Here is a 71,137-nt window from a genome sequence, read left to right on the forward strand (position 1 = left end):
GGAGTCCAAACTTGCTTCTTCAGTTCCATCGTGCACTCCTCCAGCCAAGGCAAGTCACGTACTACCCTTAAAGCCACCACCCCTACCCCTCACTGTCCTCCCATCCTCAAAACACAGTGCAATGAGATTCAGAAATATCCCTCATTTGTGGAACATAAATACAAATATCACAGTTAGTACCAGGAACCAAACCCAAATGACAATGTAGAGACAGGCCTCAACTAAGGTCAGATTTCCATCCTCTTATTAAAAAGAAAGAAGGTATTTTCTGCTTAGCTGGTCCGAAATATTGCAGAAGTGCAGTAAGGAGCTGTAATATTTGGGACCACAACGAATGTAGAAAATAGGTAACGTTCTTTTAATATAGGGGTCTTAAAACGCTGGTACTCTGAAATACAAAGAAAATAAAAGAAAACACACTGGGCCAGTAGTTCTCCACTTGCTCAAGCCTCAGTCAGCAGTAGATAACGTGCCCATCAATCAACGTAGGACATTTAAGTGCAGGTCAGCAGCTTATCTGGCTGGCAGTTTCACTTGTCTGGATCACACTTTTGGCTTCCCCATGCTACTGGACTTCCTCCCCTTTTCCTCCCCTGCTAATATTAGAATATACATGTATTTTCATCACTCCTCCATTTTCCTTACTCCGTTAAACAGCACAGGCCTTCTCACAGGCATGAAATTTTAAAGCACTTGCATCACTCTGAATGCGCCTTTCAAGGGGACAGAGGAAGAAAAGTGTTTCACAGTCAGTAATCTCAGCTTGTAATGGACTCTGGCATTCAACACACCCACCCGCTTCCCTAAGAAAAAAAAAATTAATGTTCCTGATTTTCTTGTGCAATTCCAGTCACTAGAAGAAGATTACAGGCCATAAACTGTACGCTCAGTACATTATTCATTTGTCCGGTATATACACCAACCAGTTCACTGGAAGACCCATCGGCAGGGGCATTGCAGTACGTGTTACGGATGTCCCAGACCCGGACAGAATTGTCCATCGAGGCTGAAGCAATTAAACTGCTGTCAGGGCTGAAAGTAAGGCTGGTTATGTTGTCCGTGTGCCCCCTCAGTTCTTTGTAGAGAGTTCCCGAAGCCAAGTCCCACAGCTTTAGCCGCTGGTCTTCACCCGCTGAGGCCAGGTACTTACCATTGGGAGAAAACGCAAGTGCCAGCACGGGGCCACGGTGCCCAGTGAACAGGCGCACCGAGTTGCCTTGCTGAGTGCTCCACAGGCGCACAGTCTTGTCTGTGGAGCCTGTCGCTAAGTAGTTGGAATTGGGGTGGAACTTGACGCAGTCTACATCCAGTAAGTGGCCTGCATATATTCGCAGAGGGTACGTCCGATCAAATGACCAGAGTCTTGCGGTGCGATCGTGGGAGGCGCTGGCAAAGTACAGGCTGCAGGGACTGATGTCCAAATCCCAGACGGGGTAGGCGTGTCCTTGGTACAACACAGTGTTTGTAAAGCTTCCGAGATCCCAGTATCTGATGGACATGTCCTCAGAACAAGACAGAAGTCCTGAGCTGTCTGAAAGGAACCTTGTGCTATACACAGGCCCACAGTGTCCTCGCAGGATTTTCATTTCCGTGCCTGTGCTGTCATCTTCTTCCTCCTGCACAGGGAAGAGGGAAAAAAAACAAACAAAGAAAAGCATGTTTATCTGTTCAGCACGTACAGAAACCACCACGAGGAAAATAAGCTGGCATTAACACAGAAGAATTTATTTCGGACTTGGCACATTCTGTGCAAGTCTGAGACACAAAAGCTGCTAGTGCATTTGGTACATCTCAGTCAGCACTAAGAGTTGCCAAGATCACACTTATGTAAGAGCGTGCTTTCATCCTTATTTTGCACAGCCTCAAGCCTGCTCTGGAAGGCACCTTAACCCAGGGCTATTTGAAAATAAGGGAAAAAGAGCATTTTTAAGAAAGCTTTCCAAATGTCTGTTGCTTTAAAACACTTGCTAAAAACATCTGCTAATTCCCTATCCGCTCTCTACTAAAGTTTTGGCTAAGATGTTAAAACAGATCTTGGCATCTGCTCTTTTGGTGTGGTCATTATTGGAAGTAAAATTCGCAGCAGAGAAAAAGAAACCCAGATGTCTGAAACGAAAGGCAGGAGACAGAAGGACAAGGCCAACATAACAACCTGTGTACTGTACATTCCTTCGCAGCCCCACACCTTAACAGAGATGCAGTAAGGCCAGAATATCTATTTCTCTGTGCCAGCACCACCAGAACGTTTTTACACCCCCACCTTTCAAGAGCAGCAACGCACACAATCTTATTTAGGCCAAATAATCTATTTCAGAGTTGGAGAAGATGAATAATCACAAAAAGGATGGTGGTGGAAACCTTTTTATCCTGCAGTTCTCCAATTCAAGCACTGGAGCAGATCATCAACAATTAAAGGCTTTTACATTTAAAGACTTCAGTGAGCTGTGCTAAAGGAATTTGAGCGTTTTACTCATTCTCAACGGAGGCAGTTTCTGCTGCTCAAGCAGCACCTCGATAATCAAAGGCTACAGACTGTACAAGCTGCAACAGATCAACTCAGAACAGTGCTCTCAGCCAGCAAGTTGGAGTCTCACCTCAGTGAGGGCACAAGAAGTGAACCACGGCTTGGGATCTGCTTGAGACCATCCTTCCTTGGGATGGTTTTGCAGATGCTTTCTGACAGTAGTCAACCAGTGATGCGTGCTCATGGACAAGTCTGCATGTGGAATTCAACACGATGCCCTTTTGTTTGTGAGCAGCTCCATGAACTTTTATCGCTGCACAGTGGTCTGTTTCCTGCAGAACAAGCACTTCCTGCCTTGAGAGGAAACTCAGCTCCCCAGGGCTGTCACTGACCAGCAGAGCCAGCACACAGCAAATGGCTCTCAGCTCACACAATCACCTCGCACAGCTGCAGGACCTCAGGAACCACAGTTTTGCAGCATTTACCTACAGCCCTCCAAGCCCTTCTCATCCTACAGTTTCAAACCCCGCTCATGAGCACGCTAACTCTGCTAGCTTGCTGTCTTCCTCCATCCCAGCTCTGTGCTCAGCAGTAGGTGGCAAGCAGTGTTTAATAATGCTCATTCTCTTCAGAGCAGTCAGTGCCCACGGGAGCTTTATGATGTGGCTCGGAGCCAACTCCATCTCTCATGAAAGGTGAAGCACAAAGAAATTACAGGTTCTAGCATGCAAAGCCCCATTCTTATTCAGATCACTCTTTCTACCTCAGATAGAGCACTGCTTGTTGGAATCCACAGCATCTCTCTTTTAATGTGGTAACACGGCCTGGAACGCTGATACCTGCACAGTGTTTTGTGCTATTTAATTATGACCAAAAGATTCCTAACAAGTTACCAGTGGAAGTCCATTCAAGTTCTCTTCACTGTATTATAGTGTTGGCAAAATCTGCATGTTCAGGTACTTAATTCTATGCTTTCAAACTGATACAGAGCTACTTCAGCTATCTGCAAGCACCATGTGCTCTTCCTCTATTAAAGCAGCAGCTGATTTGAAAATGCCTGCCTAAGCATTCAAAAACCAAATCTTATCTTTCTCTTGTTTGATACTCAGTGGAACAGCTGCACATTTATGTTATAGCTCACTGAAAATGGTATATCCATAATACTTCTGAGTCACTAATTCTTCCTTTTCCTCCCTATCCAAGTTAGTCTGCTAGCCAGAGCAGGCTAAATCTACAAGCTATTTACACCTACTTTATGCAATATCCTACAGATACAGTAAAAGCTGCTTTTTATTATTTGCACTCTCCATCTTCAAAAGAATAACTATCAGAAAATATTTTTAGCAATAGGACAGAACTGGAAAACGAACACTACTGAAATGAATGTTTAAAGAATCAAACAAAAAAACATCAAAAGCAAGCAGGAAATTGTCCTGAGCTATAGTACAAGACACCCCAAAACTACTTTATTGTGCTCTTTTCAGTTTGTTGATATGTTGGTGCGTTTTGTCACATAGCGTACCTTCCAAATGAGATACTTGTGGACAGACTGCCCAACTCCTCAGTTATTACTTCTGAGTTTGACAGGACAGTCATCTGAATTGAGAAAATGTAAATGTTCTACTGCATTTAACCCAGTGAGCAGCAAACCTTACCTAGCCTTCCACTCAGCATAAGCATCAAAGGAACGTGTGACCCTCAAAAAACCAAACAACAAAAAGCCATCGTTTGCCACCCCAAACAGACTTATTTAAGTATCAAGTTTCACTGAGCATTGTTAGTTTCTCTCTTCCTGTCAAGAGAGGAGATCTCTTATCTGCCTACAGTAGAGATCTCCTAGCAGGGAAACACAAGGAGGCAGATACAGAGGCTCTCCTTGTAGGACATTTCTGCTGCTTCTTTCTGCATTGCCTCTTGTCTGCCACCCACCAAAGTGTCAGTGTCACCCCTGCTCACTGCCACCTCAAGGAGCACTGCCACTCACTGTCTTAAAAGCAGTCAAACAGGGTAAAATCTTTGCCTTTAAGGAATTCAAAGGCTGTCACTCTTAATACTCTTTATTCCAAATAGCCATATTTTCTCTTGATGATTGACGTAGCACCAGTGATGAGCATGGCAAACAATAAGGCCATTTGCCTTATTCTGCACTGCTGCAAAATCACAGTTTGTACTGGACTCTTAAGTAAGAGAGACTATGAAGTGGCATCTGCAAGATGACACTATAAATAAAATGGAACTAGTTTATCCGCCAAACACTATGCCTCTCCTGTTTCCAAGAACCAAGCCAACACTGGCAAAATGCACTCGGGCATCACACTGAGCAAAATTCACTGAAAATACAGCTAATAAAAAGCTGACTTTACTGACACAAGGGCCTTGAGAGGCTAGGAAAAACTATCATCGAGCTCTTTTTGCCAAACTGCAACTTCATTTACACATGTGTACATATGAGAAAGGAGTTAATACACTCAACAGTGTAACTTCAGTGCCATCCTGAAAGAGATCCACTGAAACCATCACAATCTCAGTCCTCCATAACTTCTTAAACTGAACGACTAACGTGCTTGCAGCAGATCAGAAACCAAACTGAAGGCTGACTGTTTTGAGCACTGCTTAAATACAGCACTGCATCATAATCTAATTACACTATACAGAAATCAAATGGAACAAAACAAAGAAACCCTATAAAAGCCATTTGTTTCCTTTGTAGTCTTAGGCTTTCATTTGCAATCAAAGACATGGAACCAACAACCTACTCAGGCTGATGTTCACCCTTAGCTCTGAACTCCTGGTTGGGTCACTGTTTGTTTTGTCAGTGTTGAAATTATTCAGGGCAACACTGACTTTGATTTGTGCTGGTCTTTGACCAGTTTTTCAGACCTGTGCATAAATCCTGCAGGATACACAAGATCTTAAAACAAACAATGACAGATGTTTGTAATTAAGCTTCTGTGGGCATTTCATAATACATTTAAAACACGCAAATATGCACCAACAAAAAGCTAACACGTATTCCTGACTGCCTGGCAATGTCTCACTTTCCTAAAGCCTGGAGCCAAAGAAGGCGACCTGTTGACTTACCAGAATAATTTTCCTTGTCACAGGTTTTCTTTTCCCTGACAGGCAATCCATAGCTAAACATCCTAGGAACTTTTGCAGCTTATCATGAAAACGAACCCACAGCTCCACCCTGGGTTAGTGTGACCCACTTACCTGTTCACTCCGCAGAAAGGCTTAACCTGAGAAGTGGTGAACACACTGCTGTGCTGTCTCAGCTGGACACCTGCCTCTAGTTCTCAAGCTAACCAACAAAGCAGTCTCAACTAATATACTCCTTCGAACTCTGCGCTCTTCAAGAACAAATAGAACCTTGCCACCAGGTGTTTTTCAATGAGTAGAAAATAAAACAGTGGGGGGAAAAAAAAAAACCAAAAAAACAGGACGCTTCTGCTAAATGCACAACAGAAGAATAATTGAATGCTTCCCCATTCCTGTCCCCCCTTCAAGAGGAGTGATTAAACAAAGGAAACAAACTGATCTCTAACCAGATTTAAGATGCTACATGGGCAGTTGTGGTGAGAGGGGAGGGAGGGCGTGACTAGAAGTTAAAAGTAAAAAGAAAACTGGAAGATGCTATCTAGCCTGGCATGCAAAGGCACAGAGATCCCAGTTCTCATCTCCAGCACTCAAGAAAGCGAAAACTCTGAAGCTCCTACACTGCAGATTCCATAATGCAGACATGCTGCATAATTTTCCCACAACTCCTCACCTTTTGCTAGGGTGACTTGTTAAATACAGATTTTCACTTAAAAGTCCGTTTTATTTCTGAGGCCTCAGATCAACCTCCTCTGGTTCTTTCCTTACTTTATCTTGCTCTTCCCATTTCTGTCTCCTTTTCTCCACCCTTCTGATTGCTTGTTTTGAACTGCTTCTAGTTTTCACTACAATGTGTCTTTACTTTCCACACTTCCCTGTTTCATCTTTCTATCCAGAAGAAGGCTCTGTACTACACAGCAAAGAAAGCCTTCTCCAATGATCTGTCCGTATGGGGCTGCCTCTGGACTGCAACCTCTTCAAGAAGAGTAAGATCTGCACCTAGGACTAATGAACTGTGACCTGAGCACATCATCATTACACCTCTGCAGCGTTTATAAACCAGGCAGGAAAGAACAGGGATGAGAGGAGGCTATCAAATTGGTGAGTCAAGGCAGACAGGCTGCAAAGAGCCCCACGGTTTCCTATAGTGCCATTAGATACTATAATAAAAAAATAAAAAAAAAAAAGGTATCCAGACCTCCTCATCTAGGATATCACAAGCCAGGCGGATGCGGGACACATCAACAAGGTGGGGCTCAGATTTTAACTTCTTGGAATGCAGGCTCCACAGCTTAACACATGAATTATCAAACCCAGCAGCAAGCAGCTTGCTATTTGGTGAAATCTCTGCTGTGTTCAGCAATTGCTCTGTGTTATAGAAGGCATAGAAGCAGATGGTGGTTAAGGAAGGGGGCCCATCCTTGACACGTTTAATGCTGTCCTGCAGTAATTCCAGCGCTGCCTCATTCTGTAAGATGGAAGCCGGCACCTCGCTGGGCTCCAGCCCGTTGCTCTCGTTGCGCGAGGAGCTCCCACTGGCATAGAGCTGGTAGTCGGTCCTCTTGGAGGGCTGCACATCCAGGTGGATGTGCAAGGTCAGGACTTTGCACAGGGCGTTGTTGTTGTCACTTTGGAGGTAGCGAAGAAGGTAGTTGTAGCTGTCCTCTTGAAGGCGGATGACGTACTTGTTGTCCAGAAAAGCCCGGAGCTTCAAGTTGGACAGGATATCTTGAATAGTCATGGTAGTCTGTAACTGCTCAATGATATCCTTCTGGCTGGCATTCTGCAAGAACATGCCATGGAAGCGGCTGTAAAAACTGTCCACTGTGCTTTTCAGGCCATTCTGGACCATGTTCAGATGGAGGTAGACAAAGAGGGGATACAGAAGAGGCATCACTTCATGGCTGTGCTGCGAATCTGAATCTATAGAGAAAAGAGCAACAAACTTAGCATGATTTCTCAGTCCACCTTCTGCTAAGAATAAAACAGAGCGAGGACAATTACTGCTAAAAGCCTCAAGAACAGGGCTCTGTTGGCATATTTACGTGGATCTTTTCAGCATTTAAAGGAGATACACAGTAACTACTACAGATTTAAGTAGATTTCAAGTTGATGAAGGACACTGTCAGAAAAAAGGGCAGAGATTTCAAAACTCCTTTTAGTTGTGACACTACCTCGAGCTATGTGACAGCCGTATTTTTTCACTACGAATTTCAGAGGATACATACATTATTCATTGTAATAAACTCTAAAATTTACTTGTTACATTTAAAATAGCATTAAAAATGTTTCAGTCAAAAATATTTATCTAGCTTATGTGGGCTTGAACTTGTTTTATTGAAGCCTGGGGGAATGAAAAAAAGCCTCGTATGTGATGCTTTGGGTGCAACTAATTTGTCTCACGGAAGCTGCAGTTTTCAGAACATACTGCAATATGCTGTGCTTGTTTCATTTCTGTGCCTGCTCATGTGCATGCTTTCTGTCTCTCTCCCTGACAAAGCAAATCCCAGCAGTAATTCCTAGAACACTGTGTAAACAGCTCCTGATTAGGCTATGCTGTACCTTGCAGAGACTGATCTGTGCAGCAGCTCCACCCCTCTTTCGCCAGCTTCTTGGAGCTGTTCCCCTCCCTCTTTCAGCCAGCTGCAGGGAGCTGTGAGGAGCAGAGCTCCTCCTGCCATGACACCAAGCAGGGCACAACAGTGACTCACTGGAGGCCTAAATGTACCTCCCACTGTGTACCTCCCTTTCTAACTTTCCCTTCAACCACTGTCAGGAATATCAAGTCTTCATACTGGGACCAAGGTGCACTAGAAAAATGTAAATATGTCACAAGGTGGGAGGAGCAGCAACCTCCATTTTCAAGGCACTAATATCAAAACACCTTTTTTGTTTGTTTGATTTTGTTCTTAAATCTTCCCATCTTTGGTACTCTAAGAGAAATATGAACATTTGCAGGATTACCTGGAATCATGGATGCCCTCCACAAACCACTACAGTATAAAAATATTTTTCCCATCATGTATCTCCTGTCTCTATTTCCATGAAAGTAAATGTAAAGTTATAAATTATCCCTTAGTGGTCTTGACAATCAAATCTTTCAGAAGATCTACACGTGTACAGTGGCTAAACCTATATGAACAAGATAAGTCCAATGGACAGCTCTCAGCCAAAGGTACTCAGCAATCAGGCAAAACATATTCACATATATACTTTTAGTTGTCATTTACTCACTGAAATGGGAAAGATTCAGCTACTTTCCTCTTCCTTGCCTACTGATATTTACCTGTGAGAAAATTGCGTAACCGTCCAAACTGTACTTCATATTGCTGTGGCTCCGGTAGGCAGGGAGCTGCAGACACAACGTTGGCACAACCAGATTCAGATTGGACTGTGAAATAAAACAAATAAAATTAGGATTTAAGGAATTACACATTTTTAAGCTTTCAAATACAGCGCTGAGTTCACAAGAAACAGTAATGCTGTCACAGATCCCTTTAGAGTTTTGCAAGACACTGGACAGTTTTACAACTTTGCACTTAAGAGAGAGGAAAGCAATCTCTAACTTTCTCCAAAACAAAGTCTCTCCTTCAGCTAGAGCCACCATCCATCAAGGCACAAGGTCTGCAGTAACTATACCTCGGAGCATGAAGAGGTTTAATTCCTGAGAGGGAGTTAAACTGATTTTAGAGTCAGCTCTTGTAAATGTGGCTCTGAACTATCTAGAGAGAAAATAATTTCTCTAGCATAAAACCATCGCTCTTCTGCTAACACCACAGAGTTTGAGAGGAGGATTTGGGCAGGTTTACAGACATTCACCCATACAATCTAAGCAAATATTGATGCTTTCTTTTCTGCAGCATTTCTTTTCTGCTTGATGCTTTCTTTTCTACAGCATTTCTTTTCTGAAAGAGTGGTCAGGCACTGGAATGGCCTGCCTAGGGAGGTGGTTGAGGCACCATCCCTAGCGCTGTTCAAGAAGCGTTTAGATGAGGTGCTAAAGGACTTAATTTAGTAGTTGGGTAGAGATAGTGATAGGAGGATGGTTGGACTAGATGATCTTATAGGTCCTTTCCAACCTTATGAACTTATGAACTTATGAAATAAGAATACTTGTAATTAGAAACATGATGACAAAATCAGCATTTCTAAATTTTAACTGATCTATTTAAATCTTCTGCTCTTGTAAGAGCAGGATAAGTCAAAAGTTTTGTTTTCCTCTTTTTTTTTTTTTTTAAATATGCATAACTGTTTTCCCCTCCGTAACATTCATTTTCATTATTCTCCCTTTCAACTTCTTCAACTTCTTTTGGCCTTCCCTGCCTCCCAACCCCTTTCCCCCTGTCTCTTTCCCTTCCTATCCGTGATCGATCACTTCTTTGTTTCAGCATTTGGCTCCCGCACAGAGGCACAGATAGCCCTGGAAGTCTATAAAAAACATCATCAGATTTTCACATGCTCAAGAGAGAGGCCAGCCTCCAGCTCATCTCAGTGCTTCCAATTAGAAAGAGATCAGACCATGGTATGCACACAGCCTGTCACTATTCCTCCCCTCTCTCTGTATCCCTGGCTCTTAGTGAAATACAGAAGATGTATTTACTGACTCTACAGGAAAAGCTGAATTCTGCTTCAGAGAGTTGGGCGGTGCTTGTCTTCTCCCCATGGGAAACACAACTACAGACTCAAAATAAACAAATACAAGCTGTTAAGAAGATACTGTACTGTACTTTCTACAGCCTAACTGCTTCACAGGCTCCATGTTGATAATTCTGGGCTTAGAGCTTTGCATGAAAACTCAGAGCATCAGTTTATAAAGGAAGCAACTTTTTTAAATAAGAAAAACAAACATTTATGTAATGCAACTTGTTGGTATTGAAGTCCAAATTAAAAAATAGCTGCTACTTGAGCTTATAACTTACTCTAAACAATGTTCATGAAAAAAAAACCTGACACGTAGCAACTCAGAAACATTTAGCAATAGTTTTCAGTGTTACTCATGCCACAAGCAAAGGACACCAAAAAAACACAGAAATATAAGGGTCTTTCTTTTACGTAGTGCCATAGATTTTACATGCAAGAGTCTCTGCAGAGCTTTATTGGCCTCATTTCAGCAGGAAGGGGCACGACTTTCCACCCTGCTTGTGCTACAAAGCACAGCATACTGCCCACAGCTTTACGAAGTGCTCCCTCTGTGGCACCTACTCAACTTTGCGTAAGTAACGTCACTCCAAAATTAAGGTATCTTGTTTTAGAAAACAGAAATTGATCTTCATCCGCCCATCTTGAAGCAGACTGACTGGATGGCCACTGAGCCCTGCACTTTAGCCAGTAAAGATGCTAAGAGCTTGATCCTACAAAGCACACAGTAAACAAACCCAGATCTAGCAGCTGGTGACAGCAAGTTCAAGTCTTTTTCCTTCCCAAAACTCTTGTCCAGCTAACGCTGAAGGGATCAAGAGCTCAACAGCTCCCAAAACAAGAAAGTAAACATTCAGGTATTTTTCCTCCTGGTGGAAGAAAAACACTTGCCAAGAGATCTACACTAGTTTCTTCTCTACTTTCCATAGTGGCCATAAGTGCAGCTATTGGAAACATCTGCTCCTTGCCTTGCTTCCTGTAATTGCAGCCAGTTATGCAACCCTCCACTAAATCCCAAGGAACCCGTTCCTGTTCCAGGGACACAGACAGCACCCTTGTGGTCCTCTGTTTCTGCTAAAAGCTGCACAGGAACAAATCCAGCTCTACTGTAAACATTGATTCACAGCAACTGGTTTTTCTTCAATGTGAGAGTGATTAAGTAGAATTTTACATTAATTCTGACAGTGCTACGTACTGATAAGATACTATGGACAATATGAGAGAAACCTGTTCCTTAGTTGCTTTTTCTGTCCATCAAACACTTCTCTAGTTCATTTAGGAATATGAAACAGTCAAAAGGAAGATCTGAGCTGGACAAGAGCTGCACAGAAAAAGTACGGTGAGTTTTGTTACAGAACAAACGTTATCTCCAGAAAATAAATAAATAAATAAATTCAATGCTTTCCCTGAAAGAAAGCAGTCCTAGCTTCAGAACCTGGCCAGCTTTTATTCAGCTTGCAAAACTAAAATGACTGTAGCAGAAGTATTTTCAGCCCATTTTTTCAGGACAACTGCATGCTAGGATATTCTCATTTAATAGAGTCATTTGTGGAATTGCAGCATATTCAGTGATAGCTTGCTACCAGCATGTCTGACATGGAGAAGTAGTAAGCAGCAGAATACATGATAGAAAACCATCTTCAGTTCTAACGAAAATTGATGACTAATTTCTGAATCATTAGCCACAAAACCCTTGTGCTGGCAAGAAGACACAAGCTAGTATGAAACTTAGTAATAATATTTGGTGAAAGATTTGTAAAAAGACAAAAATCAATCATACACACATTCGCGCTTTACTGACATCTTTTCCGCATGAGGCCCCGTGGGAATGCAAGGACCTGCAGTCCAATTCAGCTCTACCTGTCCTTCAGAAACTCTGCACCCTCCTGGTATTGATCAGTTCCAAGTTCTCATCCCACTCCAACTGACCTTTCTACTCTTCCCTAAATCCTCTTATCAAAACCAACCAAAACCAATTTGCATTTTACTTTGGTATCATTTCTCCCCGACCCTTCCACTTTTACTTCAGAGAGCTGCAGCACGTGCCAGACTGCTAACTTTAAGAACAGCAAGGAAATGAAAAATAATGACAAGGTGCAAGTCCATTCTAATAATAAAGCATTACCAAATTTCCTTCAGGCTCCTAGAAGTCAGCCTACACATTTACCTATGCATTACTCATCTTAGGACTGAAATTACAGCAGAACAGTTGAGAGGTGGAAAAAGCCATTTTGGCATTCGGCCTCACCTAAGTACATGCACAGAGCTACAGAGCAACCAATGTTTTGTCAAATTAAGCTGTATCACAAACAAATAATGTCTTTGTCACTCTCAACTGGGAATACTGTCACAATCTGAAAAGATTAACTAAAAGAAACCACTTCTCTACTTGTGCATTCACCTCAAGTTCAACCTCGTATTTTTCATTACTTTTAAATCTAAATTATGTCTTCACATCCTCCACATTGTTGTATCCTCACAACATTTCTACCCACACAAATACTAGCACAGTTTATTATAACATAAAATAGATAACAGAATAAAAAAGATGAAAATTACAATTACTAGTGTATGGTCACAAACAGAATTTGGAACAGCAAATAGCATAACAGAATCCAAAAGCCTTTAAGAAAGAGGAGCCAGTTTATTTCCATGTGCCTTCATCAACTGCGGTTTTTTCTCCCCCCCTCAAATGACATACAGGAATTTTCATGACTTGAAATATGACAAGGCCAGAGGGAAAAAAAAAACAATCAGTCTATATCACTTCCATTTTACATGACATAGCACAGAGGTACCACAGATTTTCCTGCTTTGACTTAATTCCTCATGTTGGTTCTTCTCATTTCCATCCGAAGTACCACTACTCACCAGACTACCTGTTTTCTCGGATGTAGCATACGTATTTACCACCATCCAAACCTGCTGTTTCACTGCCCATGCATCTCATTTTGTTATGCTTCTAACTGTATTTTCATTCTTTGAAATCACCTAACTCACTCCAGCTTCATACTGGCAAACTTCCTCATTTCAAAAGGAAAGCTCTCCATATGCACAGGAGAATTCGTTTAGTTTTAGCAATACACACGATCACGCTTGCAGCAACTCCAAGCATTACCTGTGAGATTAGCTGCCATCTCTTCAGCAGTCTGACACAGCCTCAGCCCTTGTTTTAGGGGACCTTCCGAGTCCACATACTGACGGCGCTTGAGGTAGCAGGACACTGCCATCTGAATCTGTTCTGTGCGTACGCGTTTCATGACCTGGAAAGAAATGAGATCATGGGCTGTTACCATGAGGGTATCTGCCAAGACCAACACACACCATAACTGCACTACAGCTGATAGGGAACAAATGGCATTTTCATTGCCGAAGTTAAACAACTCCATTACTGAAGTATGAAATAAAGCTTGTGGGCACCCACCTCAGCACCAAGATGTAACTATGCACTTGGAATCAGCTCCCTGAAGGTATTTTGCTGCTTAATTCTACTGATTTTGCTGGGAAATCCAAAATGCCACTGAGGATTCTGTGCTGAAACTTCAGTGGTGAGTGAAAGCATTTGATTCTGTTCGAGTACCTCATAAAAAGGAAAGGTTTCTCCTCCTTGCTTTTTAAGGCAGCAGTAACTTCAGCTGTATTCTGATTCTTGTGCTTAAACAACCAACAAAACGGCACCAGAAGAGTCAGGAGAAAAATAAATTAATATAAAAAGGTGGAAATTTCAGACTCGTCATGCTTTTAACATCCTACCTATATCACTTATTTGGGAAATCAAAGAAACAATAGCTTGTAGTCTGAATTTAAAGGTCAGAGCCAGCATTCTGGTGCTTCAGTCAGGTAAGCTTACAGAAAAAAGAAAAAGAAAAAAGAAAGAAAAAGACAATGCCTTCTGCCTTTTACACCTGCCTCCATCCATGTAGACTCACCTCACACAAGTCAAATAAATAAATAACTAAAACCCTCCAAAGTTTCCACTAAGTAAAGTTTGAAAGCCATCCTAACAAGCACTGCTTGGTTGCATCTCAAACCCAAAAGACTGATGTCTATTTTTAGCCTCTGGCTTTTAACAATAGTCTCAGGAAGGGGAATGGAAGAGCTCCCTCTTGTCTGAGTAGCCCCACAACTGCCACTGGCCTTCAGGCAACAGTCACGAATTCTACAGGAAGTTTAGATAATCTAAAAGGCCTTATACAAAACAGAACCAAGCAACAGTTTCATTCTAGCAGAGCGACAGGTACTGGCTGCCTCAGAATAGCTCTAAACCTTGCAGCCCCACCACTGAAGGCCAGCATACGTTTTGCACGTGCACACACTTCTGTTTTGAGCAGCTAAACCTGATGAAACACAGCTCTGCAGAGACAGACCTGGACACTCTTTCCTTCCTCTTCCAAGAACTGTGTTCCTAAGAAAATGCCAATTCAAAAAGCACGGCCATAGCCCAGTCTCCTCCAGTACCCACACGTGTGTGCTTACAGACAGCTGTCAGAGCAATGAGCACTCTGAGAAGTCCCAAGCAGACAGGGATGCAAGGTTTTAGCACAGGTCGCTTCAAACGCATAGGTGGAACTGCAAACCCTAATGCTAGGCGAAAAACTAAAGGGTTTTCAACTTGCTCTCAAAGGTGAAGGAACTTCTGATTGGCAGGAAAGGGGCATCAACAGCTGTAAGCTTTGAAAACATTCCCAGATAGATCTATTAAAAATAACCACATCTTTTTCCGCACCAAATTTCCTTTTAATAATCAATTAAATAAATCATATTGATTTACACTATTACAAATGCACTCTCAGCATATCTGGTGACAATATGAAGCTGGGAGGAGTGGTTGACACACCAGAATGCTGTGCTGCCATTCAGTGGGACCTGGACAGACTGGAGATATGAGTAGGGATGAACCTGATGAGGTTTAACAAGGGCAAGTGCAGAGTCTTGCACCTCGGGAGGAAGAAGCATACTCATCAGTATCATTAGAGCTGCTCTGCAAGAAAGGACCTGGGTGTCCTAGCGGACAAAAAGTTGGCCATGAGTCAGCAGTGAACCAAGAAGGCCAATGGGATCCTGGGGATACATTACAAAGACCATGACCAGCAGGTTGAGGGAAACGGTCCTCCCTCTCTGCTCTGCCCTGGTGGGGCCACATCTGGAGCACTGTGTCCAGTTCTGGGCTCCTCAGTTCAAGAAAGGTCTTTTTTCTTACTCTCAGGTGACAGTGTTGCAGGAAAGGAGTCTTCACCAGGAAACCTCCTTGGGCACCAGGCTCAGGCCTCTTTTACTTTGCCATCATTCCTCAACCTTGGCACCAGAAAAAGTGATGATACAGGAAAAGCTTCATGGTGAAAGGTGGATCAACAGTGCAAGAAAAGAAAAAAACAACAAAAAAACCCCCACACTCCTACAATTATCCTTCACCAAACCCTAAAAATCAGGCTTTATTATAAAACAAACATAAAAAAGGGCTGCCAAAATGGCTTGAGCCCAGCTCAAGCCAAATACACTCACAAGAGATCAGTGATGCAGAATTTAGGGGGAAAAAGGACACTTTTGTCCCCTGAAACTCCACATCATGTCTCCACCTGGCTCTCAGTGCTAAAGGGGATCCTCAGGACGTGCACAGCAAACTGTAGGAAGCTTGGAGCACTCCTTCAGAAGTCACAGTTGCCTTACTCCACTCAAACACTCCAAGAAGGATAAATACTAGCACCATTAATTATTTCTACTGATAAGCAAAACACAAATAAAGAGAAGAACGATCACCTCAAGAGCCTATACAGCTACAGCGCAGCCTCTTTTGCATAGTCGCCAGTGAGAGCACACAAAAGGGACACTGAGCTGCTGCTCTTTGAGGAACCAGAGCACAGAAGAAGCCCAGAGAACGCATTGCAGGTTCCTCTTTCTTAGAAGAGCTGGAATTTGGCTGTGTGCTGAGCGCTGGGCCGGCAGAATTCACTTCCTGCCAACCGGCTGCGGGTTTAGGCAGATTCCATGGCCCTTTACTATCCCAACACGGACGGAGTGAGGCTGGAGGACCGCTGCTGGCAGTGCTGCTGCTTGGGGCTCTGCCCAACGTCCCGCCCCGGCAGGCAGCGATCTTAAAACACTCGCCCGCAAACTCTTAACCATTCAACTCATCCAGCATTCACAGAAGTCTCAGAAGCAACGAAATAACGGCCCATTTGGGGAAGGAAGACGTCGGCCCCAAGTGGCCACGGGGAGGGCGCTGAGGCGGGAGCATTAGCGCAGGCAGCCGGGACGCGAAGCGCGCTCCGACCCTCGGCACGGGGCGCAGGGCCGGCTCCCTCTATGCCCACGGGTCCAACGCCGCCGGCCCCACAGGGCTGCTTCACTCCTTCCCCTACGGCGTCTTCGCGCCACGATCCCCAGTCCCCACACTCACCCCCTCCCGCCGCAGCGCAGCCCGCGCCCGAGGGCCTCCCCTGGGCCTGCGGGGCCTCCGCCACGAGGCGGCCTCCCGAGGCCCGTTCCCGCCGCCGGGCGGCGCCGCTCCCCTCCCGCCCGCTCGCTCGCTCCCTCGCTCGCCCCCCCCCCACCTTCACCCTCCCGGCGCCGCGCGGGCCGCGGCCACCACTCACTGAGCATCACAGGCGGCGGCGGAGGCGGCGGAGGCGGCGGGAGGCGGCCGGCGGGGCCGGAGGCGCTGTCAGTGCGCCCAGCAACGCCGGGCGGGGGCGCCGCCGCTGCCGCCTCCCCTGGGTGCCGCGGGCGCAGCGGCCGGGGTCGCCTGCGGGCCGGCGGCCGGCGGCGGCCGCTCCATGGCCGCCTGACACACGCCGCGGCGGGGCGGGGGCGAGCGGAGCCGGGGAGGCCCGCGCGCAGGCGCCCTCCGGCCACCAATGGGCGCCGACTGCCCCCGCGCCGCCTCTCGGAGCTCGGCGCTCGACTAGCGGAGCCTGGCTGGGCGGAAGCGGCGTGGGGAGGTGAAGCGAGGGGAGGTGGGTGCCGCTCTTCTTTCCGCTGGACGTTTATTCTCGGGGGCTCGTGAGGTGTCCTCATGGCGGCGATCTATTCCGGGGTTTACCTGAAGCTGAAAAGTGCCAAGACCCCCTGGGAGGACAAGCTGAAGCTCGCTCGCTTCGCATGGGTCTCCCACCAGTGCTTTCTCCCCAACAAGGAGCAGGTAAGCGCGGTTTGATATCAAACTTAGGTAGAACCAGCATCCCCAGCGGTGATGGGGACGAAGCTTGATCTTGGAGGTCTTTTCCAACCTTGGTGATTGTATGATTCACGAAGTGCAGAGCTCGCTGCTTAAGTGTGCTCCTCGGTGGTGGTGTGGGTCGGGCTCTGAATCTCCCACGTGCAGGGAAAATATGGTGCTCATAGGCTTCTGCCTGGGAGGTTATTTTGGTGCTGTCTGTTTGAAACTTGCCCTCTCCTTTATTTTTTACCACCTAGGCTGAAGTTCTGGTCAGCGTTTCTCTGGGTGAGTGCTGCCTCGTGCTGCTTCTCTAGCCCAGAAGCCTGGTGGGAATTGAATTCCTGTTGGAATTCCTGTTATTTCAATTCCTCACAAAATATGCTGAAACTCTGCACCATATTTTTTGAAATCGGCCATTTAAATTAGTAGTCTTCAATCTTTTCCAGTTTGTAGGTCTAAATACCTAGGTCTCAGTTTCTGTGTAGTACACTTAAACCTACCAAGAAGAGGATATCAAAGATAGTCTATGTATCACCTGTGTTTGTAAGTCTGTGATTCAAAAGATTACCTTTGTTCCTTAGTGTCACCTGTCAAAATCGCCATCTCAGCTGAAGAAGCTGATTAAAGGACATTGGAGTGTCGATCCTCTCGTGAAGGTCCAGAGGAGCGTGGGGCCAGCACTGGATTTAGAATGAAACGTCTTAGGAATTTAGGTGGTGACTGAAACCTTCAAAAATAGACGTTTCTGCCTGTTCAAACCCTTTCTGCTTGGACATGAAGTTATTCCCAGGGCCTGAGTGCTGTAATTGTGAATAGGTACTAGTTTTGTCATGTTTTCACGCCTGTGTTTATTTTTTTTCCATTTGTTGACAGGTATTACTTGATTGGGTAAGCCATACGTTGGTTTCATACTACAATAAGAAACTTGAACTGGAGGATGAAGTTGTTGAGAAGCTCTGGGCATATCTAGACAGTGTTATCCGTAGTAGAAGACTACAGAATCTTTTAAAGAGTGGGAAGACAATCACTCTCAGCTTTTCAATTGCACAGGTAACTAACATGCTGGGTATTTCGTAACATACTGAATAGCAGTTCCTGTCTCCTATGGTATGTGACCTGTTCTCTCAAGATTGAGCATTATATGGAATAAATAATAATTAGCCTGATGTTTTTTAGGACCTCTGTTAAATTTTTTTCCTGTTCTGCAATACAGTTTGCGTTTGTTCAGAACTAAGACAGAAAAAGGCAGAGGATTCTAATAATAACTTCCAAGTTACTCTGCCCCTCTGTCTTTTGCTTCTTCAAACTATCTGAATGAGAACTGATTTAGATATTTCAGTAGGTAAGTAAAAGTTTGTTTCTGTGTGGTTTTCTTGTATGTTATTTAACATTTATATTGTCGTTTTGCCTGGGAGACGTAGGAGTGATTTTTCCCTAAATGAGGGGCTCCTCATTACAATTGGCATGAGTACATGCACAGTGTCATTTGCTGTTCAGTGGATCCAGTCTCAGAACCTGCAACTTTTCATGATGACACAGGATGAGCTGTCTTCAGATTTCCCCTTCTTCTGTGAGCTGAGGGCCCTCTCATCCCAAGAGACCAGCTTGCAGTGCTATCATATCCCTGTCTGTGCCTCTCTGGGCGATCTATGTGTGCCTGTGGGAGCTTTAACCAGCACTTGGTGTTGTGGGTTGGTCAGAATGGAGCAGGGGAAGGCAGGTGGAATTGAGTGTGAACAGAAAATTTTTTGAATGAGAGGCCAAGTGCTTCAGAGAAAGTGTACTAATTTAACCACGAACTGGGTGTGAAAATGTCTTTCGAAGATTGGGTGACAGTTGTAGGCCAGGGTACCATAAAGGCAAGACTATTTGGGGGTGAGAAAAGGGAGCAAATATCAAGGGGATCAAAGAGGAAAAGGGGAAATCAACACAAAGCTTGAGAAAAGGAAGGGAAATGGAAATTCAGGTAAACTTCAATTACTTAGAACTGTGTATCTCCTAAAGAGGAGAGAAGATACTCCTTCAGCTTCCAGGTATTAGCACTGGAAACTTTGGCTCCTATTGGAATGATCATATTTAGTCGCAGTTGGTTTTACTTATGGTAGGTTTCCTGAATCAAAGGAAATGTGTTGTGTGTACTTTTTTTTGTTTGTTTTAGTTTATTTGGAACAAAGTTTTGTGGACTTTGCAAGAAGAGAGGGAATTCTCTTCTCCTTCCCTTTCTTCAGGATTACTACTAGGATGAAATATGCATATTGTATGCTGTTGCTGGTAACATTTGTACTGAATGAGGGGCTCTTCATACATCCAGTGTTGCAAACAAATGTGGGAACAGGGTTCTGGCCAGATGAGCTTCTAGTCTAATGTGAGAGACCCAGCAGCAGCAGCATCTGTTGGCAAGTCCCCATTCCTTCCTTTTTGCTTCCAGAGCTCACAAAAGATGGTGTTAATTCATTATGATGAGTTTTGTCTTTGTGTACAAAATTGACTGTTTTTTTTTCTTTCAACCTTCAGGTCATAAATGAAAGGTTATCGGAGGCCTGTTCTCAAAAAAACCAGCAAAACATTGGCTCGGTGCTCAGTTGCTCCAGTGGCATCCTTTCTACTCCTTCTCTCTCCATCATTTACACAGCAAAGAGTGAGCTCTTGGTTGACCTCCTCAGCAAGCTCTCTAAGCTGGCGTGTCAGCAGCTGGCTTCTGAAGATGCCGTGGGTTCCCAGTTGTTCAGCGTCCTCCACCTCACCTTTGCTCAGTACCTCCTGATCCAGAGGCAGCAAACCAACCCAAACCGTGTGTTTGGGCAGGTGACAAGCCACTTGCTCCAGCCATGTCTATTACTGAGGCACTTGCTGACCACACGGAGCTGGACGCAGGCAGATGACAACCACGTACGTCAGCACTTGAACAGAGAAATTCGAAATCAAGTAGAGTCATTGCTGCAGGCTGGGTTATTCCAGCCTGAGCTCTTCTCATCCTACAAGGAGGAGCTGCTGCCAGAACGGGAACCTCGGGAGAAGAAGAAGGGAGCTTTGAAAAATCTCTTGCTTCCAGTAAAGACCATGCAGACCAGCCTGGGCAGTGGCTTTTGTGAACCTGCAATCCATGGACCGGTTGTGGCTAATGCAGTGTCCCTGCTATATAAACTCTTTCTGGACTCATACTGCAAGGTGGAAAACCACCTTGTGTGTTTCCACATGCTCACCAGGCTTTTTGACTGTCTCAGGCTCTCTGGCCTACAGCAGGGTGTGGGGGAGGGCACGCTTTCCCCTGCAGACTGGAGCACAGAGCTCCTTACTTTGGAACAGCTTCTGAACTTAGTGTTTAACAATGATATCTATAACATTGCCGGTGACCGCATCCGGCACGAGGAGGTACAGTTTAGGTTTTACTGCAAGCTGGCACAGATGCTGTTGAGTCACTCCCAAGCTTCCATCCCTGCTTGGTTCAGGTGCCTCAAAGTCTTAATGTCATTAAACCACCTTATAATAGAGCCTGACCTGGTTGACTTGGTGGCCTCTGCTTGGGTTGATGCAAAGGTGTCTGAGCTGCGTACGAAGAAGCCCCAGGAGGCTCTCATCAGCACCGTGTTTCAGACATACTCCAAGCTGCGGCAGTTCCCACGGCTTTTTGAGGAGGTTCTGACAGTCATTTGCTGGCCAGCTGTTGATGAACTGAGGCTGCCTGTCCTGTCTGCTGGCTTGACAGCGAAGCTTCGAGAGTGCCTCCTTGAGCTGCCATCCAACCAGATTCTGGACATTGTGTGTCTGTTAGTGGAGAAATGCCAGCTCCTCATTCCTGCAGTGGAAGGGTCTGCTGACATGGCCTTGAAACTGATGTCACTGAGCTTGGTGCTGCACACTTTTCTGTTCAACATGAGGAGCTTAGATGATGTCACTCCTTCCCCTGTGGTTCTTCGCATGCAGAGTCTGCTGGCCAAGATGCAACAGGGAGTAATCTGTCCACTGATAGAGCTGCTGCAGTCTCCTAGGAAAGAGAAAGAGAAGCCAGACCTTTGGCTAAGAAAGGCCACTGACTCTGCTCTCCTCCTTGTTTACACTTGGGTTGAGGTAGACACTTTGTTTGGTATTAGCTGCTGTAAATATGTGTCTCCATCAGCTGAAATTGATGGTGCTACTATTGCCTCTGCTGCAAAGCCCTGGGACATTTCAACTTTCATCCCTGGTGTGGAGGAGCAGTGTTGGGAGAGAGTCATGGAACTTGCAAGTAGTTTTACCTCCACTAGTAAATACTGCTTAGAATTGCTTGTGCTTCAGAAAATGAAGATGATCTTAATGCAGGCTCAAGCTGATGTACAGGCTTTGCAGCAAGCTGCAGCTTTCATCATAGAGTCTGGGAGAGCTAGCATGAGCAGAGGAGAATCTGAACCATGGGATCGAGATATCGGCACAATAAATGATCTCTCTTACCCCACTGCACACTGGCACCTTGTCATCTCCAACCTGCCTATCCTCTTGCCATATATTTCCCTGAAAAATGTACAGTACATTGCAGATGTGCTTTTGGAGACGTTAATATTGATGAAAACGCAGGAAGCTGCCACAGACCAGGAGCCTTCCATCAGCATTGGAAAGATCTGTATTAGTTTGATGCACAGTTCCTTTCTCCCTGAAATGAAGGTTCTACATTGTGCTTTTCTGACCAGCCTTATTGATCAGTTCGCTAGGGTGCTGCCCTCTGCTGCTCAGGACTCGGTACATCTGCCGCTTCAGCAGCTGTCTGCCGATCATATCTCTTGGCATGAAGAAATCCTGGCTCCTTGCAAAACATCTGATGCATTGGAAGCACTGTCTGAAAACAAACAACCAAAAGATGAGCCCAGTTTCTCTTGGAAAACTCTGGAGAAGGTTGCCCAATGTATATTACTGTTAGCAAAAAATAGTTCCCCTGTCATCCTGAAGGAAAGTCAAGTAGAAAGCTTCCTGACTTTACTTGACATTACTTCTCTTCTGAAACTAGACAGTCTTCTGCCCTCAGACTGTATCCGGTGTTTTCTGTTGTTGCTATCCCTGATAGTTAATACCAGGGCTAGTGCCTCCTGCAGCAAGCTGTTAGCTCTGAAGTTTTTAAGTACCTCCTTCCATCTTCTGAGGTGCCTGCAAGCTGGAAGGAACGCCAGCTCTCTTTTTAAGGTATTTCATGCCAGTGATATTCTTGAGGCCATTATAAGCTCCCAGCTTACAGCGAGTAAATCTTTTGCTGATACTTTGTCTATTCCTGCTTGGGCAGAATATCTCCAAGAAGCCCAAACCTCTTTGGAGCACTTCCTTCAGATGATTGTTGAAAGAAGGCAAAGCGTGAGGCTTAACTTGGAGAAGTTTGTCTCTTTTCTTGCAAGCTGCAAGCCAGATGTTGGGGCAGTCAAAAGCAAATGCTGGAAAAACTGGAATCCTGCAGCTGAGCAATTGCTGCTCATGTCATTCACCACACTGTGTCACATCCTCATGCTCTATCTTCAGCAGCAACAGGAAAAGAAGCCGCTGTCTACAGACATACTGTCTGCTTTGTTGGAGCCAGTAGTTGAGCAGATGGGAAGAGCTATTGAGCGTGGTCTTCAGAGTAACACCCAAAACCACCATTTGCCTGTGGCATTTATACCATCTGTCATGACTCTTCTCAAGGCAGATCTGAACCATGCTGTCAAAAAGGGCTGGCAAAGGAATCTGGAGGAGCCCCGTGGGTTTTCAGAGCAATCACGTGTTAAACTGTACCGCAAGTTTTACTCTCAGATACTGAGAGAGCTGCCCTCTGCAGGAAGTCACCTGCAGTTCCTTCAGTCCGCTTTGCAGTTTTTAGCAGTCTTCTGCTCAGTACCGGAGCTGTATCCTGAAAAAGAAAATGCAGTCACTGTTGTTTTTGCTGTAAAAAAGCTTCTCGCTGGTATGAAATCTCCCTTTCTTTGCTTCCATTGCTAATTTTGCAGGGCAGAAGCAAGTTAAAAGCTGTTTATGTAAAATGTGCAGCTTTTAAAAAATTCAGTGCCTATTTATTTGAATTAAAGCATTAGGCTGTCTTTTAAAAATGCCTAACAGGAAAATTCTCAGGGAGGCCATGTTATGGTACCTGGACCACAACAGCTGTCTGATATCTTCTGGAAGTTGTAAACACCCATGGCTTATTCATCTTTTAGTTCTTTGGCATGGTGCACTGAACAGGAGGATAACTTCTTTTAGAATGTTGTGAAGCTGAATACAGGGCACTGTGAGGGCAGGGAGTTTGTGTTAGGACTAGGAACTATCAGATGTCCGTTGTTATATATATATATATTTTTTTTTGCTGACTTCTCTCTCCTCAATCTGTGCCTAGCTTTCCTAGAGTTAGATTATTAAAGTGCATCAGTCTGGAGAGATGATTAATCACTTTAAAAAGCTTTTTTTTTTTTTTTTACATAAGTTGAAATACAGATTCCTGTAGAGGAGACATTTTTGTCATTGACACAAATTCAGTGGATACTTGTGGAACTGAGAAGCCAGCCTTCACAGTAGTGTAAGATGTAAACTAGTCCAGGACTGTCTATGTAGTAATAATTGAGTAAGTGAAGAGTATGATCATTAGAGATCTGAACTTTGTCAGCTTAATTCCCTTGGCTAATGATGGCTTTCTGGCCAACACTTGCAGTAATGTTTGGCAGCTTTTGTAGCCCATTTCCTTGGCTTGTGCACAAGCTTTGTTGTAGCATATCCATGCTTCTGAGGGCTTTTTATAAGTATGGTGACTGCTCTGTAAGCTCTAGGGTAGTAAGAGAACAGGATTCATTGCATTAGTGGTGGTGGTGGGATAAAAGGAATACTTGGGACTTTTATAAATTCAATTGTTGAAAAAGTACCCACAGAGCTGTTTAAAGGCTTGGTTCACCTTGTTTCTAGCTGTGGAAGTCTCTGTCTTGGAAACTGAGACTTGCTTGTACCTCTTGAATCTGCAGGTCCTGCGATCACAATTCAGGCGATTCAAAGTATAGAGGTGGAGCTGACGGAGGTGGTTGTGCAGCTGTTGGGAAACTGCTCTGCTGAAGAATTTTATGCCATAATGAGGCTGGTGCTGCAGGGACTTGAAATGAGGAACATTTGGCAGCAGAAGGCTAAAGTAAGCAGTGAGCTCATTTTATTGTCGAGTTCTTTCTTCAGTTTTCTGTAACTTGAAAAAATGTGTTAACTGAATGGCATCTGCTTTAATATTTTTTCCTCTTTCTGCTTTTTGGTTTAGTCAATTTATGTGATCAAGGAGTTTGGTAACTGTGTTGAGGTATGTTATTCACATGAAATAAGAGGGGTGAAATGTTCATGAAAACTTACCAGAAAAACTTTCTGAACATTATCATAGAATCATAGAATACTTAGGATTGAAAGGGTCCTTAAAGACTATCTAGTTCCAACTGTCTGCCATGGGCTGGGCTGCCACCCATCAGATCAGGCTACCCAAAGCCCCATCCAACCTGGCTTTGAATGCCTTCAGAAATGGGGCACCTATAGCTTCTCTGGGCAGCCTGTTCCAGTACTTCCCCACCCTCTGAGTAAAACATTTCCCCCTACCCATCTAATCTCCCCTCTTTTAGTTTAAAACCATTCCCCTTGTCCTATTGCTACCTGTCCTTGTAAAGAGTTGGTGTTTCTCTTGTTTATAAGCTCCCCTTCCAGTAATTCAACTGGAAGATCTGCAGTGAGGTCTCCACAGAGCCTTCTCTTCTCTAGACTGAACGAGCTCAGCTTTCTCAACCTTTCTACATAGGAGGGGTGTTCCAGCCCTCTCATCACCTTCATGGCCCTTCTCTGGGTTTGCTCTGATATCTTCATGTCTTTCTTGTGCTGGAGGTTCTGGGCCTGGATGCAGTACTCTTGATGGAGCTTCATGAAGGCAGAGCAGAAGGGGATAATCCCCTCCCTCTCCCTTCTGGCCACTCTTTAAATGCAGCTCAGGGTACTGTTGGCCTTCTGGGCTGCAAGTGCACACTGTTGGTTCATGACAAACTTTTCATCCACCAGAACCCCCAAGCCCTTCTACACAGGGCTACTCTCTATGGATTCTTCTCCCAGTCTGTACATGGTACCTGGGATTGCTTCAACCCAAATGTAGTACCTTGCATTTCATCCTGTTTAATCTCATTATGTTCACATAGGCCCTCTTCTCAGGTTTGCCCACATCCCTCTGAATGGTGTCCCTTCCTTCTGTTGTGCCAACTGCACTCACTCAGCTTAGTGTCATCAGCAGACTTGCTGAGGGTGCACTCACTGTCTGTGTCATTAAAGTTGTTTAAGCTTGTCCCATGATGGACCAATGGAGGATACCACTTGTGACCAGCCTCCAGCTAGACAGAGAGCTGCTGACTACAACTCTCTTGCTGCAACAATCCGACCAGTTCTTTATCCACTGAATGTCCAGCCTTCAAATCTGTATCTCTACAATTTAGAGAGAAGGTGTTGGACCATGTCAGGTGTCTCACTGAAGTGCAGGTAGATGACATCAGGTGCCTTTCCTTTGTCTGCCAGTGCCATCACTCCATCGAAGAAGGCCACCAGATTGATCAGGAATGATCTACCCTTAGTGAAACCATGTTGGCTGTCTTGGATCACCTCTTAATCTTGTATATGCCTTTACATCTCTTCTTGAAGGATTTGCTCCATGATCTTCCCAGACACAGACATGAGGGTCACCATCTAGTAGTTTCCTGGGTCTTCTTTTCTCCCTTTCTTAAAAACATGAGTGATGTTTCCCTTTTTTCAGCCACCGAGGACTTTACCTGGCAGCTATGACTTCCCAAATATGATGGAGTAGCTTGGTGTCCATATCAGCCAGCTCCTTCACTCTGGGATGAGTGTCATCTAGACTCATAAGGACTTGTTCACATTCAGCCTGAACAGGTGGTCTTGAACTTGCACTTTGCTTACAGTAGGAGAAATTTTGCTCCTCCAGCTCCTCCCTAGAGGTTCCGGGGCACAAGAGATGTGCGTAGCCTGATTGCCAGGGAAGACTGAGGCAAGGAGCTCATTGGGTCCCTCAGTTTTCTCTGTGTCAGTTGTGACCAGTTCTTCCTTGTCATTTGTCAGAGAGGGTACTCTCTCAGTGGACTGACTATTCTGATCAATGTACCTGTACAATCCCTTCTTGTTATTTTTTACATCCCTTGCTATGTGCAGTTCAACTTTAACATAGCAGCCGTAATTCCATGTATTGTCAACAAGAATCACATCTGTGATGATGAAAAATTTTGCCATACTGAATCTTTTTTTTTACTTGCTGATTAATGCTCTTCCACAACAGACATTAGCAGTCAGTGAGGTTAACTACTTTGTTTGTGACTGTTAACAGGTTTAAAGACATCATTTTTTAAAATGATAGTAGTAGATAATTTTAAATAAAACAAAAGCTGCAATCAGGTATTTGTCTCTATAATGACTTTTACTTTGTAGTAGTCAGATACTACTCAGTAGTTATTATGCCTCTCTTCAGAAAATCTTAAGCAGCAGGGATAACACATGGAACACTTCAGGCTAAAAAGCCAGCTGCACCCTCCATAGAAAACTTAGTGACTTGAGATCAAAACTTGAATTAAACTTAGGAGTTATCTGACTCCTGCCAGAAATAGACGTGAATATACCACTTCAATTCTTGATGATTGTGTGGAAGTACATCTGGAATTCCTGTATATTTATGCAAGTCTACCCACCTGAGTGTATATAAGCATTGGAATACATATGCATGTGCTCTGAGGGTGAATGTGGTGATAAGACCTTTTTGTTTTGATTTGTAGTATGCTTCTTTATTCAGTTTGTCAAAACCAGATTTCTTTTTTTGAACAAACAAAGCTCTTGCTACTAAATGCAGCATTCTTAGTATACCAGCGTCCTTATACTCCTTCCTTCTGCTATGTAGTGGCTGCTAAAAAATGGATTTCCTTTATTAAAAATCACTTAAACCCTCTCATACAGTAAGTTGACTCTAAAATAAATGTAGTATGCAGTACATTTGTGCCCGTGCTGTTCAGCACGCTGAATTTCACTGGGCTGCTAATTATTTCACTATTTCCAAAGAGCTGTGTTGGTAGAAGAGCTTTCATGTGTCAGGGCTCTGGTAATGCTCAAAACTGCCACAGCCCTTGAAAGAGCTCTTTTATGCTTGAAAGGAACCAGTGCACCTTGTACCCTGACTGATTGTCAATCTGCTTTCAGGAAATATTGTCAGCTATTACACTAATCAAATTGTTGCTCAGCTGCCCATTAAGTGGAGACAAAGAGAAAGCTTTCTGGTTTGCCAGCCCACAGATAATCACAGCTTTAGCAGTAAGTATCTATTTATTGTAACTTCATTACCTATCCCTTTTATTTGTTGGAGTCTGTAGTAATTGTGTCTGTAACACGCACAAAGGAATACTGGAACAAAACAGACTATGAATGCTAGACAGAGTATCCATACTGCATTCACTGGTACTGTCTTGTGTAGACCTTTTGTCACCTTTGTCAAGTAAACCTCCTCCTGTGTGTAAGTCATACATTTCTTAATTATTTTTGGGACTGCAGTGTGTAATCTGGAGCTTGGAAGAAGCTTGTTAGGCTGCAGAGAAAGACTTCGGATCTCCCGTCCTCCTCCTTCTTGTATGAAGGAGGAGACACCATCAGCCATGTGTAATGGCAAAAGCAAACAGCAGCAAAACAAACAAACAAAAAACCAAATGTGTTCATATTAAAAAATGCACTGATTTTTAGAATAGAAAAATTAACTGACAGACATCAAATCCAAGCTTTATGCCCTTGACTGTGCGACATCCAAACCTAGTTAGATATTTGTTTTCTTCTTTCATGTGTCTCTGTCTGGACCATGATTTGTCAGATGCTGGCTGTACAGTGCTAGGAAACAGAACTTGACATTTCTGCTCTTTTTCTGCATGCTTGCAGAAGAGAGAACTGGATCAGTGGACTCATGTGAGGAGGTGCAAAGAGATGCTGGTTACTGTAGTGTAGAGTAGTCCATTTTATCAGGAAGCTGGGGAATAGTTATGATTCCACATTTATAGCAGTGCTCACCTGGAAAGCATCACATGCTTTCTCTGCTCAGGATGCAGTTGCAACAAAATGGCTAAAATGATGGAGTTTCTCTTCAGTCCAGCTTTCACTAATGACTCAAGTCAGAGCACTGTGGTTCTCTGAATGGTTCTGTGTTTGAATGCTTATGAAAGATGGCTAACACGTTCCTTCACTGTTTCTTCTGTAGCTGCAAACCAAAGAGGCTTGTCAGGACCACTCATTGACTTCCACCTTAGTTGTACCTATTCTAGAGACTGCAGCAGCTCTGCTAAGGCAAGGAGAAGGGGTTCTCTTGAATCCACACCATGTGGCATTGGCATTCAACATCCTCCTAACAGTCCCTCTGGATCATCTGAAGATAGAAGACTATGGCAATGTCTTTCTGGGAGTCCATGAAGTGCTGTTCTCTATTGTGCAGTGTCACCCAAAGGTATATCTCTGAGATGGTGGGAGAAAGGAGAAAAAGTAGAAAGAACTGAGGCAGAAGCTGTGATGAGAGACTTTGAAAAATCTTGATATCATTTGTCCCATTGGAGTGAAAGTGCTTTGTACCACTTTTCATTTAAGAGCTTCAAAATCATGTCAATTACTACTCTGCTCTGCCTTATGTAGGCTTTGTCAGCCTTCAGCAGATGGCTTTTCCAGCAAGGTAGTATGCCTTTGCTGAAAGCCTGTGGTGAAAACTGCCTATCCAAGTTCTTTTCGCAGTGGTCTGTGCTGTTACTGGACCCTATATTCTGTGAGTCTGACTACACAGCTTCTCCACCAGCAAGAGCAAATTCCCTACACATGAGGGTACAAACTAAATGCTGTTTTTGAGGGATGGACTAACTCTAATGTGATGTTGGCTTATTGTTGATATTTGAATATGCTCTGAGCTTAGACTTGCTCCGGGAATCTCATCTATCGGATTCTGTATGCATGAAGAATGTGAATATAATAGTCTTTGCTCCTGACACCTGTATAAGCCACATAGTTTCCTTCTCAGGAATTAATTTCCCTCTTACTGTGAAATGGTATACACCTGCCCTTGCTACACGCTTTACTACGTAATCTCAGATGTTTTTACTTCATGTCTTTGCAGGTGATGTTGAAAGCTGCACCATCTTTTCTAAACAGTTTTCATCGTCTGGTTGCTTCTGTCATGATTGAAGGACGTCAGAGAGGGGACAGAGGTGCCATATCTCTTCTGTTTTCACACTATATTTGTGCACTGTAATTATGTGTGTTCTACAAGAGGAGGTGCAGAACAATGCAGTCTGGCAAGAGAAGGAAAGTTCTCTTAACCTACCTATGGCATTGAAACCATTAGCCCTGTCTGTCCTGTATATAAATTTGAAGATTAGCATTATAGTGTACTGGGATTGTAAAGATAACTAGAGCTCCTGTGGAGCTGCATCCAGGCAGTACTTCTCTGTGGGGAGTAAAGTATTCCTCGCTAACTGTCTGGCAGGTGATCAGGGTGCAGTAAAGCTTGCTGTGTCCAATTTTTGCTCTTCCTTTGAAAGTGAAAGTAATATAGACTTAGGGGGGCTGTGAACTCAGATGATACGTACTGGTACATCTGAATGAAAGTCCTGAATTTGTCCTGCTAAATGTACCTTCTTGAGGCTCAAAATGTTTACTACTGACCTGAATACTCACCAGTTTATGCTAAGCATAAAGCCAAGACATTTAAGTTATTGGGGCTAAGTATCTTAAAAAAATAAAATCAAGTCAAATATAGACACTTTATTGGAAATTGTTAAAGAATTCACACTGACTGCAAAGCATGAATGTCAAAGTGACTAAGTGATGGATGTTCACACTACTGTATTTTTGTGCTGGTCAGGACACAAATACCCTGTCATTAACAATGATAATGCTTTGAAGCAGACTGACTTGATAGCTGGCAACTTACCGCGTCACAGCTCTTTACTGATGTCCTACAACTTATTCTATGTTCATTTTTATCTCAGCTGATGTGCATTGCCCACAGCTGTGGGCAAATGTTATAGCTCATATATATACATAATGGGAAAGCATGCCAGCTTTGGCTCAATGGTTAGAAGAAGAGGCATGCTAAACTGGTGCCAAGTGCTGAGAATTTGCTGTCTTTCTAGTACGTTTTTGTTAGACAGGAGTTACAGGAAATGTGCAGGTACATGGCATCCTCAGATTTAAAAACATACTGTATATGCTTGCAGATTTTTTTTATTTGCTTAACAGATGAAATCTAGACATAACTTCTTTGTCCCTTCTTCCTTGTTTGTATTGGTTCTTCTCATTCATTGTCTACTGAAAGTGAATTCTCAGTTTCTCTCTCCTGTCTCACTTTAATATCTCCATGGCTTCTCTTATATTCCACATAATAACTGTCATCAGAGAGCTTGCTTACTGTGCTGTTTCTAAGAGATGTCTTCTGATTTTCTGTCAGGTAGACAGTATCACTTCATAGTCTCCTTGTTTTCTCCTCCACAGTGCTAGCTGGGACTGAGTCATAGCAGGGCCAATAGCTACCTCTTCCATTGCAGTGTGTGTGGAGTTGGAATTAGTGTGCTCTTACAAATCAGCCACTGTAAGAGATGCATGTGGTGTGTTGTGAGGGTGTGGGGGGACCTCTCAGCTGCAGCTTTTTATTAAATGGTAAAATGGGTAAGCTGGTGTTAGCTTCATGTAGTTTAAAATTATAGAAGATTGTATGAGTTTTGTTTTGTTTTGTTTTAAATAGCATTTTTTACCCTCAACAGACTGCAGCTTGCTTTCTGTTTTAGGCAACATAGATGGATTTGAAGTTATTCTGAAATGTGCACACCTCGTGGAACGGATGTATAGTCACATTGCTGCAAAAACAGAGGAATTCACTTTATTTTCTGCTTTCATTGTGGCTCAGTATGTGACAGAATTGCAGAAGGTAACGTGTTCTGTTTTGAAAGTGCCATGGTATTGGCATATGCCTTATGTGGATACAGTTCTGATCCAAACTTACTTTGAGCAAGAGTTCCTGTGAATCTTTCTTACCCAATTCCTAAAAACTTTCTAAAATGGTGAGCCAGAGCCAGTCTGTAGCTTCTCACAAGACCTAAATTCAAGTCACTATTCTCTCCAATGTAATGAATTTAGGTTTCACCAAGGTTTGAATGCTGTGTTATCAGCACCTGCTAATTATTTGTCTCTAGTCTGAACGTGGACCAAAAATACAGAGGAGAATTTTAGGTTTATTTTTTTCTGTGGTAGGAAAACTATCTGATGCTATGTCTGACCACTTCAGTACTCACCAAAAGGTAAAGCATGTTATTGAGAGCATTATCCAGATACTTCTTGAATATTGACAGGCATGGGGCTTCAACCACCTCATTGGGAAACCTGTTCCAGTGTTTGACCGCTCTCATGATAAAGAATTTTGTCCTAGTAGCCAATTTGAACCTCCCTTAAAAGCTGATCTCTCATGGCACATTCTGCCCAGAGAAGCTGGATGTGGATGCCCCATCCCTGGAGGCATTCAAGGCCAGGTTGGATCAGGCCTTGGGCATTCTGATCTATTTGAAGATTTGGGGGGATTGGAACCATATGATCTTTAAGGTCCTTTCCAACCTCAGCTCAAAGCGAGGCCTGGCTTGAACTATCAAATGACTTTTCACATTAACAGCTTGAGTACAAAGCCTTGTTAGACTTTTAGGAAGATTTTTTGTAAACGCTTTCACTGATGAATGAGAAGTGGTGGATTATAGTTGAAGCTGCAGATTGGAATAAATACATGGATGTGGAAAAGTGAATTTGTGTTGTGAACCACAAGAAGCTGTGACAAAGGGGTGTTTTCAGTCTCTGATAGAACAATTGAATCACAAGTAGGTGATGATTTATTTCACCATTAAACTGATGAGATGGATATCAGAGGAAGGGGAGGACACAGCATATTGGTCTTGAGGGAACACATAGATAGCTTTTATGCTGCTCTACAGAGGGGGAGAAAAATCCTTTAGCTGTTTATCTCATCCAAGTCCATTTGAGTGGCTTTTAGCCTATGGTCTGACTACTTGGGTGGTCTGTGAAAGGTAAATGAGAACGATGTTCACATAAGATAAATTTATGTGGGCATTTGCACGCTTACTGGAACCTCTTTTGAAGATGTGCAAGCTAAAACTTAAGATTGCTACTGGCCCAAACAGTCACTTATTCCCAGTGTAGTTGTGTAGTAGTTCCCTCAGTGCTTCCTCTATAGCAGGGAATAAATAGCCTTGTGAATTGTTTTGTTATAATCTAGAATGTTTCCTTGCTGGAGTGGTTGGCATCCATAGCCACTTTCACACTGTTGACAGTGCTCTTCTTCTTTTGTGTATGAACTCTTGCTTGAGTCAGCAATAGTGAAATGCCTCTTCACGCTCTTAATGTCTCACATCAGGTGCTCTGTAATGCTTGACAAATTGCTTGTGCTAACTATACAGACCATAAAACACTCACAAGCATAATTAACTTCCAGTTAGTAGTGGCATCTGTTTAAATCTTTGCTTCTGCTTCACATAGTGTTATTGGAGGGTGTTTATAGGAAACTGCACTACAAACAGAGAGAAGTCCAAATAAGCCATGGGGGTGGTCTGATTTGTGATGTGAAGGATGTAAACTGTAGCTCTGGGGTACCTGCTTGTCCCAAGAGGACCATCTAATCCATATTGTCAGTATCTGTGGGTTTCCCCGTCCTTTGCTCTAGGAAGGAAAAGTTATATCCACTGCATTCACTGGGAGCTATGATACACAACTATTCTGTTACTTTAGTGCACGATAAGGAGAAACAACATCTTTTAGAAACCTTCTGCTGTCAGCTGTCAGATTTTTGGACATGCACACTCTTCAGGGTCATAGATCAAAAGAAAGACATATGTGCTTTAATGCCCACTGTATGTTTTTTCCTAGCTATGTTGGCAGCTCTGGTAAAATATATTAGCTGTTTTGTGTTTAGGGCAGAAAGAGCAGGATCCTGTCACAGTGATTAGGAGTGCACTTCATTAGTGAAAAGTTTATTAGTTGCCTCAGGAAGAAAGAAGTCTGAATTCTAATGACAGCCTTTATGTAATTTTCATTAGGCCTGGAGTGCAGAGGCTTAGGTCTGGAGGCATAAAGTTAATTTTGGGATTCAGCAAAGATAAGACACAATTCTGTGGCAAAAATAACGTGATTATGCCAGAGGCTGGCACTGCCAAAGGCAGTGAGGCATTTAGCAAGTGATTTGTGAGCACAGGACAGATTCCAGTTTGCCTGAAGCACCAGAGGGCTCTGGAGTTCTCCTGTTTGTAGCGCATGGTTCTGCTGGCTGTGGCATTAAGCAGGAGGAATGGGAGGAGCAGGGCACTGCGTCTGGAGTCCTTGCTTGTATCCGTTCTCCCTTCAACTTCTTGCATGATGAGGTCCTTGATTTCCAACATTAGATCAGGGAAATGCATGTGTCCTGAGCTTTTAGAGGGCTCTTTTTATTAAAGCTTATACCTTCAAATCCTCAGATATCTACTGGATATACTCTAGCAATTCATAAGTTACGGCTACCCAATGTGAATCATAGAGTAGCCTAAAGTTGGTGCTTGTTTGATACTGGAGTTTGCTACTACAGCTAATGAGATGTACAGAACCTATTGAAATGTGTAATCCAGGGCAAGTATTTTAGGCTTTATTAGTTACAGTTTTTCTGCTGAGGAGTTTTCGTATGATTCCAGAGTTGATCAGTGTCTTTGCTGCAGCAGCAGTGCATATAGTAGCAGTCGTATGCATTTTACTGCAAGGGGCATGCTTGTTCTGCAAAACATATTTGCAAATATCAGGAAAATACTGAATAAGATGACACTTCAGATTTTATCTAATGAACTATTCCAGATGGTCAGATGCATTGAATAATGCATGGTCAGCACTTAATGTATACCCACAATGGAAAGGGTGTTTTCTTGCCTTTTTTGTTCTCAAGTTTAATGTGTTTTTTGTTCCTCTTGTAGGTGACTTTGTATCCAGCTGTGAAGAAACATCTCACGGAGGGGATATATCACATCCTTGACCTTTGCATTGAACAGGATGTCAAATTCTTAAATGCGTCGCTACCAGCTGGTGTAAGGGAGGTCTTTAAGGATCTGTACAATGATTACAACCACTACCACAAAGCAAAAAAACAAGGGGAGGAAAAGTTCACTGCATGATGAATTCTGTCTAAGGCTGCATAATCAGTTATGAAGTGACCTCGCAGTGCGCAGAAAATCCTATTTTATATGACCAAGCTTTGTAATGGGGAATGGGGAGGGAAAATAGCCCTGTTCTGTGCCATGAGTGGCAGAAGTGCTGCACCTGTGCAGCCCCCATGTGAACTTGCTGGGAGCATGCTGCAGTCTGGCAGCAGATGTCAGGTTTCAGGCTTTGGCACATCATGTTACTTTTCTGTGGAAGCAATAGTCTGGTGTAAAAGCCTGTGAGGGCTATAACTCATATACAGTAAGCAGAATTAAAGCAGTTAGAGTACATATTTTTATATGCTGTTACTTTACATTTTTTTTACTGAGGAACTTTGTGAATGCTACACACCTTTTGCAGTACTATGGAAATACATACTTTCAAAATTCTTTACTGTATCTTCTTGCTTGGTTGGTTTTTCTGTTGAGTCCAGCCCTGAGCAACCTAGTCTGACCTATTGAGAATCCTTCTCGACAGAATTGCCTTGTGATCCTCCTGATAATCAAGAAGACTGACCTCTTAGAGCACTGGTCGATTTACAATCATTAAACAATTAACAGTTAGTTATCTGAGCTGTGGTGGCCCTCACTGTGCATTTTTGTCTCGTGACGAATGCTAAATATCAAGACCTATCTGAGATCTCTTTGGTCTGAGGTGAGCCTTGTTGCTTTGCTTTCACTTGATGTTAAGAGCAAGTCCTTGTTGCAACTCAGCTGACACTAATAAGCTGTGGTAAATTAATCATAATTATTGATTTCCATAGGAAGCTTCATCAATAACTCTTTCATTAGCCAAACTACAGAATTTTATTATGTTGAAAATGGTGCAGGCTAAAATCTGAACTTTTTCGTTAAGTGGTAAAGCAATATTCACATATGTGTGCAGTTAGTAGCTAGAACTCATTACTCAGAAATGGTAATCTCCCTTAGGTTGTAGGGTGGACAGGGGAGGACTGGAATGCACTGGGTTGGGCTGGGGAGGTAGTGTTCTTCATAGCAACTCTTTTGGTGTTGGGCTTTGCATTTTTGTTTAGAAGTGTTGATAACGTGCCACTGTTTGGGATGTTACTGAATGGTGCTTGCACAGCATTCAAGGCTTTTTCTCCAGGCTTCCTATTGGGAATACACGGAGCATCATCTCTGGTTCAGAGGATGATGTCTGGCCGGCACAGGAGGCTCTGTGTGGCAAAATGGAGAAAGTGAACATGGCTGTGGGGCAGCTGGACCTCAGTGTCTGATGCAAAGCCATTTATGCTCTTCCTGCTCTGCCCACCAGCTGCAGCCCCGGCTGAGTGCTCCTGGCACATCACAAACCCCGATGGCAAAGCAGCTCCCTAGTGGACATACTCTGTGGTTGGCTCCTGAGCCATGCCTTCTGTCAGCCCTGGGGCAGGGCATTTCCAGGTGCCTGCCACTGTTGGCTTGTGCTGTGCCGTTTCCGTAGTTTATCTCAAAGCTGAAACGTTGCTAAATGGTGCAGAGTTGGAAGGGCAACTACTGCTGCACTGCGCCTCCGGGACCGTGGGACAGTGAAGTGCCTGGTTGGTTTCAGAAGGGAAGTGTGTATGAGCTAGGTGGAGCTGAATGGGCTCTGAGAGAGGAGGGCTGCTAGTAAAAGGAGGGTGGTTATGGACAGTGGAAGAGGATCTGAAAAGAGAAGTGGAAAAAAAGGGCTATGTTTGAAGCAGGGGAGGAAGGAAGTGAGGTGGGAGCTCTGGTTTGCAAGCATCAGGGTTCCCCTGATGTAGCCATATGGCTGCAAGGCATGAACGCAGCTTAAAAGCTCCTGAGTATAGATCACAGAGTAAATAACATCTTACTCATCACTTTACGGGAGGTAAACCTTGGTTTCAATTTTGTTTCATCAATATTAACTCTTCAATTATTCTAAATTTTAACTTGGCTTGGAAATGAAAATGTGTAACTGCCTTTATGTGGGCAGTGGTGATGGAAATAACAAACTTGCTATAAAAAGGACACAGGGCTTGAATGAATGCAAGATGAAAACCCTGCTACAGTTAAACCTTTATTTCAAGTGTGCTATGTGATCACAGCTTATCCCACAGATCTTCCTTCTCCAACCTGACCATCAAAATTCTCAAACACTGAGCAGCGTTTTGGTGTAGAAGTTACAAAGGGGTTAAAGATAAGGCAGTATTTCATTTGCTAATCCCATCTCTTTGTCCAAGAGCTGCTCTGGCTTTTTTAGCTGGCATAAATTAAATCATTGGCATAGGACCACATGCTGAGAAAGCAGGCTTTGTTATAGACTACGTTCCGTTGGGGTGCAGTGTTCCTCTTTTGTCACACGATGGAGCCATCCTGCAGAGATACAGAGGCACAGCATGAAATCCTATAGTTCTGAAATCTCGGCTGAAAGCTCTGAGCGCCAGGCAGCTGGAGGACTTGCAAGAAGCAAACCAAGGGACGGGATTTCATCCTTCCTTCCAGCCAAGCTTTAGTTGCATGGTCCTTGCAATTACCTTGACAGATTTCCGACTGTTGATGCAGTGCATCTATTACAAGGGCATCTCTCAGTGACACTGTGCTAACAGGAATCCCTCCCACAGGCAGGCTGGTATATCAGTTCCTAATGGCCGTGCCACAGGCTCTGCCTGTGCCTTGGGTGTGGTGGCAGTCGTTTTGGCCTGCGTTTGTCGTTTATACCTGAGCATGGCTCTGCTATGTCAAAACAAGCATAAATGTGAAGTAAGAGACGCAACGGGCAAGAAAACCAGTCATGACTGACAGAGATCATGCTGGTTTTATGTATCTTATTTTTATGCAGCTGCTGTGAAAATCGGCAGATTTTTCTTCTTATCAGAGGGTGGTGCTCGATGCATAATTTATCTTGCTATATAGGGTAGAAATGACAAAAAATGGTGCAAGATGGCAGAAATTATTTTGCTGGTTCTGAAAAAAATAACTTCTTTCTTTACCTTTCGAGAGGAGACAACATCCTGAGCACTTTCCTTTGAGTTCAAAACAGATCAGTAACTTTGATTTGTTCACCTTCTTAATGCGGGTCTGTGGCTTGGCAAACAGAGGGTTCCTCTCAAAGCTTCCTTTTGGCAAAAAAAATAGAGCAAGTGGAGGAGTACTTTGAGAGATTCCCACATCATTATTATTGAACCACTGAATGTCTGCAGTGATAATTGCTATACTGGGGATGTATAGTCTTTTGTACTGACTTGTAAGGACACTTGCCTTGAGGTGCAGTAATTGCTTTTTTGCTTGAACTAGATTCTAGCCATTCAGATGGAGAGCTGCTTTTGTGTCTCAAGCAGTATTTGCAACCATGGAATTTTTGTTTAAATTATTTTCTGCAAAACAACTGCTTGATTTTTTTTCCCAAATAATAAACACGAAAGTGCCATTGTTTGGCTTATTGGCTGTTTTGCCACTGTAGGATAATTAGTGAAGTGTTCTTCAAATGGCTAAAGCATCTAAAAAGGAAGATACTTGTGTTACTGGATCTACGCTATAAGATTTGTTAGATGTGGGTAGAAGTGAAACCTGATTTGCTAAGGAGGTAACACTGATTTGTATTCACTTTTTTAAAGTACAAAAAGTGAGAAGCGTTGGCAGTTTTAAAGCCTGGAAAATCTGTGAAAGAGAGAGCGTCCTTGTGACCTTCTCAGAGCTTTTAGTCTAGGAGAGCCCTCAAGCAAACCCTTCAATAGTTCTTCATGAGAATTTGGGAAGAATAAATTAAGGCACCCCAGGTGCTTAAGCTGTGCTTCCATCCCTTTCTTCCTGAAGAAGGATGCTGACTTTTTGTGTACCTATTTTTAAATATTTCTAAAGATAGTAAGGGGAGAAGATGTCAAAATCCACTTTATCTTTTGCAGGTAACTTCTAATCCAAGGGTGAAGGCAAGGGGTGCAGGCCTACAACAGTTTGTCAGCAGTGGCTGCCTGATCCTTGCTTGGTTTGGTTTTGTGTCAGAAAAACCTTATTCTGATGGATAAGTCTGGCATTTTTAAGTTTGGTGGAGATAAACTTCTGCCCCAAAGCAGTTGGTTTGATTGCTTCCTGTTGAAGTTAGATTCACAACTGCTTCCTAGAGGGAAATATTCCATGAATCTCTTGCCCTCAGCCAGACATCTCATGGAGGATGCTACAAAGTCTGGGCCAGCAGAGAAGTCTTTGTAATGCTTTTTCAACTCTTCCTCACTGCCAGAGGACAGGAATCTTTCAACTGATAGCTGTGGAGCGGATTTGGAAAGCAAGAATAGAATAAAAGAAGAAGAGAGAAGTCAAGGACATGTCCCTTGTTAGTTCATTAAGCAGCTGAGTTTTCTGTTAGGTTCAGGAACCCCTTGCTTTATTCCTGTAGCCTTCACTAGTGGGGTTGGTTCTTCAGGCTTTCACAGAGCTGTGTTGGGCTTCTCAGAAACAGGGACAAAGCCAAACATTGCTGTCCTGAGGATGAGGGTCACTGGACATCTGCTGATGTAGAGAAGAAGAGAAGAAAGAGCAGAAGTTGAGACTTTGAGTGCAGTCACACTATTGCCAAGGTTCTTTGCTGATGAGGTAACCTTATAAATAATCTGATTTTGGGTAGAAATCAGCAGCTTTGAAGAATGAAAGAAACTCCTGGTAGGTGAAAGCAGAGCAGTGTAGAAAACCAGGCTGCTTCTGGTTTTCAGTGCATCTTAAACTTCCTCTTCTTTTGCCTAGAGTCCTCATTTGGTTGCAGGCACCTTGTTGTGTGCTGCAGTGTGAACTGTGAGTAGGCACTCACTGTCCTTACGCATGACCAGGTGTGAGAGACAGTGGGTGGGAGAAGAAACAGCACTGCAGTGAGAAGTGACTGGTTTATGTTTAGTTTTTCATGCCAGTTTTAGAGCAGCACGTGGGAGTTCCCTTCAGTAACCCCTGGGAGCAGTATTGCTGGGTTTAGCTTTTGTTAATTCTCCAGGAAAAAAAGAAGAGTAAATGCCCATGATACAAAACAATAAAATTTTCATTCTGTGACACAAATGGACAAATCCATAAAAACAAATTTGATCAACTGCTGCTGTTGGTGAATTACATGGCCCACACAAACAAGGCCTCAGCTTTATCAGATTGTGCATTAACTCAGGGGGTGGGGGGAAGGCTGATTTATTACTCTTCCATCCATTCAGTAATTGTCAGCCCATAATCCCCACAGGGAAAGTAGCCATCCATGCTTATCACTTGAGAAAAGACACTCGAGCAAACAGCTACTGAAGTTAACCTTGTAAAGTTGAACACAGGCTGTCCAAACACAAGTGACTGCTGGTTGTTCCTGTCAACGGGGCACAGTGACACAGTGGATTCTGAGCACTCCCTGTTAGGAATAAAGCTCAGGGCTTTTGTCTGGTTTTACTCCTGGATCTGCTGCAGGTTACCTTGGTGCCTGGGCCATAATTTCTTCGGTCCTTGCCCAGTTATGAGTCTTCCCTAGGAAGGACTTGTGAGGTTTGCAGGGTGTGCAGTGCTCCTTGGGTACCTGGCTAAACTGGGGGTTTTATTTTACAGTGCCGGAGAGGTAAGAAATAGAGCATCATTACATTTATTCACAAAATTCTAAGTGATTGTTGGAAAATATGTAGACTGACAGTATAATTCCTGTCCCTTTTGTCCTCCCACTAGATGTGCATGAAACTTGCTGTTCTTTTAACGTGCATATTACTTTTTTTTCTAAGACTTGTCAAGACTGCTCAGTGTTTTCAGGAGACAGCTATGCAAATGTGTGCTTCTAGTACCTGATTTCTTCAAACTGACATTTTAAATTATGTTCATTAATGTTTTCGTAACCCAAGTCCATAACAGACAGAGCCGAGAGTGTGTGCCTCCTGGTAGTGCATCCAGAGGAAACGTGTGTCTAAGAAACCTGTTATTAGCAGCTCATATTTTGTTGTGCAGTGACACCTAGGAGACTTTCTAAGCTACTTATTTTCCCTTGCTTTATAGGCAGATTGCACACTGCTGCAAAGGGCAGATCTGTTCTTCAGATCTCAACATTGTCTGGGTGAGGAGAAACCTGGGGAAGAGAAATACCTTTGGTTCTGAACCATGGAAACTTCACCAGCTGAAATCTTTGACCCAAGTGCTCTTTCCAAGCAATAGCCAGGGATTATCATCTGCTACTCTATTGCCCTCACTTTTGCCCTAAGATGCTATTACTGTAAGAGCATCAGCAGATCTTTCACATCTCCTTTATTAGCAAGGGGTCTTGTTGGAGGGGAGATGGAGCATGCTAGGAGTTGGGAAAAATCTGTTAGTGTGAATGGTAAGAAATGGTAGTGTTAAACTTACTTCCAACACCTTGAAGTTTCAATCTGTTCTTTCTAGTTAAGTACAATGGTATTACAGCTAGGCCATATATACACACAGCATGGATAACTTGCATTAAGCAGTACCTCCTAGCACTCTTCCATTCTTGTTTTTGGAGACGAATATGTAGCAATGTTGTCTTAACACAGAAGCAGTACCTGGAAGATGTAGGCCCAAGCACTGAGAAGCAATTATTTGTCTTCTTCCCTGTCACACTGTGGTAGTAGTAGTGTTTACAGTTAACTTCTGCATACAATTCCTAGGGACTTTTGAGGGCAGAAATATGCCCTTAGAGCTCATGGCACTTCTCATCTTCAAAGTGCATAATAATCATTAATACATTAATTAGGCATTCTCCCCTTCCTTCCTGCTAACAAGGTTTATTAAGCTGAATGTATTTATCTTTGCGCAGCTTCTGCAAGCAATTGAATGAATAATTTTCCTAATAACTTTAATAGCAAAGACTTGAAAGGGAATAGGGATGATGAGAAGAACAGGGTGCAGAGGCAAATAAAGCTGCAGTATGAAAAGAGAGGAGCAATTTCATTCTGGGTGTAATTCCACCTACCCCTGCAACTCCCACCTGGCATCTGTGCGGCCTTTGTTGCTTCTGTCTCTCCTAACCTACATGTCGCTGCACATCTACCCAGCGTTCAAGCTACCACAGGCAATTGCATGGTTGGCTGAGACCTGCAGGAAAGGGGAACATAAAAATAGCTTGCAATTGCAAGGTGAAAAAAAGCTTATTTGAAAGTTTGAATTTGCATATGCTTACAATGTCTCAGGTGTTTTTATGAGAACCAGCATAATCTAGCACATCTTTTCATGGTGGATGAGTTGCAGGACTCGAGAGGTAGAGAAAGGTTATGAACGGTTCTGGCAGGAAGGCTCAGGCATTGAAAACTTTAAAATAATCTAAACCAAATGTACTCTCACTTTCCTTTTCTGTCTTTTCTCTCACAAACACTGTCCGTTGTATCCTGAAAGCGCACACAAAGTACCCACTGATTTAGTGGGCTGAGTGCTGCACTGTCATGAGCAATTTGCATGTGGGGCAGTGCTCTGCTGTTTGCTAAATGGTTTCACCTGTCTTCTTCCTATCCTGTTTATTTAGATTCACAAGCTTAGAAGCAGGAGGGACTACTAGATCATTGGACCAAGCCTTTGTATCACCTTACAGACCATTGAGCTTGGGCACTGAGTTGCTGCCATAGGGAGCCCAGTAACCCGTGGATGGCTGGAGCTTATCTTCCACAAAGCCAAATTTTTGACATTATGGCCTTCAGGTCAGGAGCTGTGTTGTCTGTTTTTGAGTGGAGCTTCTCAGGAGTGCTATTAAACATCAGCAGTAAGAAAACAACAACAAGGGTGATAACAATGATGTTAAATAGGAATTCTATTAATATTTTATTGGTTAAGCTTGCAGAGACTTTTAACCTGTGGAGCCAGCTACTATATATGAGCTGTAGTTTCCAAATTATAAATTGAGTTGCTTAGTAAAGGAGATTGAGGGGAAAAAGAAAACAACAACAACAAAAACCCAAACCAACACACACAAATGTAGCTGGGAGCTATATTCCAGCAAATGCAAATTTGCAGTAAGATACAAATACCTACTGAGCTCCGTAAAGCAATAAAGGAGTGAAATGCTACAGCAGGTGTCACCCAGGATAAATATCATCAGTCTGAAATGTAGATTTTTATTAAACTACACAAATAATTAGCTTTATATATCTTAATTCCTAACTTAGGGGTCAAGTAGTCTGCCTGTGCTTCTCTGATGGAAAGCAGCTTGCCAAATAGATGGTTTGTGGTGCGTTTTTTTTTTTGTGAGAATTCATTCAGCTAATGTGAATTTGACACTTTGAGAGCTTTACCTGAACTCCATCAGACCAAGAGGATGTTTGTCATCATCCTCTTTTGATAAACTAGTCTGAAATCTTGAAGAAAATACTGTCTTAAAATAGAAGCACTGGTGTCAGGATGAGAATGGAAGGATGCTTCTTAACCACCTGCCTGGTTGTAACATCTCCTCTCTAATGCACTTTAGGCTGTGTAGCGCTTGCCATCTGCAACAGGAGTTGGAAAGACAAGTACACAGAGAAGTGACCTGAGTTTATCTGCTTCAGTAGAAGCGGCACTCACCACTGCTACTGGTAGCAGCTTCTTACAGCACTCTGATCAGGGAGTCTCAGTTGCTTTCCCTGGAGCACTTTTTCCTCTGGATGCTGCTCCAGGTGGGGCTCAGCCCTGTGCAGAACCTCCTGCCCCACCCAGTGGTGTGCCTGCACTGCGGGTTGGGGTACTCAGCATCAGCAGCTCCAACAGTTGCAAGAGCTCCAAAATCAGCTCTTAATTCTGGCCACCTCGTTGCCTTGGGTGGGGCTGTCCTCTTCTCTTTGACCTTAATTACTGTAGCTCCATAGGTGCTGCCATCACAGCTTCTTTGATTAGAGCTGGCCCAAGAGCAGCCAGAAGCATTGTAGTTGTGTCTCTGGTAGCAGAACAGGCTTATGTGGGCTTTAAAACCTTGCCTTGGGCTTTGGTATGGGAATGAATTGTTCTGTAGCAGTGCTAAGGGAGGTGCTCAGGCTGTGCAGGAGAGAGAAGGAAAGGCATCTGTAGATCACAGCAAGAGTAAGTTTATGGTTGCATTGCTCATTATGCAGTTTTCTCTCTGTAGCAAGAACTGAGCTTTCAGCTTGGCTCAGTGAGTGAGAAAAAGATGAGCTACTGAGGCCTCCTTATGTAATACTGTACTTTTTGGGAACCAAGTAGGGGTGGGAGGGCATCCTTTCAAGACCGTCTTAAAATAGAATATACAGAGATCCGGATGCAGGTATGTTTCAAGTGTTGCTTCGAAGCAAGTAGGAAGTGTTCAAGTGGAAAGGACGCAGAGAGACAGCAGTAGATATTCCCCAGGCAGCTTGGTTCAAAGTAAGGTCTGCCCTGATTTCCTATTTATAGGACTTTAAGAATGTGTTTATTTTGTTATTGTGAGACAGCTGGAATGGGAGTTGCAATGTGGAATGGGACATTAAAACAAAAGAGCATTTCAGTAGTAGCCCCTTCTTGCTTTTTCTTTTAGAGCCAATGTAGAACACAGGTGAGCAATGCCACAGAGGCTAATTCCTTGCAGCTGACAGATGTTAGCTGGGGTTGTGGCTTCCAGAGCTTGGAAAAGTGGGTCTTGAAGGCTGCATAGCATGCATTATAGTGTGGGTGGTTCCATTCCCCTTGCCTTGAATTCCCTCAAGATGCATTGCTCTTCCCCATCAAGATATTTAGCAGTGGACATGAGCTCTACTCAACTGTGGGTTGTTACTAACAGCAGTACAAGCTGGGATATGGTGAGTGTGGGCTCCTTATATTGTACTGTTACATAAGGTAACGCCTTCTACTTCAGTCAAAGTATGAGATGGTTTTGTGCTCAACTTTTGTGGATGTCTTGGCTTGTGAGCCTTCATCTTGTCTTGCTTCTATTCTTCAGTGCTGGGCGTAACCATGTCTGAAAGGCTGCTTATCTTCCATGCTGAGTGCTGTTTCCCAGAGTCTGCAGTATTTTACCCCTTTGTGTACTTCCTCTGTTTGTATAGTGATTGCAGAAATAATTTTTTGCCTGCTGTACAGCATTCTTTGGGTTCCAGAAATGCAGGCTATTGTTGTGTTTGTTAAAAGAAAGCAAAGCTCCAGCTTAGTGTGAGATATTCCCTGGCCAGATGTGGTAACTGTGTTGGTAGCTCTCAAGCTTCTGAGGTATTAAACCAAGAGGTTAATGTGGCGTGTCAGACCACTTGAGGGGAAGGAAGGCTGTATAGCAGACTGCTCAGCAGCCCAACCTGCTCTAAATGCACTACCTTTTTCAGCTGTGCTCCCAATACGTGCCTTCTGAAAAGCCTTCAAGTTCTCTGATTCCTCTAACAGTTTCTAGGGGTCTCCAGCAACAGCATGGAAAGATGAAGCCCTGCTGCTTTCAGTCTGCTGACTGCTTTTCTGTCACGTACCAGCTGCCTGAAGCCATGTTGCTCCTCCTGCTTTGTGTTGGGTGTTTCTGCAGCTAAGTGAACAAATGGGCTAATCCATGCTTTGGAGGCCAAGAAAAGATATTCAGCATCTGCAAAGAACCCTGTCCAGTCCTCATGGGGAAGGATGATGGACCCCGATGGTTTGATGCCATATGGTTTTGGCTGATTTGTGCCATTAGTCATTCTCTTTTGGCAAGGGACTATCCAGCTATGTGTGTTCTCCCTATAGGAACTGACTCGCACGAATGGAGTTTTCCCCCAGTGTGCTGGGAGAGTGAATCTCTGTGTGAGCAAGCTTATTAGCAAATGTGCAGATTATGAAGATCGTAACTGTAGGGAAAAAAACATATTTGGCTATTTTAAATAAAGCTCACTTAATGTATCATCTAGTTGCAAGTTCATCTATTCTAAATCAGATATTTATCTGCCTCATTGCTCATGAATTGCATAGCTGGTGACCTGGATGCTGGTGCATCACAGAGTTACCTGGTAGCTGGTAGTGAATAAAGCTGATCAGATACCATGATGGTAATCTCAATATAAAAATACACACCGTGGCCTAGCTGTCAGGTCTGTGCAGATCACGTGTCCTGTGTTGGTCATGTCCTTCAGCATTATCATTGCCTAGACTTGAACCTGGGATTTGTGACTCTAAAAGCACAAACTGTACAAGCTGGGGCTCAGACAGGCAAGTGCATTGTGACCAAATACAAGGTAAAGCGTATTTGCTTAAGCCTCAATGAAAATGATTTAAGCAAATACGTGATATCTCACTTCTGTGATAGGCTAAGTGCATATGCAGTCTGCCACTGCAGCTCAGCAGAAGTGCTGTGTCTTTTGAGCTATAGCAACTCAGCTATCTGAACTGAGGGGTCCATCTTCATTGTTGCAGGACTGTCTCCATGCTACATGTGGTCCAGCCACTAAGGGAGAGTGCTGCGTAGAGCAGGTCACGTTTGCAGGAAACTGAGGCTATTGTAATGAATCATAGACTCATGCTTGGCTTGGAAGGGACCTCAAAGACCAGCTAGCTCCAGCCCCCTGCTGATCATAGTGGAACTCTTCTGTGGATGCAGGGATCAGTGTGTTTAGGGCCTTTATGGGATGAGTGCCTTTGGTGTGTCAGAAGTGTCTTTGCACAATGCCTAGTGACCCACCTGTGCTGTCAAAAAGATTTTTCTTTCTCTGTTTTGTTTGTTTTCCTCTGTTGTAAGATTAGGTGCGTCAAACAATGGAGCATTCTCAGTGTCCTCGGGAAGTTATTTCCTACCTTTGAAGATTAATGTCATAGAAATTTTTCTTTGATCTTCAGCCTGCCTTTCATTGGATCAACTCTATCTTCTTATTCTCAGGACTGTGGCAGGAGTTGTATGGTTTCTTGCATCAAGATTTGGAGGCGCAGTATCACCATTGCCCTGCTGTGGATGGCCAGGGTTTGAAGCAGCAGTGGTTTTCCCTGAGAACTGAAAGCCTCGTGTGTAGCTGCGTTGCCTGCTGATTCCCCCCTGACTGATCCCTGGTTTTGAAATGTGCCTGTTTTATGTGATATCTATGTAGCTGTAGCCCTAAAAGCTTGTGTGTTGTTGCACATCGCCAGGCTGTGCTGTGGCTAAATCCCCTGGCATACAGGGCGTTAGCTGACAAGCAGGTGATAGGCAGAGAACAAATGGGGAGCACAGAGGGCATTTGTTAGGCTCCCAGGACTGAAGAAATAGGGATCTGTGTTTGGGAGCAAAGATGATTTGCATTTAATTTCTCTGGGCTTCAGTACTGGCAACAGTGGTGGATGTTCATCTGCAGCATGAAAGCGCTGTGTGGCCCGGGCTGAATGGCTGCTTTGTTCCAGGCTACAGCAGCACTGCAGGGCAGCACCACAGCACTGTCACGCAGCTTTGCTACAAGGGTGGGAGGAAAAATGCATGCTGGTAAGGCCTCTTCAGGTCTCATTCATCCCAGGGGATGTGCGTAGTGGTTCTGGGGAGCCCTCACCATCCTTGAGTGACTCTGCTGTAGCTTACAGTCAGTGCCTGCCATGCTGGGAGTCACCTGTGCTCTGTGATATGAAGGGAAGAAGCTGGCTACTGCTCACAGGGAATTGTGGACAGGGTCAGGCAGGGTGAGCCAGCCTGGTGAGAGGTAAGTCCTGCTGGGACTGTGTGACGCACAGAGGAGCCTGAGCTATTATATGTCTGGGAATGGGTCTGTTCCCTGGATGAGGCATTCGTGAATCAGTGAGGAGGGTAGGGATGGAGGAGGAGTGTGAAGGGTTAGTGCAGAGCCTCGTCCTTCTGGCAGTCACTTGAGCTCAGCCAGGGGTTAGGTGGCAGCTCAAGTTCCTCTCTGAGCTCAGCTGGGGCAGGGCTCAGCTCTGGGCCTGATGTTGGGTTTGATGTACTCCTGCCACATAGGGAATTGTGAGCTCTTCCTGCCTCACCTCCCTAACTGTACTGAGCTTACTGTGCCAGCTAAATTAGAAATAGTGTTAATTGCACTCTGCTCTTAAGCTTCTTTCCTTGGCTTTCTGGAAGCTGATTAAGGAAGAGAAAGTAAAGTGGGGATTATTGGGATCCTGGTGGGTTAGTGGAAAAAAAGGAAATTCCTTGGAGGAGAGAAAAGAGGGATTTGAACAGCTGATGGCAAGCCTCTGCAAACAGACAGGGAGTGAGGCAGCAGATGGACTCACGCTTGCTGGGCCCGTGCCAATACATCAGATTGATTTTAAAGATGAAGCACCCACTGCCTGGGAAAGAAAGCCAGTAGCCCTGCAAGTAGGAGCACTTCCTGGCAGCTGTTCAAACACCGGCTGCATTACAGTTCACTTTCGGTGCACCAGGAGTCAGTGAGAAGCACTGACTGGCTTGGGATATGAAACATGACCAGTGGGGACTACAGACCAATAAAGAGATTATTTTTTTGTATGGAAGATTGCATGGAAAATGATGTCCGTTTGCTCAGGAAAACCAGAAACTTGCAGATCACAATTCAAGTAGCAGAAGAGAACAAAGGGCCATTAGGTTGAGCTCTTTGTCTCCTAGCAGGGTGAGTGCTGAACATTTCAAGCAAGGATGAAGACTGTCCTGTAGTTCCAGAGGGAAGTTTTTACTGGACCTTGATGTAGTCCTTGCTGTAGATCAGCTTGTGTCCTGAGATATGGCACTAACAGTACCATGGATGCTGGCTACAATGTGTCTGAGCTGTGCTCATGGGTTTGCATACCCCAGTGATGGGTTTGGATGCATTCCCTGCCGAATACCTCTTTCTCGCACCTCATCCATTTCCTTCTACAGAAATGACATGGACTGGAGTAGTTTATTATTCCCTCCTGCATTTTTCTCAAATTGAAATGAAAAATCCTCTGTTGATGAAATAGGACTACTGAATAATAAAACACATGAAGTCCATGTTCAGTAAAATAAGCATTTTCACAGCAGTTCATTCCATCACATTCTGTATATGCATATGTAATATGGCCTGATAGTCTACCAAATTTATGAAGACTGTTCCATCTTAATTTCCCATTATGTACAATTTGGTTCTCCATTAAGTGTGCCATGCTCTGTTTCTATGGTACCTGCAGTGCAGAGACACCAACTCGGGCCCTGAACTGATGCCAGCTTCCACATCTTGAGTTGCCCCTTGGACATAAGCATATGTAAAAGTTAATCAGTTTTTGGGCTGATTGTACAGCATGTGCAGTTATGATTAGAGTCTATATTTAAGACTTGGCTGCCAAAAAGACTTCAGCCAGCAATGGCAAGCTTGGAAGTCTTTCAGCAAAGAGTTCACGCAAACAAGAGGTGGGCCAGGAGTGCCACACAATTTAGGCACTGCTGTGAAGAAATGTCACCCCCAGCTAGGGTGCTTGTGTTTGCCACCACCTCCTCATCCTTTGTCTTGGGATTTCTGAATCAGTGAGCTGCCTGCGGGCAGGAGGCTGGAGGAACAAATGCCCAGATGTCACTCAGCACTCAGGCTGCACTTTCACCGTGTCAGAGCAGGGCCTTATGACTTCTGAATAGCTGTGGTCTCACTGAAGCCAGAGAACCTGACTGGAGAGGATTTTCGGTCAGATTGTCAGCTTGCAGTTGACTATGAGTCTTATCTGCTTGCTTTGCTGTGACAACTGTCAGTGCAGGGCCGGGTGGCACGGCCTTTCCCTGGTGGGGTGCTCTCTCAGATGGGAGTGATGTGAGCAGTCTGACAGCGCTGCTGGCTGCTTGGCCACTCAGTGCCTGCGGGAGAGGAGATGTGGTGATCCATGGAAAGCCAGCAGGAATTTGGCATGGGAACGGTAGGCCCTGATGAATGTCACTTAAGCATTTGCTAAATGACGGTGTATCCAAATGTATCTAGCCCACTGGGAGATCCCTTTTCTGCCTCCCCAAAATAGCATTCCATTAACTGCAGCCCTCTCTTGCTCTGCTTTACTTAAAGACTGTGATTAAAATGATAAAGCAAAAGTACCTGCCTCCTGTCCCTCAGAGAGAAACTGTACAGCCCTTACCAGGCTGAGCTGTTCTACCCAAAACACACAATCTGTCCCTTGGGCTCCCCCAAACTCACTGTTCCTGAATGTGGTGCTGTCTCCTTGTTCTGCTGGCAGCTTTAGCTGCAGCTGGTCCTTGTACCAAACACAGCACCGCAGCCTTGACCTGTTGGTCTCAGTCATGGCTTTGGAGTGATCCCTTCCTGAGTTCACTCTGAATTCATTTTCTGACTCCAGTTAGGAAGATAGGGGATCTGGAGGCAGGTTTTGCCCTCTAGCAGCATTACGTATGCTTTGTACCAGGACACAAAATCTGTGCCATGTCATTCAGGCAACCTGAAGCAACTTGAAGTGGCCATGTATGCTGGGATATATGTGGTGTGAATATGGTCCCCTGTTGTACCTAGCCAGTTTTGTACTAGCCTTCAGATAGGGCAGTAGGACTGAGTGGGTGTGGTGCTGAGTTCAGTTCTTGGTTTGCTTCAGCAAACTCATTTAATGAGTTTCTAAGAAGCAGGAACGTCATGGTAACTGATGAGAAATATGTCAGGTAAGAAGTGACAGGTGTCTGACTGATAGCCAGACACGTTGAAGATAAGGGTGTTTACTTCCAGGGAGAGTTACTGGGGCAAAATATTTTATGATTCAAGGAAAAGAAATGTAAACATACAATTATTCTGTTTTACTTTCTCCTCTCCTGGTCACTGAGGATGCTTGATTTAAAATATTACCTACCTGCTTAGAGAGCATAAACATTTTCTGGGCAGATTCTGAGGCATAACACCAAAGTAAACCTGGAGTCATGCCCCAGTGATGTCTGTGGAGTTTCTCTACCTTTACACCAATGTAGTGGATGAGCTTCTGGCTCACCAGAGCAATCAAAGCTAATCGACGTGGCTGGAATCAGAAATTTCAAATGCTTCCACTGAGTGGTTCATGAGCAATCTACTGGCTAGGAATTATTTCCAGAAACTATCCAGCAGTTAATTTCGAATCCTGTATACGTTGGAGATGTTCATAAGCTACTTGCAGACAATTTGCAAACAGAAAAAGAGGCTAAAATTCATCAAAATAAATGGTCGGCCATGAATTATTCATTTGGCTCCCATCAATCATGCCAAACGTCTCCCTTGTTGTTAGTCTCTGCAAAGAGATCAGGGATTGAATTTAGCTTAGAGACAGAAGTATGCTTTCACCCCTAGAGGTGCCTCTTCAAAGCAGACTAACGGCATGTAGGTGATGAGAATAAGAAAGCTTCCATGCTTCCACGGCACAGACCGTTCCTGCTCTGCAGATAAACAGCAGATTTTAGCCAGCGAGGCTGTCAGGCAGGCTGCTTCCACAAGGAACATTGTTACAGCAACACAAAAAAGGAAAAAAAAAAAAGAAAGAATAATCAACCCCAAAACCAAGCTCCAAACTTGAAAAACTCGGGGTGTTTCTGAATGTGCTGTATCTGAATGTTCGTTCTGAGCAGGACAGGTATCTTTCAGCCCATCCTCACAGTAGGCTGTGGGTGACTCTACATTTGAATGGAAGAGCACAAGTGAAGTGAAGTCTGGGTTACTGAGAAACCCAAGAAGGGATCAGACATCAGAGTGTAACAGGAGCCAATACCACATCCTTTCTTTGCGTACACAATTGGGCTCTAGTCATGGGCATGCTGCTATGACAAGCAGAAGGTGGGCAGCTGGAGGTGGGTGAGTGGTGGCCATGCAGCATCTGTACAGAGGCACTGCAGAAGGAAGGCTCTTCAGCTTGGTCAGTAGAGGGGAAACTATTTCCAGACAGCATTTATGGGATCAAAGGTGTCTAATTAAAGGGAAAGGAACTGATTCACTGCTATTTACTCAGGTTGACACCAGAGAAATACAGCTGACACCAGCTGCATTTTGATAGATGATGGTGACATTAGCACAAATAAGAGCACTAAGAATAAATAAGCTGTCTTATGTTTATAAAAAAAAAAAAAAACACAGATGGATTTGATTCAAAAGCAATACATATAGCAGTGCATATCCTCAACAATTAAAGGTCCTCTTATGAGGATGCTATAAGCTGGCTTTAGTTGCACATGCATGCATTATCCCTGATTTTTGGATAAAGGCATTGCTGTGGCTACATGTGCAGTGACAAGCCAGACCTAGCACTTCAAAGCCTCAGCCCACTGCCCGAGGTGCTAGGTTACGGCTTTTAAAATTCAGAAAATGGAAATAAATGGAGTGTGATGGAATTTAGGGAATAAAAATGCCATGTAGCTGAAAGACAAGCATCTAACAACAAAACTAATCAGAATGTGTATTGAAGTAATCTCCTTGCACTTCCACTGACATCTTGTTTCCCTTACAGGCTGGTGCTGCAGAGGAAGGATGCTGATATCTCCCATGCAAGCCAAGCCCCAGCCTGGCCACTTCTGTGCCTTGTGTACCTGAGAAGTTGCAAGAACATTGCTGCCTTCTCTTTCTAGTCGCTTACCTCCTCTCAAGATCTCCGTTCCAAATGGCTTTCAAAAAGGTACAGGGAAGCTCTTCCTCAAGCCAAAATAACTCTTCCATGGTACCCTCTCCACATTTGCACCTTTCTGCCAGAAATGGTGCTGAGAGGTGGCCGATGATTCCCCAGGGGACCCTATTGTTCAGAGGCTGACCCATCCCAAGGCGGCCCAGAAGGTGAAAGTGGTGAAAGGGCCCTACAGTGAGACCAGAGGGACAGGCTGGAGCTGCTAAGTTGACACCCCCACTATGCAAAGCACATGAGAAAGACTTCTGCGGGCCCCAAGAGCTGTGCATTTTTGGGGGAGGGAGTGGGAATGGGGCAGGGTGGCTTTTTTCTAGCTGGAGGAGTGGATCCACACCTGACCCACTGCTATAGCTCGGCTGGGTGGGCAAGGGCTGAAGGCTGGCAGCAGCAGCTCGTGTTGCATCTGGTGGGAAGGGCTAGGCACATGGGAGGCTTGGTAATGCTGAATTACTTTGCCATTAGTGACACAGGCTCTGTTACCTCAGTTACCTTGTGTTTCATTTTAAATACGTTTGCTTGCAGACAGCAGTTTTGCAGTCTCACTTACATTGCCATAGAAACAATCTTTTGCATTCCTCTATTTGTTGTGCATTTTTGTTAAAGGCTCTTTCTTCTTTACTTATCTGCTCCATCTTTTCATTTGCTGCCGCTCTCTTCATTATGTTGTTCCAATTCCCTCACCTTCTATCTTAATGTGCTGCAGCTAAATATTTTCTCCATAAAGATGCTCAGCTCACAGCCCCTACCTGCCTGGCTGTAAAAACCCAATGGTGATAAATCACGTAGGTAAGGAAATTGGGCTGAGTGTGTGCATGAGAGTGAGTATGCACATGTATGCACACCCACAAGTGGCAGGATGTAGAGGGGAGAGGGAGATGGGAAGGAGCCTCGTAATCTGGCATCATGCTGTTTACCCTTGTCAGTAATGACGCCAATTTAATTTCATCTTTGTGACTAGAGAATGGGGCTGCCCATCAGATAAGGGCTGTGGGACTCCAAGGGATTCCTCGCCTGCTCTGCTTATATTGAAGAGGAGCACAGCATACAACGTTTGTGCTCCACATAATTATAAGAAGACAAACGTCTTCTTGGGCATGCTGATTAAACAGAGAAATTTGATAGTGAATCACTCTCCCTGGTGGATTGCATTTAATTGTTTTAGAAAAGGAAGAGAAGGGAAAAGGATGATGTTTATGGCTTTTCTGACCACAGAGGGTGACTTTTGCTAACACCCGGGTTACATTTTGTTTCTCTCCTCCTCTGCTCTAGTTGGCAAGAAGTACCCCGGAAGATATAAAAAGCCATTCACGAGAAAAGAAAGCAGCAAATACACTCAGTAACTGATCACATGTAAACAAATACGGCTCCTCTCCCCTCCCCCCACCCCCCATTACTCATGGGAGGCTGCTCTACTGCCAGCAGCGCAGGCACCCAGATCACCTTGCACTGCAAGGGAGAGGCAGCAGCCAGCACTGGGTGTGTTGGGGCAGTGAAACCATGTCAAGTGGCCAGAACATTCAAGAGTCTTGAGTCTTGCTTGCCTTTGTGACAGAAGGGTAAATAAAACCAGAATTCCTCCTTTAAGCAGCTGTAGCAATGTTTGGATTCACCATCAGGAAGCCACACACACAAGTTCTGTTCCTTCTTCCCCTTGTCTTGAAGTGGATTCTTTGAAGTGCAGCAGTGACAGGGGTGGATGGAAACAAAATGGGGCGAACAGGACAGGATTTGGCTTAATTCTTCCCACCCATCAAAGCCTTCTCTCAAGAGGAATGTGCTCAGAGGAGCTTGGTTCTTGCTTTACACAGATACACTGAATATCTCTTTGTTTATTTTTACTTTTGTCTGTATTTCCCCTTGAAGAAGCCATGCACCAAAATCTGTTTATAGTACATAGTTATTAAGACCAAATGTAGCAGTAATAGCACATGGCATTCTTCTCTTTTCTGAATCAATTTGTACCACACATGAATCTTAGTCCTGTCAGATGAAGTGAAGTGACACTGTCTATCCATCTATCAGGACAAATTGAGCTCTACATACATTTACTCCCAAGACAGCTTACTGCACTTAGGATTTATCCCTGTGGCAGAGTTTCTCTGTTTTGTAGGACCAAATGTAAGAACCGTGGGGTCAATAGGTCTGTCAAAATTGAGAGAGCTGCATTGGCTGCTTTAGTGTTATCTTATTTGTCTACCCTCCAATGTTGCTTACTCTTCCACTTTTTTTTTTCTTTAATTTTATTTACAGGACCATCCATGTCTGGATGTCATTTGCACAAACTCTGAGTTGACCCACAAAGATGATTCAGAGACTATTAGCTCATGGCAGCAATTAGTACTGCTGGGCTGCTTGTGTGGCAAGACAGGGTTTGTCAGGATAAACACGCACATAGATTTTCAGCCTGGTAATGATACAATAGATATTCATTGTTAAAAGTGAGTTACGGTACTGGAAAACTGAGAGAAGCCTGGGAACTTTACTGTGCCTGAAATATGTGCTAGCACAGGAGCACAACACCTTTAGCCTCCCAGAAGAGCAGGGCCAGCCGTGTTGCACTGCTGCATGTGGTGGAATTTAAGTATTTCCCCAGCAGAACCCAGCATTTCTGAGGATATGTCCAAAGCCTGACCTCCAGGTTATGAATTCCTCTCTTGTACAATTTCATTTGAAGTGGCAGGTACCATAATCTGAGCCCTAGTTGTTGGTTCTTTTGTGTAAGGATGTCTATTTCTCTATTAGAGAAACTCGTGGTGCTTGCTCCAGCATCCCAAATCCTTAAAACTCTTTAGCTTCTCAGCTGTGGCTATTGATACTTTTCTTTTCCTAAGTTCTTTTTCTCACCTGTCTTCTCTAGGGACTTAATTACACAAGAAACAGCTATAGAAAGGATCCATAAATGATGCAGAGAGAGCAATGCTTCCACACAGCAGTGCAGTGGCTTCAGTGCTCTTTGGTGCTCAGACTGTAGGGGAGCATCCTGGCCAGCTCTGATCTCCATTTCCATCTTCACTGGCCCTCCATGAGCACCCTTGTCTAGAGGTTTATTGACACGGTGAACCATGCTCTGCTTCTGCTCTACACATCCTTTAATGGCACGGTGAACCGTGGCCTGCTCCTGCTCTATGCTTCCTTTGTGGTGTTGCAGTGGTGAAAGGGCACTCAGTGAGACCCATCATGCCCAGTAAGATGATTAATGCCACATACTGGAGAGGAAATGCAGTAGATTTCTAGATGAACATAGAATCATTTGAGTTGGAGGGGACCCTTAAAGGTCATCTAGTCCAACTCCCCTGCAGTGAATAGGGTCACCTACAGATAAGTCAGGTTGCTCAGAGCCCCATTAAGCCTGACCTTGAGTGTCACCGGGGATGGGAGTAACTGGGACTGAGTAACCTGGCCTAGCTGTACAATAGCAACATTTGTTGCTATTTTTTAATTATTATTATTATTTTTGTAAAAGAGGTTCCATTGCTCAGGCCTTCGAAAAAAGCAGCTCCTGACACTGCCGTGTTGCCTTGGCCAGCACACTGCTGCCCTTGGAGGACCCAGCCCTGTGGGCAGAGACTTCTGACAGAAGTGTGTGTTTCCCTCAACTGCTGTGGACCTCCTGGAGGCAGCGGCTGTGGCCTGGGCTTGTAGTTGGGTAATAAAGCAGAGGAGACAGCAGAGCTGCTAAGTACTGTGATGTGTAGAACAAGGGTTTGGGCTCACTCTTTTTCACTCATTTACAATGTTCTGCACCACCCAAGCTCAGCAGTAAGCCATGGTAAATCAGCCTTTTATATCCTGACGCTTCAGTTAAAATGTTTCATTAAGCAGCTGAAGTTGAATGTCTGGAAAAGTTTACACCTCCCACAAATTCTCCTCTGCTAATGGAAAAGTCATGTAAACAAGTATCGCTTTATTATAGCCATTGTTCCAATTATGCCCCTTTCCAAGTGGGAAAGGCTTAAATCAAAACAATTTAGTCCTTGTTTCAATGTAGCTGCTCTTTTGGCCAGTTTTACTGATGGAGAAAAAAAACACAACTGCCCTGAAAATACATCCACAGTTGCATGTCAGTGGGGAAAACCCGTACCAGCTCACCCACTGTGTGCTCTGGGGAAACATTCTGTACGACATGCTTAAACCCAGCTGCAGAGCACGCATTGCTCCCTGGGGTGCAGGGATTGCTCCCTGCCCTGCAGCTCTCAGCCTGGGAACAGCCCGAGTGCTGAAGCTGGCTGTGGTCGATGCCCAGCACTGAGCGAGGCAGCACCCAGCCCAGGTTACCCACCAGCCTCCAGCAGGGCTGTTCTCATTGACCCTGCCTTCAGTGGGAACCAAAGTTAACCCCAAAGGGTGAAATATAAGGGGACTCATCCTTGCTTGAAAGCTGGTGGAGCTCCGTGAATTATAAATGCAAAAAATCACATCCATTGCACTCGTTCTTTCCCGTTGTTTCTGATGGATGTGTGCAGTGACCCTGCTCTTGCCCCATGTGCAAGTCTGACTGCATCTTCCCCAGGCTCTGCACTTGTCTGTACTTGCGTTTAGATATGTGGCCATACATTGCTCAAAGCCTCACTGCTAACCAGCCCCAGCTTTTCCCTGCAGAGCTTTTGGGTGTGAGGCAAGAGCAGGTCTCCAGACCAGGGCTGCTGTCTCTCTGATGCTTTCCCTCCCACCTTCTCTTCAGAGCAGCCTTTGTACTTCTTGCACTGCCAGAGGGGATGCTCCAGCACATCTCCCTAGGAGCTGTGCTGGGGCTGCAGGGCAGGACCGAAGGCACATTCCTTCTTCATGTGCCAAAGAAGGGCAAAAGGCTCCAGCAAGCATCGCTTTCCCATCAATTGTCTGAACCGTGAAAACTTGCAGGTAGTTTCTCAGTGGGGTCTTGTGCTCAGAGCTTTTAAACTCCATCCCCAGCTCTGCTCTTCAGTTTTCTCAGTGACCTTGCAAGGATCACTTTGCTTCCTGGGTCCTTCAGCAGCCTTGCTGTGTGAGCAGCACCACGCTGACCCTGCTTGGCAGCCAGGAGGGAGCCTGCGGGGTGCCTGGCCTCATGCACCTGATCACTTCCTACAGATCACCAAGCAAAGCAGTTGCAGAAGGCAACGTTAGTGCAGCACCCCTTTCTGAGCCTTTGATCACTTTCTGACATGAATTAAGGAGAATCAGGTGCTGTACCATACAGGATACTTTGAATTCACTGCTCTGTTTTGGGGAGGGAAGGAGGAAAATAAGATCAAGACAGTTACTGGAAGGCAAGCAGGCACAGACGATAACTGTGCTATGTATAAAATATTTAATTCCACAGTATGAGTCACTCTGACTAGGCTGCTATTGACCTGGGTAACCTTAGTGAATATTGCATAAAAGGCCCTCTCGTTTTGTCACTATAAATAAAATCCGTGATTATTCATGGGAAGCGCTGGGTTTCTGTTACCATAAGCAGTTTCACAATGGCATTACACTTGAAGATCGGGTTGCGTTCACAGAGCTGTGGGTCACCCGGAGCTGCAGCTGTGGGATGCTGCACTTCTGCCCTCAAGCATCTCCAGGAAGAGAGGGCTGCGCCCACCAGGGAACCACCAACACTGAAAACATTCAGCTGCAAGGAAAGGGTGTTAGGATGGAAAGGTAAAAAAGAACCTGAAGAAAGGGAAAGGAACAAAACATAGGAAATTAAAAAAAAGCTAAAGAAGAGTTAAAATCTCTCCCTGCACGTTCCCTCACCACCAGGCTAAGTTTAATTACTGGCTACTGTTTTTGTAGCACAGTCACCTCCTGCTCCATGTATTGTAATTGGGCTGCCACTTGCAATACACACCCTAAAGGGAGGTAGCAATCATTTGATGGATAAGCATACAGTCAGTGCATTGGCTGGTGTTTCTCATGAGCCTTGTGTCACCACCTGGCCCTGAGGGCAGCTGGTTCTACACCGAACCTGTGATTCTGAGCAGTCTCATGCAGTCTCCTCCCTGTGCAGGGCACAGACTGGGCTGTGCTTGTAGGGTGCTGTAGGGAGAGATTTCAGTGTGCCCAGCAATGCTGTGGGCTGTCATCTGTGGCAGTGGTTGCACAGACCAGGCTCAGCAGCAGCCCAGGCAGGGAGGGATGTGCCTGCATGTGTTTCTTTGCCCAAAAAGAGAGAGTGAGACCTTGAACAGGGAGAGGGAAGAGCAGAGGAAGGAGGCAGCAAAGCAGGGATCTGTCTGGGTATGTCAGAGCTGTCCTTTCTTAGATTTTTTTCCCTGTATTTACAGATGATTAAACTCTGTGGAATGAGGAGACAATTAGGTACTTAGCATGAAGTATGGCCTCTTCATTTTTGTTTGAGTTGTGGCACTGAAAGGAAGTCCTTAATTGGCTTTGTGATTGTCAGGAGAACAACACAGGCCTGAATAGGAAACATCCCTGCCCTCCAGCAAGTGTTGGCAGAGAACAGCCATGGGCTGGGAGATGCTGGGTGGTTGTATTATGGTGCTTAAATTGCAGCTTGATTAGGGAATCTGGGATGGGGGCATGTCTCATTTTGGTGTGAGCTTCAGTCGTGTCTGGATAGGGGAGTGATGTCCATTAACATCAATTTCGGGTCTGGTTCTCTGTTGTGTACCCTCTCCTGGGACTCTATGGTATCCAGCCTTCTCCCAGCCCCTCCTGACAGTGCTGCACAGGGGGCATCCCACCACCATAACCCATCCACACCACCTTCCTGTCCTGTGCAGCACAGCAATGTCCCATTCACCCCAAGTGCCTCCCAACAGATCTAGTGCCAGTGGTTCATAGAAATCACAGATTGCTGTGTTGGAAGGGACCCTAAAGCCCACTCAGCCCCAACTCTCTGCTGTGGGCAGGGCTACCACCCACCAGCTCAGGCTGCCCAGAGCCCCATCCAACCTGATCCTGAGCACCTCCAGGGATGGAGCACTCATGGCCTCTCTGGGCAGCCTCACCACCCTCTGAGTAAAAAAATTCCCCTAAATATCTAACCTAAATTTACCCTCTTTAAAGCTATTCCCCCTTATCCTGTCACTATCAGACTGTGTAAAAAGTCAGTCTCCCTCTCGTTTGTAGCTCCCTTCCTCCAGCTGTCTTCATTGGCTGTCAGGTATCTCAGCTGCTCAATTTGGTCTTCACAATATGTCCCCACACAGATGGTGTACCTTGTGGCAGATGAAGGTCTTCTTTGTTAATTACTTAACTCTTCAAGCCCTTTGCTGCAAACATCTCCATCCACAAGCCAGGTAAGTAGATGTCGCTGGCTCATTTCATGGCAGTGAAAATTAAATCCATGTAGTGATCAGCAGGGTTTAAGTGGAAAGAGACATATGTTAAATGACTTTCCAAGAACATTAAAGTGCTCATGTCCCCAGAGCCCTTGGCTTAGATTCACTAGTAGAGAACATTATTATAATAGAGTGGCAGTGGATTGCTTCAAAACTATTTTCATGTTTGAATTAAAAGACTTTACAGAAAGAGCCTGAATATTCATCTGAGGGAGATGAGGGGGGATCATGACGAATACAAGCATGCAGCTACTGGAGCATCACAGCATTGATCTGAAAGATGTTTGTTCCCATTATTTACCAAAGGTGCTGGGACTGGGACTAAAATACAAGCTAGACCCTTTGGAATTCTTTTTCTCATCTATACAAGTTTTTTCGTATGCATCAATTGTCACTCACCAGAAGTTACTATTTTCCCAGAAAGCTGGAAATAATATTAATCACCGAGGCATGAGTAGCCAGGGGGAATTTGCTGGTGTGATGTGATACCACTAAATGGACAGTTTTGCTGGGAGCTCAGGTACAACTGAAGTCTCTCTGCAGCTTGCAAAGCCCCAGCTAAATTCTGCTGAATTAACCTTTTCCTCTGCAAAGCTCATCTCATGTATTTCCAACTCACCTTTGACTCTTAAATGTTTTTACACCAAATATGCCACTGTACTCTGCAAGCATTTACACAGTGCCAATATTATTGGTACAGTGTACACAGATGTGCAGAGGGACACGTTTTCAGGAAGTGTGTGCTTAAGAATAGAAGCAGTGGTGTAAGATTAGCTGCAGTTTAAGGCATGAGAAGGCACAGCTGATGCAGCACCAGGATGAGAGGAGCGAGAGGGATCAGGAGAGCAGGTTGTTACAGATGCCAGCACTGACATGGCCCTGCTGGATGTAAACCACCACTGGCACTTGACTTGCTGACCCAGAGGGCTCTGAGGTGTTCTCAAGAAGTCACGAGTACCATCTGAAATACCATGTGCAGCTTGGTGTTCAAGAAACGTGGAGATGTGGCACTGAGGGACATGGTTAGTAGGCATGGTGAGGATGGGCAGGTGGTTGGACTACATTTTAGTGGTCTTTTCCAACCTTAGTGATTCTGTGGTTCTATGAAAGACAAGCCCTGTCAATAAACAGAAGCCTTCTCCAGATTTTTTCCCTGAAAGTTTTTTTCCTTACTGTTCTTTCTTATTTTGGATGGTTATTTTAGAAATATTCCATCTTCACAGAGAGAACAAAAGCAAAGCCTGTCCCTGAGCAAATATAAATTCACACTTCAACTGTATATGTGCATGCGTATGTGCATGCACCTACATAAACATAGAAAAAAAACAAACAGACGGCAATGCTGGGACTTATGTAGACAGTTTTGGCAGTCTGTTTTATTTATTGCACTTCCATTTTGAGAGGAAAATTGGATTTGGGGTGGTGTCTGTCTCTGAGAGTGCATTATTTGAGTCTGAATCTACATCAGGCTGTAACAAAGCACACCCCATATCACAGCTTCTGTTGCATTTCATACAAATTCTGTATTTCAAGGATATTTGTGTACGTAGAATTACTGAGTTTGGCAGCAAAAGTGTTGCATTCTATTCTTTTTTTTTCCCTTCTGCAGAGTATTACTAGTTGTTACTGATTAAACTGTCACGATATTCACAAAAATTCAACTTATGGAGTTGGTGGAAATACATATGAGCTTCTGAATATTCACTATTATGAATGTAGTGAGGGTTAACTCCACACTCCTTTTCCTATGCTTGGGAAAGGCTTCCAGGGACTGAGAGAAGAAGGAGTGCAGGCTCTCCCTCCAGTTACTGAGTGTGGATGACCCCACTGTGCATGGGGATCCCCAGTGTTTTTCTCGCTGCAGCTGTGTTGTTTTTTTTCTCTGGGTTACAAAACCACGGCACATCTGACTAGTTTCTGTAAAGTCTTTGTACCAATGTTTTAGCAGAGAGTTGCCTGGAGGAAAAGGCAATAAAATCTATATTTCATAAATTATTACATCTTTATTTATCTGAACAGGACCAGCCAGATTTCAACGAGGACTTGTCTAAAACTACAATACATATCTGTGGTTGTGTACCTGAATTTTCCACCTGTCTCTCTCCCCATGCCTGGCTCCTGCTGTTACCTCATACCATCCTAGATCAGGCATCCTAGTGCTACTAAACTCTGTCAAATTCCCTTGGTGGCAACATTTCTCCCTTGTGCCCTAGACAGTTCTGTCAGCTGCTTTACTCTTATGACAGGATGGCTGCATTTCACTGTGAACGGGATGCTTTCTTAGCGTGTGACTGTAAAATACTTTGAAACCCTGGTGGATGAATGATGGTGTATCATAAATATAAAATGAATATTGTTTTACGGTTCCTGAAATATTAATTGGTGCATGGAGCTACTCTTGGAATGTTTTTTTTACTCAACGTAAAGATCCTTTTGAGTCCTGAATGTCCTTGCTTTGGTTTTTATTATTAATATTCCCTCCAGGAGACATTGACTTTCCCTTCTCCTAGACATGCTGACTCCTGCCTGCCAGAGTGATTCAGCAGCTTGCCACTCACTTTTACAGAAGGAAACTTTTCCCCTGGCTTTTCCTACCAGCCTGGTGTGACTGTGGCTTGCTATCAAATAACATATTCCTGTGGTGGTTCCTCACACTTAGCTGCTGCTGTGAGTGCTTGCCTAGATGATGGCTTTGTCCTTTATTTGAGGAGGAGAGCCCTATAAAGAGAGCCAGGGTGGCCTCGCAACTGGCCCTCTTCCAGTGAAGTAACCTAAAGTTATTTATAATTAGGTTTGGCTGCTGACAGTCACAGTCATTTAGGACTGTAAGGGGAAGTCTTCTGAAAACCTTGTTCAATTGTTTAACTGCAACAAACGCGCATAAAAAATTCAAGGGATAGAGTAGGATCAACATTTCATTTTCTACCTTTCCCCTGGGGAAAAAAAGAAAAGGAGATGGATGGATCATTGTTTTTAATTTAAGACGACTAGAGGAATCTCACAATATTTTAATTAAGTTCTGACTTTCGTAATAAAGTGTTAAATAGCTGTCAGAGTTTAAAACACAAAGCCAAACATGAACCAAATCAGAGACACGGATGTATACACCTGCCTGCATGCCAACCAGCTGGGGTATCTTGCTTTATTTAAAGCATGGTATATAGAGCTACATTATGTGTGCTTTACGAACCCCTAAATGACATGTTTTTATTGATCTCTTATCACTCTTAAAAATATATCACTGAGAAAAGGAATGTAGCCTTTAATACTGAAAAAGAAATTCAACTGCAGCACATAAAAGATCTGGGAAACTATAATTCAGTGTACAGGGCTGACATAAACCTCAGTGTAGCTGATGAGTCTTAAAAATTCCCGATCACTTGTCTTTAGGGACTGTGTAGGGACACAGTGTTGCAGTTATTCAAGGGACAGCTTTCCTTGATGCCCTGAGATCGGCATTTGTTTGCATAAAATTCTTGTATCTTCCAAACTGCCTAAGAAGCACGTCAGCCTCTGATCTGGGAAACAGGGACATGGAGTCTGAGATCCTGGGGCAGTGAGAGCCAGCTTTTGACAGCAGCATCTTTTTTGAAAACATGCCCTCTGCCTGGGTCCCAACCTGGGAGGAAGGATTGCATCAACCACCAGCTCTGCATGTGGACTGTGGTGCTTGGATGCCAAAAAGCTTGGAGGCCCTTGCTGGTGCTAGAGGAAGGGCATGGCTTATGGGCATGGAGACGGGGTCAGCAGTGTGCGGGAGGTTGTACAGTGCCAGGTTTGTCATCTTGTCAGCTTCTGATGTAGGTAAGACATTGCCCCATCCCTGAAGGCACTCAAGGCCAGGGTGGATGAGGCCCTGGGCAGACTGAGCTGGTGGGTGGAAGCCACCCTTTCAATCCAAGCCGTTCTGTGATTCTAAGATTTCATGACTCTTTGCCCTCTTGCAGCAACTGCTGCCAGTATGGAAATAGACTCCAGTAGAGCTCACAGCAAATAGCAAAGGGCTTCAGGTGGAATAGAAGATGGTGCAATATGTCTCTTCTGCAGAGAGGAGGTGGAATGGAGGAGCAGAGCATTGGTGCTGCTCCTCTGGCTGAATATGTGGAATTTGGCTAGCAGCTGTGGTGTGTGTCCACTCCCTGCCACAGCTCATTACCTCAGGCGAGGTATGAAGTGATTCTGAGCAATCATTTTTATATCTTCTCAGAAATTAGTCTGCTTCTCTAGTGGCCTCTTACTGTTGCAGGAATTCAGCTGCTCACCCCAGAACGGGCATCACTGTTGGTATTGTTTGATCTCATAATGTGAAGCAAACCAGATGCTCATGTCTGATAGACCTGAACATAACCTCAGTGCTGTCTGCTCTTACAACAGAGAAATGCCTTCATTTTACCTCTCTCCAAACATGAATTTTTGTGCTGGAGTAGAAACAAATATGAAAAATGTATTCATATCTCAGGAGTTGTTTCTGGTACTAAGCTACTAAAAATTCAGCTGTGGCCTTCATAAGTTATTATTAATGTTTGAAGTCGCTTTTTTACCTTATCTGTAAGGAGCACCTGCACTGCCATATTTACTGAGAGCACAAGTATTTCTTTTGTTTCTGCATAGAGACTTAAAAGAAGAGACTGGGACAGTTCATATGCTAATAGAGGTACAGGCAGAATGTTAATAGCAGAGATAAACAATAATGAAAAGAAAAATAAAATTATTTCAGTGGATAAGTCTGAGTGCTGGATCTCTGGTTCTGAGGGCCTTTTCACCCCAACCTCCTGTCTGATAGCCAGCTTTCGTTCTAATACAACTACCAGTGGAGAAAGGTTTGGGTGAGGCTTGAGCAGTATGTCTGCTTTGAAAGTTCACTGAAATTAAAGAATCCTGTATTCCAACAGGCTTTCCCTGATGCTTTACGATTTGTGTCTCCAAACTGGATGGTTTGCAAGAAACTGAAATGTGAAAGCATAATGTGGAGTTTTCAGAGATGTGAGTGTTCTGTGCAGGTCTTGCTGTTGCTCTGACTGCTCTTCTGAGTGCTCTGACCTGAGCAGGACAGGATCCTCGTGACGCCTGGTTCCCTCTGCCACCCAACCCTTCAGCCTCCCTCTAAGCAGCCTCCCATTCAATTCATATTCTACATCCATTTCTTCCTCACACTTCGGTGTGCAGGCTGTGGCTGCTCAGGACCACCTCAGCACCACCTGAGATATCTACATAGGGGAACACAGACCTCCCAGAGCAGCCATCCATCTGCAAGCCCCATCCTGCTGGCAAGTCAGAGCCCCAGGCTCAGTCCTGCCACTGGGCCTTCCAGTGTGCCACTCTGAACCCCCACACCCTGTCTTTTGTTCCCGAAGGGATGATGTGGTGTCACACACCCGAGGCTGTTAGTGAACCTGGGAATGCTAACAAGAGCCTGATCTTGCTGACAGGGTGGAAATGTGCCTGTGAAGGGCCTAGCACCTGGTGACTCATCCTGTCAGCCTTTGATGTAGGTAGGACTCTGCCTGGCAGGAGGCTTCTTCTGAGGACACTGCACATCAGCCAGCTGAATCAGGACAGGTAAATCCTTTTATCATGTATTCCCTCCCCTGGCCCCAAAGGATGGAGTTGTCGGCACTCTGTGTACCTCTGAGCCTGTTTTGTGCAGAGGCTGTTGGTTTGTTTCTCAAGGAGAGTGAGCGAACTGCTGCACTAGCTAAAGTGTAGCACATTACAGTCCATCACGGCAATCATGCTGTTATGTGCATGCAGGTTACCACTGTGCAGTTACAACAGGACTATAAATGAGCCTCTGAGGCATGAACTCCTAATATAAAGAACTCATAACATAAGTATTTTTGCTGAAAATGAGGAGCGTAGTATGTTTTTTCCAAGATCTTTGAGGAGAGGGTAAGGCCTCTTGACAGTCAAGGAGCTGAAATAATGGTGGTAATTTTCCCAAAAGGAGGGCATGCTCAGGGGACAGTGTGAGGGATTTTGTGTGCCCAGTAAAGTGGGAAGTCAACAGGAACCAGGAGTGGTCAGCAGATAAAGTCTTCAGCAGTGCTTAGAAAGGTGCTGGGATCCTGACAACGAAAGAAATGCCAAACGTAGGAGAACTTCTCAGTCATGGCTGTGATGGGCAGAAGGTGATCTCCTGTTGTTGGAGTCTTACAGTACCCAGGGATCTGGGTTTTTAGCAGATAAAACAGGGATCCATCAAAGACACCACGGCTTGTTGCTTCCCAAAGAATGGAAACACCCTGCAGAGCCATGAGCTGCCCATGCTGGGAATGTAACAACAGCAGAGAACAAGAGGCACTAGATTCTGTTTTCTTCTCACTCTTGCTGTGGTATCATAGAGGACATTTCTTCCTCCTTCCTTTGGCCAGCAATTCTTCAGAGATCAGGACGTGTGTGAGGGCTGCTTCATGTACCAGCTGCAGAAACCAGTGTCTCCTCCATAGCATTCCCATATTGCACATGCCGGGAGATGTTCTCCCACCTGTGGGAAGAAGTCTGGCTACTGCTGACAAGCTCAAACCTCATGTATATGCAGGAGTGATGCATTTAAACAGTGAGAGATGATGAGGTGATGAGTAGATGCCTTCTCATGCACAAGAGAAACAGACACACACACCAATCATGCTGTGCTGGCTCCTTCTCTGTTCCCAGAAGGAGAAGGCATGGGATTGTACCATGAGCTGACAGTGTGTGACTCAATCATGAATTCAAGCCCACCAAAACAAGTGCTGAAATTTGCTTCTGCCAGGTAAATCTCCCTGGCAGCAATGATAAAAACCCTGTGAATTTTGTTCTTTACTGTAGGCATCTAGAAGCACTCCTCATGGAGCAAAGCCTGAGTGGCTGTGACTTGAACCACTCCACAGAAACACCTGAGTGGGAGGCAGCATCTCCCGCAGCAGCAGCCAAACAGATCCTATCAGGAGTGATATCCCCATGGAGGTTACAGGAGCAGATGCTGAGCCTGAATCCTGCTTCTCTAGGGCAGAATTTCACCTGCAGCCCATTGCTGAGGATTGTGGTAGTGATGTACTCAGGTGGACGATTTGTTGGTGCTGACCCTGTCCTGGTGCGCCAATCATTCTCTTCTTCTGAAAATGAGATTGGTTGAGCAAAGCTCAAGTGTTTTTCTGATATTTACTAGGTGAGAGGATGTAGGGAGAGTCGTTCAGAAGGAATAAAAAGAATATTGAAGGGAAGCTGAAGAAGATCCTCATGCAACACTGTTCAAAGCATACTCATAGAAATGCTTTGCAAGTTACTTCATTATTATTGTAAACTCCTCTGAGTGAAACCAGTTTCAAGCAAGTGTTGATCATGATACTACACCAGAACCTTGCATCGGCACAAGTAGACAGGAGGCATTAAAATCAAAGTGAAGTTGTATTTGGATTCAAAACATGAATTCAGCCTATACCACTGGAGGTTATACACACCATCCCCTTCATCTGCCTTCAAGGAGTTTACACCTCTCTCTGTCTGTCTAACTCCTACTTGGGCAGTGATTGCTTATAATACTTGAGCATGATCTGCAGGTTCCCTTTGAAATACAGTCTTTCCCTCTCAAAGGCCTTTGGAGCAGGGCTCTGTCTCTTTAGTCTGCAATCATGGCATTCATAGTAACAAGTCTAAGGAATTTGTGTTCAGAAAACATGCACTCTTTAGAAATGTTTCATAGAAATTAGATTTCAAGGGGCATGGAGGTTGCAGAAGGTATAGATCATTTTCTTCACCTATTTTCCCAGTGATTGATTTCTTATCCGGCATAATTTGAGGAAAATACTATCTTTCATTAATGTACTGTCCACCTGTTTAGGAACTTCCTTTCCACGGGATTTTTTAAGCATGCACAACTTTGATCAAGTTCTCGTTGTAGATCTGACAGGACAATTTAACACTGTTGAGCATTTTCCTTGTAGGGCATTCAAAAGTGTTTCACACACTTAGTCAAATCCAAGTCTGGGGCAAGTAGATTTCATTTTGGTGAAGCCGGTGAATTGCATTCACTTCTATGTGAACTACATTTCTTTGCACAGTGTAAGTGGCAGTGACTCATAAAGTCAGATTGTATATGAGTAAACAGTAATGCCTGTGGAAACATAATACAGGATGTTCTAGTCCTGTTTGATAATAACCATTTTTCTACCAGACAGAAGCTCAGAGGCTAGTGTCTCAGAGGCTAGTGAGTTTCTGCTGAATCAGGCCCTGAATTTTTCTGCCAATCTTTTACCTCAAGAAGAGCAGAGAGAAAGACATTTTTATCTGAACAGTCTGGACATGTCATTTATGTCAAAAGTCAGCTGAGGCCTTCTCTGAGCGTAGCCTATGCTGTTAGACTTATGTGGACAGGCTCAACAGAGGTGAACTTGGCAGAATCAACAGCCCCAAGGTGTGTAGGTGGCTTGTCTGTAAGAGCCCCTTCCAGCCTTATACTCTAGGAATTTGTCAGAAAACCACTTTCTTATTTTCCATAAGGCTATGTAGGGCATACCTTTGGCTCAGATCAAGATCATCCACTCTTTGGGGTTCAAAGCCATCAAGAAGAAGATTTTTATGCAGATCTTTCTGTTTAAAAATCCTCCTTGTTCCTGAAGAAAACTCATTGCCTAGTCTATTCCCTAGTGAGTGTCATGTTTGGAATTGTCCTCTGTTGTTAAAGACTGGTGCAAGGATCTTCTGGCCTTTCTCATCTTCAGCTTGACATAATAATATTTGATGGCTCATCTCAACCACAGGGATAGGTGGTGAACTCATGCACACGCCACCATTTCTGTCTCGATATAAAGTAGTAACTCTGTTTTTTGGAGGAAATCACATTTTTATCTGTAGTTTGACTTTGTTCTCAAAACTCAGCTAGTCAAAGGCCAGTTTTCACTGCATTCTCCACATTATCCGAATACATTTGAGGCGACAGTTTTCATTCAGTTGGCACTTCCAGGCTCTTAGACTCAGAAAGAGTTGCAGCTCAGGTGGTTGGACCGGATGGTCTTGGAGGTCTTTTCCAACCTTGGTGATAATATGATTGTATGATTGCACAGGAACCTCTGCTCAAGCAGTAGACAGAATCTTCTTCATGAGCAGAGGTAAGGCATTAGATACTCAAGCCACTTTGGGCAACTACAGTTTGGGCAACTACAGCTTCTGTGTGGGTGACATTCTTTTTTCTTAACATGAAAAATTTAATAAAACCAACTGAGTCCAAATGGCCCACATGAGTCATGAAGAAAACATTCTTCCTCCCCCGAGATAGTAAGTCACCCTTTCCCTACCAGAAGGCAGAATTTGGGTAGTTCCAAAAGTACAGGAGTGCAGAAGATGAGGAAGTTGTGCTTAGATACAGGAAACTATGTTTATTATCTCATGAGATCACCATTTACATGAAGCTGGTGCTGTATTGCTAGGGAGCAGTATGACTGAGTAGCTTCTGTTTTACCTGTATCATTGAAAACTCTGATTTTGGGGTTCTATTTTGGAGAACTGATGACATGGATAAGAATGGTCTTCTGCGTAGGAAGGCATTTTGGAAAATTTCTGATAATCCATACATGGTTTTTATTGCATGTTCATACCTAAAACTATGAGAATCCTGTCAAAATTCTACTTTTTCAATGGCTGTTGCTTCAAAGAAAACATTCAACACTTGTGCCTCAGCTTCCCAACTATGAAATGGGAATTGCAAGGGGAATTACAGCTGTCCTGTGCCACAGTGTTATTCTGTGGCTGAATTAGTCAGTGTTTGGAAATCACTTTCAAGCAATAAAGTGCTACCTTTTTAATAGCAAAGTTGCCCTTTTCCTCAGGAGCCCTATTCAAAACCTCTCAACCTTGACAGTAAATTGAAATTGAAATCTTTTGAGTACTCACATGAATACATTTTCCTAATTTTTTGAAAGGATAAGATTTTGTGCAGGAAGTGATTTTGAATATTTAGTAACACAACTTTAGCTAAAGCTTTTTCTCCCATAATTGTGGTTTTTAATACAATTCTGTCAGTATTTTAGATTGAAAATGTGGAAATATCATTTGGCTCCAGTCCAAAACTGCCTCTGTTTTTTGATATCATTTCAAGGGATAAGGATCTAATTCTCCCTTCCCTGGTACACTTTATAGTCATTTACACATGTAAAATGCTATCGTTCCCTCCTGGAAACATACACCAAAATGCAAATTACTCTCCAATGAAGCTAGCATCAAACTCAAGTACTCCAGAGGATCAGGGCAAATAAGCAGCCTAATGTGTACAATCCAGAGAGTGAGCTTAAAGCCAGTCAAGTAGTAATCGATAGTCCTAGTGGTCCTAATCCATGTTCACAACCTTACCCTATAGCAAAAGAATGGTTCCTGACCTGTGGAGGAAACTGAGGTAAATATCTCATGCTTACTGCAGTCTCAAGCATACAAATGATTGTAAATGTGCTTCTGATTTTATCATTTGGCAGCTCTTCTTTTGGTTGAGGCCCTCAAAGCAATCCACTGCAAATGTCTACAAATATAAAACTGCAACTTGCTGTGTAAACTCACTCCACACATGACCTTACCTATCTCAAAAATCAAACAGTGTCTGGCAGTCAGTTTAACAGGCCTGATTACTGAACACACGTCAGCTGTGAGCAGAGCCAAAGATACGCTAAAAACAGCCTTGCACAACTAGTCCTTGTTCCCAGTTGCAGACTCTGCCTGTGCTGGCCTGAGGAGCTGGACTCAAGGAGAAGCTTACCGCTGCCTAACCAGAGCCCAAACAAATGGGTTGGGTTTAGTCCAAGCCTTTACACCTCCTGACCATGGCCCTTCCTCTCTCTGATGCTCCTTTAATTAAAAACCTGAACCTGGAGTTGAAGGACTGTGGGGTACAGATGTGATCTGCCTCTTTCTGGAAGTCTTCAAGAAGAGGATAGATATGACACTTAGGGAGATAGGTTAGCTGGCATGATGGGGATGGTTCCACATTGGGCTAGATTATCTCAATGATCTTTTTCAACCTTAATGATTCTGTGATTATTTTGGGCAGTCAGGCTCCCCAGGTGCAGCTTTCAGTTGCAGGACAGGCCCAGGCCAGCTGGGCTTTATTTTCCTTTTAAAACAGACACTAAACCTCAAGCCCCGTGCTGTACAGGCCTGTCAGAAAACGTCAGCCAGATGGGCTTTTCTGCTCACTGCCCCCCATGTAATTCTCTCAGCCTGGGGCAGCGAATGGACCAGAAGAAGCAATTTGGCATGAAAATGGGAAACAGACAAAGTGTCTTGTAAACCTGTCCTCTGAAAAGGAGATATGGAGGGAGAACAGAAAAGCAATTACTTCAGAAAGCCAGGTTACTCCTTACTCCAAATTAGTAGAGATGCTTGGAAAAAAACAAACACAGATAAACAAACACCTTTTTGTAGCTCAGCTGATGCCTTTGCTAAAGGTGCTCTGCTGCCAGTGAAGCAGCAATTTCCTATTAATGTGCTTTGTCAGGACTCAGTGCATAGGCCCAGGATCTGCGAGTCAGTGGCATGGGGTGCCTCCCCAGTTTTAATGAGATCTTGGAAAGATTTGGGTAGGAAAGACACCCAAAGGTGGAAGGAGGCCACATTGCCACTTACTGAAATCCTCACTGAAGTGGGACAGTCATTTTCTGATCAGTCATTTCCAAACCTTGTCAGATCAAAACTTGCCCCCAGAGATGTTTGTCCTGGTATCCAAGTGCCTACACAACCGCCAGACTTCCCAGATGACATAGCTAAGTCACTGACCAGCTATGCTTCTTCCTGAAGTTTGTGGAAGTTATTAGTACTTAACAGCTTTCAGGGTCAGGCTTGTGATCCTTGCTTGCGCAGTTGTTGAGGTGTCTAGGAATAATTAATATATGTCTCGTAAATGCATTTGATCTCTTCTTGATGTATGTGCAATGAAGTATTTTTGTAATGTGGCTCCTTGCCAGTGTTCCTGAGAAAGTCACAGATGCAATTCTTC

The 71,137-nt window shown here is 44.2% G+C and overlaps 2 protein-coding genes across 3 annotated transcripts; one reads left to right on the top strand and one right to left on the bottom strand.

The window, feature by feature from the left end:
• Window positions 1–617: 617 nt before the first annotated feature.
• Window positions 618–16,983, bottom strand: TAF5L (TATA-box binding protein associated factor 5 like). Its single transcript, XM_065730403.1, has 5 exons — window positions 16,792–16,983; window positions 13,317–13,461; window positions 8,847–8,951; window positions 6,759–7,483; window positions 618–1,616 (listed from the first exon to the last, which is right to left on the bottom strand). Exons 2-5 carry the CDS (start codon window positions 13,456–13,458, stop codon window positions 819–821), a joined length of 1,770 nt encoding a protein of 589 aa, XP_065586475.1. The 5' UTR covers window positions 13,459–13,461; window positions 16,792–16,983; the 3' UTR covers window positions 618–818.
• Window positions 16,984–17,151: 168 nt separating this feature from the next.
• URB2 (URB2 ribosome biogenesis homolog) lies at window positions 17,152–51,794 on the top strand. 2 transcript variants are annotated; one of them, XM_065730664.1, is made up of 9 exons: window positions 17,152–17,336; window positions 18,228–18,404; window positions 19,869–23,253; window positions 24,296–24,456; window positions 27,537–27,647; window positions 28,576–28,818; window positions 29,473–29,563; window positions 31,142–31,281; window positions 51,737–51,794. In XM_065730664.1, exons 1-9 carry the CDS (start codon window positions 17,211–17,213, stop codon window positions 51,761–51,763), a joined length of 4,461 nt encoding a protein of 1,486 aa, XP_065586736.1. In that variant the 5' UTR covers window positions 17,152–17,210; the 3' UTR covers window positions 51,764–51,794. The 2 variants fall into 2 exon arrangements, with proteins under 2 accessions (XP_065586736.1, XP_065586727.1); XM_065730655.1 differs by lacking the exon at window positions 51,737–51,794 and adding an exon at window positions 34,346–34,960.
• The last annotated feature ends 19,343 nt before the right edge of the window (window positions 51,795–71,137 follow it).

This window comes from Cyrtonyx montezumae, unplaced genomic scaffold (assembly GCF_038088225.1).
Source record: "Cyrtonyx montezumae isolate F1298 unplaced genomic scaffold, pur_monq_1.0 scaffold_0, whole genome shotgun sequence".
Lineage (NCBI taxonomy): Eukaryota > Metazoa > Chordata > Aves > Galliformes > Odontophoridae > Cyrtonyx > Cyrtonyx montezumae.

Excerpts from the sequence above, each read along its gene's own strand:
- TAF5L (XM_065730403.1), bottom strand. The coding sequence starts at position 13,458 with ATGAAACGCGTACGCACAGAACAGATTCAGATGGCAGTGTCCTGCTAC. Across the intron at positions 8,952-13,316 it reads GATGGCAGCTAATCTCACAG|TCCAATCTGAATCTGGTTGT; the intron begins GTAATGCTTGGA and ends TTTATTTCACAG. Across the intron at positions 1,617-6,758 it reads GTGATATCCTAGATGAGGAG|GAGGAAGAAGATGACAGCAC; the intron begins GTCTGGATACCT and ends TTCCCTGTGCAG.
- URB2 (XM_065730655.1), top strand. The coding sequence starts at position 17,211 with ATGGCGGCGATCTATTCCGGGGTTTACCTGAAGCTGAAAAGTGCCAAG. Across the intron at positions 24,457-27,536 it reads TTTGGCAGCAGAAGGCTAAA|GAAATATTGTCAGCTATTAC; the intron begins GTAAGCAGTGAG and ends ATCTGCTTTCAG. Across the intron at positions 27,648-28,575 it reads AGATAATCACAGCTTTAGCA|CTGCAAACCAAAGAGGCTTG; the intron begins GTAAGTATCTAT and ends TTTCTTCTGTAG.